The sequence below is a fragment of the Mytilus trossulus genome, chromosome 3 (genome assembly GCF_036588685.1).
Source record: "Mytilus trossulus isolate FHL-02 chromosome 3, PNRI_Mtr1.1.1.hap1, whole genome shotgun sequence".
Taxonomy (NCBI): domain Eukaryota; kingdom Metazoa; phylum Mollusca; class Bivalvia; order Mytilida; family Mytilidae; genus Mytilus; species Mytilus trossulus.
The window spans coordinates 47,493,215-47,565,303 of record NC_086375.1 but is presented as its reverse complement, the minus strand read 5'-3'; the positions used below and the strand labels follow the sequence as shown (position 1 = coordinate 47,565,303).

At 31.4% G+C, this 72,089-nt stretch overlaps 9 protein-coding genes across 9 annotated transcripts; 7 read left to right on the top strand and 2 right to left on the bottom strand.

The window, feature by feature from the left end:
- Positions 1 to 11,928: 11,928 nt before the first annotated feature.
- On the top strand, positions 11,929 to 14,269 carry LOC134709487 (cdc42 homolog). The gene is made up of 2 exons (XM_063569645.1): positions 11,929 to 12,184; positions 13,138 to 14,269. Exons 1-2 carry the CDS (start codon positions 11,984 to 11,986, stop codon positions 13,504 to 13,506), a joined length of 570 nt encoding a protein of 189 aa, XP_063425715.1. The 5' UTR covers positions 11,929 to 11,983; the 3' UTR covers positions 13,507 to 14,269.
- Positions 14,270 to 19,774: 5,505 nt separating this feature from the next.
- LOC134709486 (cdc42 homolog) lies at positions 19,775 to 20,661 on the top strand. Its single transcript, XM_063569644.1, has one exon. The coding sequence runs from the start codon at positions 19,815 to 19,817 to the stop codon at positions 20,361 to 20,363; it is 549 nt and encodes a 182-aa protein (XP_063425714.1). The 5' UTR covers positions 19,775 to 19,814; the 3' UTR covers positions 20,364 to 20,661.
- A 2,117-nt stretch (positions 20,662 to 22,778) lies between these two features.
- Positions 22,779 to 23,327, top strand: LOC134710831 (cdc42 homolog). Its single transcript, XM_063571228.1, has one exon. It carries the CDS (start codon positions 22,779 to 22,781, stop codon positions 23,325 to 23,327), a length of 549 nt encoding a protein of 182 aa, XP_063427298.1.
- Positions 23,328 to 25,703: 2,376 nt separating this feature from the next.
- LOC134709485 (cdc42 homolog) lies at positions 25,704 to 26,573 on the top strand. Its single transcript, XM_063569643.1, has one exon. The coding sequence runs from the start codon at positions 25,742 to 25,744 to the stop codon at positions 26,288 to 26,290; it is 549 nt and encodes a 182-aa protein (XP_063425713.1). The 5' UTR covers positions 25,704 to 25,741; the 3' UTR covers positions 26,291 to 26,573.
- Positions 26,574 to 28,566: 1,993 nt separating this feature from the next.
- On the top strand, positions 28,567 to 29,505 carry LOC134709484 (cdc42 homolog). Its single transcript, XM_063569641.1, has one exon. The coding sequence runs from the start codon at positions 28,602 to 28,604 to the stop codon at positions 29,148 to 29,150; it is 549 nt and encodes a 182-aa protein (XP_063425711.1). The 5' UTR covers positions 28,567 to 28,601; the 3' UTR covers positions 29,151 to 29,505.
- A 5,414-nt stretch (positions 29,506 to 34,919) lies between these two features.
- On the top strand, positions 34,920 to 35,468 carry LOC134710830 (cdc42 homolog). The gene has a single exon (XM_063571227.1). It carries the CDS (start codon positions 34,920 to 34,922, stop codon positions 35,466 to 35,468), a length of 549 nt encoding a protein of 182 aa, XP_063427297.1.
- A 4,523-nt stretch (positions 35,469 to 39,991) lies between these two features.
- Positions 39,992 to 54,769, bottom strand: LOC134711667 (uncharacterized). Its single transcript, XM_063572429.1, has 13 exons — positions 54,311 to 54,769; positions 53,034 to 53,159; positions 52,154 to 52,251; positions 51,443 to 51,636; positions 50,731 to 50,845; positions 49,344 to 49,491; positions 48,039 to 48,211; positions 46,316 to 46,511; positions 45,577 to 45,654; positions 44,185 to 44,328; positions 43,232 to 43,428; positions 42,561 to 42,861; positions 39,992 to 40,609 (listed from the first exon to the last, which is right to left on the bottom strand). Exons 1-13 carry the CDS (start codon positions 54,731 to 54,733, stop codon positions 40,280 to 40,282), a joined length of 2,523 nt encoding a protein of 840 aa, XP_063428499.1. The 5' UTR covers positions 54,734 to 54,769; the 3' UTR covers positions 39,992 to 40,279.
- Positions 54,770 to 54,973: 204 nt separating this feature from the next.
- LOC134709483 (uncharacterized) lies at positions 54,974 to 63,396 on the top strand. The gene is made up of 8 exons (XM_063569640.1): positions 54,974 to 55,193; positions 56,146 to 56,260; positions 57,105 to 57,223; positions 58,067 to 58,144; positions 58,847 to 58,966; positions 59,960 to 60,094; positions 62,119 to 62,293; positions 63,256 to 63,396. Exons 1-8 carry the CDS (start codon positions 55,179 to 55,181, stop codon positions 63,273 to 63,275), a joined length of 777 nt encoding a protein of 258 aa, XP_063425710.1. The 5' UTR covers positions 54,974 to 55,178; the 3' UTR covers positions 63,276 to 63,396.
- A 2,194-nt stretch (positions 63,397 to 65,590) lies between these two features.
- On the bottom strand, positions 65,591 to 67,080 carry LOC134709482 (cell division control protein 42 homolog). Its single transcript, XM_063569639.1, has one exon. The coding sequence runs from the start codon at positions 66,429 to 66,431 to the stop codon at positions 65,883 to 65,885; it is 549 nt and encodes a 182-aa protein (XP_063425709.1). The 5' UTR covers positions 66,432 to 67,080; the 3' UTR covers positions 65,591 to 65,882.
- Between the last annotated feature and the right edge of the window lie 5,009 nt (positions 67,081 to 72,089).

Here is a 72,089-nt window from a genome sequence, read left to right as displayed (position 1 = left end):
ACAATATTTCTTTTTATTATTTCCTCTGTACTTGATACATTTTTCTCATAACTCTACTTCTTACACTAAAAGACACTCGCACACCAAAAACGGACTTCAATGATTGAACGTGTCAATACAAAAGTACAAAAACAAACTTTATAACATATATCTCTTTACGAGGTTATCATGTGATGGGGTTTAGTTTTGTTTCTTTTTTATTTTGTTTTAAATTTCACCCTTTTAATTATGAACAGTGAGTAACAAATGCTACTCTTCAGAAGAAAAAATGACAAGATAACAATCAAACAACACCGTATCAAAAGTATCACAGTTACTGAAAACAATCTCAAAGTAATAAATTTACACAAACTTGCACTCTAATGTGGTGACTGTACTTCTTTTTACAACATTACGATGTTTTTTTGTGCAATGCTTAAAATGAATGTTATAAAAATAAGAAAATATGTGTATGATTGCCAATGAGCAACTATCCACTAGAGTATGTAGTCTTGTTTCACTTAATGAATTATTCCCACACCAAAAAAAAAAATACCAGACGCAACATTGTGCAACACAGGTATTCTAGTATTATAACTATGAACTCTATTATCGGGATTGCGCTTACAAATTGATATTGTTTCCACTTCAGGATTCGATTCTGTAATCCAGGCTTCAGTCTGCAAAGCATAACATAAAATAAGACTTGGCAACACGAACACAATCCAAACTAGGGGTGATATCGGGTGTTTTTGTTTGTTTGGTTTTGGTTTCTTTTAGGGGTGGTAGGCAAATCCTGCTCCTTATGTGGCATCCGTTGTTTGCTTTCGTTTTGTCTTTGATAATTGTTGCGCTAATTAGAAAGGAAAATATTGGCAGTAAAATAAACGTTATTAACTTACGTTTTTGGTAGTGGATTGTTCATTTCATGCAGACTTTCATGTTAGTAGAATTCTAAATCCGGCATTTCTAATTAGAACTATGAATACGCTATATCATTATTCCAATTTAAACAGTAATCCACTTTGGAAATGAAAGAGCTGCATATTATTTATACTCTTGCAGGAAATATTTGTATACAAAAGGGATGAAATGCCAGCGTAGAAACAGATGAAAATGAATAGTCAATCCGCAAAACAAAATCTCCAGAGGGCCCCACCCTACCTACCCCTGCCTTATGTCAAATGGTCTTTTCTTAGTTTAAAATTGATGGCATGTTTTTTTGTAATTGTTGCCAAATATCAACCATATCATCCGCAGTAAGGAGATTGAAATGCGTATGCGTTCTTTTCATCTGACTTTGACAATTTGCACTATCTTCCCATGCATTTCTAGTATTGGATGGAGAGATGTCTTATTGGCATTCAAACCACATCTTCTTATATCTATTATACTAAATATACAAATACAAATACTCAGCAGTATATCAAACTAGTTGTTACTACCATAGAGCTTCTAGATAGATATATTCACTTCCTTTAGTAGCGAGGACAATTTGACACTACATATCAAAGTTTAATTGTGAGCTGGGTTCTTTCCTTATTAGTTTGTGGTCATCTAGTCGGAAGCTGAACTGTTTATTGTGTGTTTTAGTTCTACAACATATTATTGTCTTGATAAGCAAAAGTCTGAGCACCCTTAGATCTAAAACTGTTTCAACTCCACCACATTATTGCCTATACTATATTGTACTATAAAATACAAACGACCCACGCGTTATCAATATCAAACGAAACAGGACAGCTTTGCGTTACTATTTTAGAATAAATATAAACTTGTACTTTAAACTTTACAACTGTTACAAGGGCGTTTTCAATATAATATACGATTGAGTAGTTTTGCTGCTTCATCAAACAAGCAATAAAATATTACCACCTACAAAAAAAATGAATAAATTAGTGAATAGTGGTTGTAAGAACTAAAACCCATTTCGATAAGTAAAAAAATCTAAATTTTAAATTTTGAATTGACGTCACTATAATTTTAGTACTCTTTATCCAATGATGCACAGTACATATAAATACATTGCATTTAAAAGACTACATAATATATACAATATGACAATGCCATTGAAAACGCTCAGGGAAAAAGGTGCAAGAATAGATATATTATAAGATAACATTGGTAAACCAAATATCTATGGCGACAAGAGAACTGCATATTTTTTCTTTACCACTTTTTATACTAATAAGTTGAAAAGCTGCTCCGAATGCACTTGCCATTGGTCCATTAGCTTTGGTTATTTTTGACAATAATGAACACTCTGCGATTTATTTTCATACGATCTGGAATTTTTAAGTAATGTAAACAATTTATATAGATTAGACCGTTGGTTTTCCCGTTTGAATGGTTTTACACTAGTAATTTTGGGGCCCTTTATAGCTTGTTGTTCGGTGTGAGCCAAGGCTCCGTATTGAAGGCCGTACTTTAACCTATAATGGTTTAATTTTTAAATTGTTATTTGGATGGAGAGTTGTCTTATTGGCACTCACACCACATCTTCCTATATCTATCAAGTTACGCAAACCGTCGACTACTTCTGTTTGACTTACCCTGGCTGCGCCGACTCGCAGGTGTTTTGAGTGATTTTAATTATCGATCTCATCGCCGTTTTTAATTGATAATTTACAATAATTTGTCTGCACCTCTTTTTTGTTTCTTTTCTCGCAGAAACTATAAAGATCTATAAATTCACGTACCATTTCCGCGATAATATTCCCCTGTTCGACAAGTTTCCCTTCGAGGCACAATGTGCGATTGCGCATTGGGAACTGAAGAGTTCAAATCAACATAGGTCATATGAATAAGGGTTGGGCTTAACATCGAATTATTATCTATAGACAAGAAAAAAATTTAGGTGTTAAACGTTAAAAAGCTTCTAAATTATAAATGGAAAGTAACCAGTTGTTGTTTTAATCATATTTATTAAACTTTTTGTACAAAATCCGGCATATAGATTAAAAAAGTAATTTTGATGAAAATCGTAGCTATTATCCGTTTAAAACATTCGTACAAAAAACAATCTGATAAAATATAAAATCTGACATCAAACTGAGTTTACTTATTAAGAGTTTTTACTTAAAACTTAATTTTATTTTCAAATTCTCATGCATTTATACTACGTGATCTTGCACAGCATTTCAGTTGCATACCAAATAAAAGAGGGACGAAAGACACCAAAGGGACAGTCAAACTCGTAAATCTAAAACAAACTGACAACGCCATGGCTAAAAATGAAAAAGACAAACAGAAAAACAATAGTACACATGACACAACATAGAAAACTAAAGAATAAACAACACGAACCCCACCAAAAACTAGGGGTGATCTCAGGTGCTCCGGAAGCACGGGTGTCATTCGGTTTATCGAGAGAAATGAGCGTGAAAGAATATCTAACGGCGGTCAAGTATTGAGCGACGATCGTGAAATCTCTGGTAACGGATCGTGAAAGACATTTAATGGGAAGTCTAGGTCAGAATCTTTAAAAATATTGCTTAATTTTCAAAACGCGGAACAAATCCGAATAAAAAAATATGTCTGTCAAAATGGTTTAACTTCCCCAACAAAACTGTGAAATAAGTAAGAGAAAGTATGCAGTACTTTATGAAAAAACACAAAAGGCGCAATGCATGTATATGCAATTAATTACAAATAACACGCTTTTTGTGACTATAATGGTCATGTTTCAGTTCATCATTATATATTTGAAATCTAATCTTTAGTGTATCTGATAGTACAGTAAAATTAAGGTATGTTCTCCTCTTAAAAGCATTAATTTGAATATGAAAACCTTGAATTTGTTGAACATCCATCAAACTTGGTCGTGAAAGATCAGGCAACGCATTATTTTGATCGTGAAAGATAATGCGTGACCAGACTTATTACTAGTAATTAGAAATCAGTATTTCTTTTACCATTTGATAAACCTGAAACTGGTTGAAGCCTGTAACTATTTTAATAAGGATGAACATTAAAGCTTTTTTTTTATTCAACGCTTAACCTCGAGAGTTAAAAAACAACAACTAAAACATCTCTAGATAAGTTTGAAAGATTCAGCTCTGAGAATCGGTCAAGTGCAATTCATGCAGAATTACACTATTTACTTATAGCCAATAGTATGGATATGCAACGTTTAAACCAAAATGATATCCATCAAACAAAAAATTACAGCAAAACAGCATCTTTCATGAGTAATTTGAGATTGAACGATAACCAACATTTTGTGCAACAGTACTTTCTTAAGTTGTGTATATACAACGCAGATGTGGATTGATTTAACTATATATTACAGACTATAGAATACCAAATCGCAAATGCTGTAATGTCTCATCTGCTTTACTTATGATAGTTAATGTTATCGAACGTCTATAATATCAAGGGTTTTACTAGAAGTGTCAAATGCGCTTAATGCGCTTAATGTATTTTTGTCCATCTGATGAATTAAGCCTTTTCAATTGATTTTTATAGTTCGTTCTTATGTTGTACAGTTATACCACTGTCCCAGATTCGGGGGAGGGTTGGGATCCCAATAACGTGTCTAACCCCGCCACATTATTAATGTATGTGCCTGTCCAAAGTCAGGAGCCTGTAATTCAGTGGTTGTTGTTTGTTTATGTGTTACACATTTGGTATTCGTTCATTTTTTTTATACAAATAAGGCCGTTAGTTTTCTCGTTTTAATTGTTTTACATTGTCACTATGGGGGCCTGTTATAGCTGACTATGCGGTATGGGCTTTGCTGAAGGCCGTACGGTGACCTATAGTTGTTAATGTCTGTGTCACTTTGGTCTCTTGTGAATAATTGTCTCTTTGGCAATCATACCACTTTTTTTTTTAAATTAGGATTGTCAATGGTTAATAAAAAGAGTGCGAGGTCAAATGAACCATGACATACAGATCTCTACAAATATCCCGTAGACCAAATAAATGTGTTCCGATCCTTACAGTGCCTTAGCAACTGACAAATATAAAAGTTATGCTGGCCAATTAATTCGAAACATAAGGTCAAAGGTATATGAACCCTGTCCGACAGCCAGACATTGACATTTTTCTATCATTCAATATTACAAATACAATTGACGTCATTATGGTCATTTATGAAACATGCAAACAGACATGTACACCATACACGAAATGCCATGGCGCTATAGCATACAGGTATATATCCAAAGGCTAGACAACATAAAACGAGCATTGCCGAATGATGCATCACAATGGGTTCAATGTCAGTTGAAACCTTGCAAAAGTCAAAAATGTACACCTCACAATCATAACAACAGACACTTATCCTAAAGCTTAACGAATCCGCGATACGGACTTGATCACAAAAAATGAATCTTCATCCATGAAATAAGGCAAATTCGGGGTCAGGTGAATCCTGTCTGACGGACATGTAGTTTATAGGATCCAATATACCAAATATGGATATCCTATAAATCGCGATAAGTGAGTACTTCACATGACAATAAAAAGCTTCATCCTACAATCATCCAAATATTTATACTTTGAAAAGCTTAAACCTATTGAGGATGTTGGCCTATATAACTTTTCTCAATACAAATAACAAATATTAACTATGATACAATTGAAGAAAAATTTGAACGTTTTCGTAGCATCAGATCTTTCACGATCCTTTTCACGATCTTCAAAAATACGGTACATGATCTTTCACGATCCAAAAAATCCATTTTTGTGTAAATAATTCTTTATTTACCAAGTTTCATATTATGTTTATACAAAATAACTATAAGAACCATTTGTTTAATTCAAATAGAATGCCCTTATTCGTATTAAAGTAGGTTTTCTAGTCGAATTTGTGAAAAAAATCATGTTTGTTTACATTTTTTATGTCATTGAAATGTCAGAAACAATCTGCCTTTTGTTGTTTTGTAGTAACTATGTACTTTTACAACTTGTTATTCTGACATACTGATCATAATGTTGAACCATTTTGACAGACAGTTTTATTTTGTCGTAAATTTGTCTGTGTAATTAATTTAATTAGAATATGTATTGACCTTTCATATGTCTTCTCGATTAAATGTCTTTCACGATCCGTTACCAGAACTTTCACGATCGTCGCTCAATACTTGACCGCCGTTAGATATTCTTTCACGCTCATTTCTCTCGATAAACCGAATGACACCAGTGGGAAGGGTAAGCAGATCCTGCTCCACATGCGGCACCCGTCGTGTTGCTTATGTGATTACAAATCCCGGTAAATAGTCTAATTCGGTAGGTCAAATTCATGAAAGGGAAGGGGATTGTAGTTACGACGTAAGGAACATATCCGATATCATTTGTGAAACGGTTATTCCATAACGGTCAACCAACTCGTGATGGCGTCCGTAAAATTTACGAAGGGATGATTTCAACTTCACCATTTGGAACTCTTGGTTTAATAGCTTCCTTGTGAGCAGTAACCCTCTATCAAGAAAATCATGATAGGAATAAAATAAACTACCCGAGTTCATCGATTGGTCCAAGGAAATAGACTGAAATATTGAAAAAAATATGCATTCGTTTAATATAAAAATCCAATGACTATTCGTTTATATTAGAAGAAAAAGTAATTCAAATAGAATATAACATATTTCAAATTAAAGAAAATTTCCTGTATTCTTTGTTTCAAAAGCCCTTGCTTCAATCAAATGACCTTGAAGGAATGCTCCTGTATTACAGACACGTTCGGAATGTGGACTATTTAAATCTTATCCAATTGATTGAACAGTTACATAAAAACAATAACGCCTAGCTTTACCTGAACACGACAGATGTTGTAAACTTGTCAGCAGGGTGAGATTGAATGATTGGATAATTGACATTACGTATTTGACCTCAGTCTGACCACATGGAGGACCTCAGTGGATAATCGAAAATATAATAGTTTGGCCAAATCAATAGATCAATTACAGCATTAGAAATAATTATAATATGTTAGTATAGAGTCGAACAGATTAAAATAATTCTCTTTTAATCGTTTTAGAAACTGAAAACGTTTAAGTAGTTAAATATTTAATTGAATTTAAGTTCACACATAATCATACTATGCAAATGTATTTATTATTCAACTTTATCTTTAAAATCTCCGGTCAATTCAGGGTTACCTTTGTTCCTTACTTGCAATTGTAAGTTATAATACTGAGGTCATATTGACTCTACATACATTTAATATCAAAGAGAAGAACTAAAAATTTTCGTGTAAAGAAAAGTGTAAAATAAAAACAATGAAATGCAAAAGAAAATAAACGATACAACAAAAACTGCAACCAAACAAACAAAAACCAACACCAAGCCTTCATTGGTAGACCTATGCCAACAATAAATACTTAAATTTATATTTTTTTCACTATAACTGAACTCAAATGCGGGATTTTCTCGCTGTGTTGAAGACCAATTGGTGGCCTTGCGCTGTTTTCTGCTCGTATGTAGGGTTGAAGTCTCTATGATATTTCCCTCGTTTTTATTCTCAATTTCATTCTAATATAAGTTGAGACAACGTCCATTTCTACATGTATGCACTTCTGACCTTTTCCATAGAGACTGACGACAATTTGTATCTTGAGAATATTTTTCATGTGTAATAAAAAAAAAAGAAGAAGAGGTATAATTGCCATTGTCTCAATTATCCAGATATCAAATGAAGTTGACATATATGAAACAATTGATTACCGTTCGACCTTCAACAATGAGCAAAATCAATACCTTAGAGTACAATAAAGGGTCCTGACATGACAAAATGATAAAATAAACAGAACCTGATCTATATGCAAAAACAACGGACTTGGAACAGGAATATGCCAAAGCACCAGAGTTTGTGAAAGCTCAACTCTACCATAACAATGGACAGGGTGTCTTCATTTTAAACAGTTCTACTAAGGCTGTATCTTAAAAATTGCTTATCAAGCAATTTGTCATGGTGCCTTCGATTTTTGACTATTCCCAATATTTTCTTCTGTTATCTTTTGTCTACCTCTCTAAAGACAGCTTAAACTAATATAAATTGCTTTCTGTTCGGATAATGAGAAAGAAGGTTACATATATTTACCTTTTGAAAGACAGTTTAAACTAATATGAATTGCTTTCTATTCGGATCAAGAGAGAGAAGGTTACATATAGCCATTTAACATATGATATAAAATTTCGTAACCAAATAGTTGGTAATTACATTTTTATAATAGTTACTCCATTAGGTTTCGGTCAGTCTTGGGTCAAGCGATCAATATATACAAGGTTGATAAATTGATAACATTAAACTATTTTAATTATTTGAGTGTTAATAGGCGTTGTTAATCTAGTGGTTAGATTAAGGTCAGATAAATGTTTTACAATATAAATATTTTAATATTTTTCATATTGATAAATATCTATAAATAATTGTGGTTCGGATTTTAACTTAAATCAGCAAGTTTTCATCTGCATTCAATATATATTTTATCAAGTATATTTCAACTGACATTCTTCTATATATACATAAATTGCTGTGGTTATATATTTTAAAGTTTAAATCAGCATATTTTGATTTACAAAAATAGATAAAGATTTTTAACTGACTTTGTTCACACATTAAAGTTGGCAAATACATTTATTGAAAATATATAGTGATTGAGTCGCCTACGTATTAAATATGCTTAAGTTAAAATATGCGTATTGTTATGCGTTTAGTTTTCTCCATTGGTTAGAGGTATAGGGGGAGGGTTGAGATCTCACAAACATGTTTAACCCCGCCGCATTTTTGCGCCTGTCCAAAGTCAGGAGCCTCTGGCCTTTGTTAGTCTTGTATTATTTTAATTTTAGTTTCTTGTGTACAATTTGGAAATTAGTATGGCGTTCATTATCACTGAACTAGTATATATTTGTTTAGGGGCCAGCTGAAGGACGCCTCCGGGTGCGGGAATTTCTCGCTACATTTAAGACCTGTTGGTAACCTTCTGCTGTTGTTTTTTTCATTTGGTCGGGTTGTTGTCTCTTTGACATTTCCATTCTCAATTTTATTAAGTTAAAAACTATACCATATGATAATGAAATACTATTATCTACATTATATTTTTAAGACTCCAAATCAAGTAAACCTAATTCTGATTTTTCTAATTCTGATTTTTTTTAAAAGAACAATTAAATATTCTGGTCTTATTCACTGGAATAATTTACCAAGTAATATTAAAGAAATAGATAATTTAGATACATTTTTTAAAGACCAACTGTTCAAACTATTTTCTTACTGAACAGAATAAAGATGCACGAAACTAATGTATTTTTCTTTTTCTATTTAATGCATATGTACTAATTCAATATTTAAGCTGCTATATTTAACTGTATTGTGTAATTTACTTTGTATGTCTCCCCCTTTTTTTATTTGTATTAATAGTTTTTGAAGGCCTCATGGAAGATTAACATGTAATTGTTAAATGTGTTACCTTCGTTAAATAAAGAATTTTATTATTATTTATTATTATTATACACCTTTGATTTCCAGGTCACAACCTCTAAACCACCTTGAAATTTTGCGATGTGTTTAATGTCAATGGACTTGTAAATTCTAAATATTTGACGGAAAAAGAAAGAAATGTTGTATGATTGCCACTGAGACAACAATCCAGCGAAGTTCAATTGACTCGGAGCTAAGCAATCACCGACCACCCTATGGCCTTCAACAATGAGAAAAACCCATATCGTATAGTCGGTTATAAAAAGGCCCCGACATGGAAAATGATAAACCATTATATTGAAAACTAATTTATATCATAACAATTTACAAAAAAAACAAACCGTGATAGCAAACTGAACTACAGACTCCTGACTTGCAACAGGCACACGTACAAAGAATATGACAGGGTTAAACATGTTTGAAAGAGCCAACCCTCCTCTTACCTGGGACAGTGTTGTAACGGCACAACAGAAAATCAAACTATGCAAAACATATGGAAGAACCATGGATAACAAAACAATCCTATAGATAGAACATAGTTTGGAGAGGAAGAGCATTTATGGTTTACTAGGGTTGTACAATGTTTTGCATTTGAAAAATTAAGAAATTACTTAGATAACTTGTCAAAAAGGAAGTTTAGCAGATACTCTTAAACACTGAACGCAATGAACTTATTAAAATTGATATATTTAAAAAAAAATGTTAACAGAAGATAAGAAATGCTTTTTATCTAAAAAAAAAAAAAGAAAAGAAAAGAAAACTTGTTTGGAGTTTTATATTCAGCTCTTTGAATATACAATGTACATGTATTCATTATATGATAAAATATTATTTTATAGATTTGTTTATGAAGAATTGAGAGTTCAAGATCGGGTTAAAAAGAGGCCTTACAACTGTGCCAAAAATCAATCAAAATACCAATTACTGTATAATTCATCTTCACTCAGAATGTAAAATATATGTAATCCATAGAAAATAACTACTTAAACATTCAAATGGTGTCACAATTATGCAAATTTTGCCTCTTTAAGTTTAATTTTATTATACTTTGAGTGTTATGGTTCAAATTGCAGGTCTAAAGACGCTGTTGTTATATGAATGTCTATTGGGATATTATGCCATCAAATTTTAACAATGAATTACGAAAAAAAGAGTTAGTGAGGTCAAGTCAAGTTCAGATCTAAGGATTGCATAAACAAGAATTGTACGCAAAACTTTTAATTTTAATTAATTGATTGAGAAAAGAATGATATAGATCTCATTATTTACTATAATTTCCTAGTCAAACTTGTCCTGAACAGATGTATTATTCTAGTATTTAAATCAATTAAAATACTTTAATTCCCATTATAGGTTATTACCACCGGACACAGTAAAACATCTGCTATAACTTTTAATAGAGTTTAATCATGTGAGCCCTAAATTTGATCATTGTTATTTTTACATTGTTCTTGATGATGAATTTATATTGTTATAAAAGATACCTTTTCTACTGACTTCGGTATCCTAGTACTACGCATTAAACCGTTCTCAAAAAAATCTTGTAAAAAAAAGAAATAGAAAAACCTTGTATTTGATTAAGAAACTCGTTAATAATATGTTCTTAAAGAAGAAAAAAAACCGTTAACGTTCCATTCTCCGACCTATGTTGTGAAATTTAAAAACATATTAAAACAAAACTTCCTATGGTACATGTATGCCTTGTCGTATACACATCCTACTTTGTTAATTCTTAAATAACCTAAATTTTATAAAAAAAACTAATTACTAATTTAGTGGCAGCAACCCGATAATGGGTCGTTCGATTCGTCTGAAATTTCAGGGCTGATAGATCTTGACATTTTGAACATTTTTAACCAATGTCAGATTCCCTCTAAGTACTTTTTATTTTTTTTTAGATATAAGATAAGCCAAAAAACTGCATTTTTAAACAGTTTACGACTACGACGGACGATGAAGACAGACAACGGATAACGACGAACGTCAAGTCATGGCATAAGCTCAGATTGGGACCTTGGGACACAAGTGAGCTAAAAATAAGAACAACACATTTTAAATGACATGCGTCCAAAGCGCTTTTCAGAATTTACTTTCATCATGAAGGCTCGAAGTCGAATATTGGACGCCTAGGTTGTACAAGACCTGAAACAATCAAAGCGCTTTGTAACCAAAAGGGACCAACATAAAATATATAGCAAAACCCCTCTAACTAACGCTCAAATCTGCCAGAGGGAGTTGAAAACTTAGTTTCTTTATCTTAAACAAATTTACGTTAATATCTTAATTCATATATTCCATGTTATAAGATATGTGTTGGAATTAAGTATCTCTTTTAAAACTGTCTACATTCTCACAGGCTTAAAATTAATAATTCAAAAGCAAAGGAGACATTTCATTTTTTGATGAAGGAGATTAATAATTTCACAGTAGCGATCAAATTTTCGTCGAAGTTCATTATGGGAGGATTAGTCGATTATGAAAGGTTGTGCTTAAGATGGATAAAATTTTGAAGTTTATGGTATAAAACTGTGATTGCGATTTTTAATGATCAGTTGACGATCTGACTTATAAAACAACATGCTAACCCACGAGAACGATAAAACTGTTATGTGCCCTATTGTAGGAGATGGGATGGTAGGAAAGACTCAAATTTGTAAAACATTTGCCGGAAGTCAAACATCAGACGACTATACAGCAACAGTTTCTGATTTATACACTGTACCGACTTACATGATGGGTTCAGATTATATCATCAAAATAGTAGACTCATCTGGCCAGGTTAGTGTTTAAACAAATCATTTTATTGTATTGGAAGATGGGCCCTTTTTATCTGACTCTGCGGTATGGGCTTTGCTCATTGTTGAAACACATACTGTGCCCTATAGTTGTTTATTTCATCTGGCCAGGTTAGTGTTTAAAACAAATTATTCGATTTTTTTGACAAATGGGCCTTTTTTTAGCTGACTATGAGGTAAAGGCTTTTCTCATTGTTGAAGTCCACACTGTGACCCATTATAGCTGTTTATTTCTGTATCGTTTGGTCTCTTGTGGAGAGTTGTCTCAAAGGCAATCATATCACATCCTCTTAGTATATTTTATATAAGTGCTATAGATTTTATAATAAGCTTACGGTGACCTACAATTGCTTTTTACCGCTTCATTTTTACTCTGGTGGATAGTTGTATCATAGACAATTAAACCACATCTCCTAATTTTTATATTAGTTTAAGCATGAAAGTAATATTTAAAAGGAATGTTTAATATTGTTACATAATGATATTTTTCTTCTTATATGTAAGATATTCAAATGAATGTATGGTGTCTGTCTTTTGTTTTCAAATGAACAAAAAAATTATTGCAAAACGAATTAATGACAAATCATAAAGCGTATCACAATCGATAATCAAATTTGCAACTAATGATGACGGATGACTGTTTAACAACATGTTGCAAATTATATGCATATTCAGGACTAGAACATGTTAATATGTATGTAGCATAATTATTAAACCTGCTTTGTATGAGACTGACACGCCAAGACGGCTTTTTAACGTTCTAGTTCATGGACGATGTTGACAGTCTGCAGGAAAATATGTTACCCTTCCCGGACACATAATTCTGACTTCCGGCCAACCGGTCTTTGCTCTTGCTCATTTTAAATGCTTAGAGCATGCACAGTAGCCCCACAAATAGATTAAATTACTTATGGTGTATTTTGTTTTATTTTTCAGCATGACTACAAGGAGGTTAGAACAAAGTCCTACAAAGAAGCCAATGTATTTATCTTGTGTTATAGTGTATCCGACAGAGAATCCTTTGAAAATGTCAAGTCATTCTGGATTCCGGAAATTAGAAACCTATGCAAGAAAACGCCAGTGGTATTAGTTGCCACATACAAAGACACCAGGGACGAACATAACAATGTATCTAAACAAGAAGGACTTGATATAATGGAATCTCACAAATTTGATGCGTACATCGAATGTAGATCTGATAACAAAGAAGAAGTAGATGAATTATTCGAAGATATTTTACTTTCAGTTATAAAGTCTAAAAGAAGGCGTCGCTCGAGTCTTCTTCATACACTCATGGGTAAATGATAGACAAGGCGAAAAACGTTGACTTTCAAACATTTAGGTTCGTTTTCAATCTTGTTATTTTCCAGATCTGTCATGAACGATTTCGTTTATTTTAAAAGGAGGCATTACTAAGATAGACTTAAAGAAGGTAGTAAGCTTTTATTGCATATTGATTATTGGCAACGTTTTTTTTCGGAGATGCTTGCATAAGTAACGCAATGGCTGGAGATGAATGATGAAAGAACAAACAAACCAAACAATAATTCGGCGTATATAAAATAATTAGCCTTGGTGATTTAAGTTTAAGTGATTTATTTATCTCAGAGGTGTTTAAACAAAGTATAGTGTTTCCTCTCCCAACAAATTACCAAGGATGAGTTTATGTATTTCTTCAATACATTTTAAAACCAAGAAAGCATACAATGAAAGCTTAATGACATTTTCATTTTGACTGCTGATATCCCAATGTTTGCCGTTGTTGCCTACTATGTCCGTTTGTGTTAATAGCGTATCGTTGTCAACATAATGAAATTTAATGCAAAGTTCTGTCATACAACTGAAAGGTTAAGCTAGCCATAAATCCAGGTTTAATCCAGTATTTTCCACGTAAGGAAGTACCTGTTCTAAGTCAGGAATACGACAGTTGTTTTCCTTTCGTTTGATGTGTTTGCGCTTTTGGTTTTGTCATGTTTAACAGGAATTTCCGTTTTAAATTTCACTTGGAGTTCGGTATTTTTTCAACCATAATTGATTGTCTTTTTCATATGTTCTGATATTACACCACTTTCCCATGGTTTGATTGTCGTTGAAGATCATAGAATACACATTATATATAATAAAACCAGCACACATTAATAAATTGCTAAAAAAAAACAGAAAGTTAAATCAAGTACGTTTACTTTTAGTTCCTGCGATGATATAAAGTTTCTTCTATGTCTTTGAGTGCAAACTGGCCATTTATCCTACCATGACTGACCAAAAGCTCGGTCAGTACATGACGTTATATAAGTTGTTTACATAAAAGTTTTCATTTAAACATCAAGGTCAGTTTTACTACTATACAATGGCTTCATGCTGATTTCAACTTTTAAACCTTTAGTATTTGCTGATACAGGCGATTTAAAGAGTGTAGGCAAAATGTTATTTATACACAGTTTGTTGAACACAAAGAAATGGAATTAGATTTATAAGCTGTATAAATATTAATATAAATTTCCAATGTCAAATATATAGTAATAAATATCTCCTACGAAGTACCTTGTAGACAATTCGTTGCTTATTGAAAGTGTACTAGATACTCATTTTGTTTTACTGGCTAGACTTGCTATCTTTATATATTATGTATATTAAATCGAAGTCCAAACGCGTTTAAGAAAAAACAACATTATTAAAGTTATACTTTACAGTTAGATAACAATGTCTATATTTTGACATTCTCAGAAACGCACATTTCATGAACTGAATTTACTTGTTACAATTTCAAAATATTTTTTGCTTTTTTTTTTTACATCGAAAGAGTTTAACTTTGCCGAGTTTGATTATTGTTATTAAAATGCTTGAATATAGGATCTACAACTTTAAAATTTGACTTTTCAAGATTCGCGTTCATTGTTTACGGCCAATGAGTATTCAGAATCCAAAATTAAGCTGGTAACAATGAAAACAGACGTAGCAATAAAACCACGAAGATTTAAAAGTAAACTGCCAAAACAATAAAGGAATCTCAGCATAAACGAAACGCTCAGAAAAATTACCATTGACAACATCATGATATTAAGCAAATATCAACAAATAATTGAGGGATACGAATTTTACGAAAAGTATTTTGTCGTTTCGCTGTATCCCTTTTCAAGGACAATGTCATATACTATCTTTATATATCAATAGAATTTTACATACAAGATCGTTGCAAAAATGTCACGTATATTCAGGTTTCATTTCCAAGTGATCGCACCAAAAGACAAACATTTGGCAAATAGCTTGTATAAATTAAGAGGGTTATCAACCTATTTTTCGAGAGAAAGAGAAAAATAGAGAGTGCGCATGTTCTTCGTTTATAAAAGTAACACTTAACACTTAAAGGCTAATAAAGTCTATGGTAAGCTTTTCTCTTTAAATTGTCAAATAAATCAAAGTAAACTTTGAGTATGGTGAAGTATAATTCTCATGTATTGTTCAGGTTAATAATAAAATATAATACATGTAATTATATTTAATTCCTAGACCATCTGTTTTATGAGGTCATTATGTGCAGGCAATTTAGTGGAAATTACGTTTAAAAATGCCAACACGTTGTAGTTTTAAGAACATATTTACTTTCTACCCCACTTTAGTGGAATTATCTAGCGGGTACACTGCACCGACTGCAATATTTTGATTCATGTCGAGGATATGTCACAGACACTCGCAATCAAGGCTATGGTTATTGAAAGGTTGTTATCTATCAAACTATTATCAAATCTATTATATAATCAAACAGTTCAAACAGAAAGTTTTCCCTTTTAAATTTCTTGCTTACAAATTTAAACTAACGCATTATTGGCACAATACCAGTAGATCTTTATAACACTACACAGATTGTCTTATCAGTTTTCCAACAATCTGGGGTTTCAAAACAAAGTATAAAATCATGGACGGAATGGAAGATGATGTCCATGTAAGTGATGTCTTTCGTATTCTAAATGAGTTAACATCCACACGAAACCAAAATCAATAGACAAGTATCAAAATATCATTGCAACCCATTAATATTAATATAAAAAAAATCTCACAGAAGAACGTTCAATAAAGATAAAACAAAAAGCACTTATGAAATGAATTATTATCGTTTGATGTGTTTTATCATTTTATTTTGCCATTTGATTAGAGACTTTTGAATTTTCCTTTGAGCTCAGTATTTTTGTGATTTTACTTTTTATGTCTAAGGAGCTTCTTTTAATAAACTTCACCAGGAACGCTCAAAGCCGAATGCTTTTAAACCAAATGATGTAGGAGGAAGAGCTGTATGACAAAAAATGGACTTCAAATAATAGCATCTAAGGTCAAGTGAGGAAGATGGAACTTTAGTTTCTTGATTATTTACCAATTTATAATTTAAAAGTTATTCAATTTAAGAGGGTTATTTTATATATCATGTTAGTAACTCTACAATATGCTATAATAAACATTATAACATATAAAAGAATTGCTTGTAATTATTTTTATGTCCTTTATTATAATCTTATGTATAGTTCAGGTTTTTTTTCTGAAATTATGACTTCTTGTTCCATCTTTGATTTACCTTTCGGTTTTCAAAGAATCGCGATAAAAAGCTCCCTTTTCCAACAACAAAAAAAATAAAAAAAATTTAGTTCTTTGTAAATGACATATTCGCTAACTTTTTATATGAATAAAAGTTAAAGTCTTTACAACTGATCATAGAGTCGACTAAATAGGTAGATCAAGATCAAGACCACGAATAGGTGCTATATTATCATTTCCTGGAATATATATAATCCGTATTAACATACGATGTGATATCAAAGCAAGAGCCCTAAATAGTCACAGTAATATTTTTCAGGTTTTCCTAACGATATATTTGCAATCCAAGACCAAATACGATTAATACCTTGTACTAACTTGTCTGAATTACATTAAAATAATATTTTGCAACTATTTCGAATATAAAGTTCTGACAACAATATCGGATTTATGTAGCACAATAAGGACAAGGCCATTTACAATATTACTGTTTATACTTGGTATGGGGTATGTCAATTTGACGGTATTGTATTTTATTTAGTGAAAATTTACTTAATTTTACGAATTCAACAAAGAGTCTTTTAGCGAAATCTGTCTAATTAAAAAGTTTAAAATCTTTTCTCATAATAATTTAAATACTTAAGTTAAATGTCCCCAGCAAAGGAATATGACATTTAAAAATCAATATACTACTATTCTTCAATGTTCAACTGTTAATGTGACCTTACCTTGCAAATTGTTTGCTTTTGACCTTAATTTTTATTTTGCATTTCGAAATTTCGTTTTCTTATTTTCGTTTATACAGAAAACCACCCGGAGTCTCACAATATCATAAAAAGGCAATGTTACGTAAAAATAGCAGTGGCACCTTATGCTTATTCAAATGTATTCAAAACCAAAGGTGTTGAAAACTCAGAATATGTCTTTTTGTCGACCGATTTCTTCTAACCATGAAAACACGGACACAAAATGCTACTATTGTCGCCTTTGCAAATAATTACTTCTCTCAAAAAGACACCCTGAGTCTAACCATAGCTTGCATCACCACCAGAAAAAAAACACAACACCGATGCCTCTTATCTAACAAATCAATTGCAGTATGCATGAAAGTGTGCAATCAATCTTATTAATAAGATGGAAACCGATGTTTAGTAAAGTATTTTTAACATTATTAATAAATCATTTGCAAAAGAAAGAACAATTTAAAAATTAAGTCTGAAATAGAGGAACATGTTTTCAATATATTTATTACCATAGTTATATACTTCTTATAAAAGTATATACAAACTTTAGGAAATATTGTTACAGTAGATAACATTAGGGAGACCAAAGAGTCAAATAGAATAACCAAACAGTTTTCAACTGCAATGCATTATGCAATGTTTGAAATGTAATCCATTGATATGTTTTTGGTATAATCCAATGATATTTGTTTGGTAGAATACATAAAAGTCATCAACACTTGCTCATCAAACTTCTTTTACATCCACCTGAATCTAATTACGATTGTATGAACACAAAACCATCACTAGTTTTAAAAAAAATTATATGATATTGATAAATCTATTATAATCCATGAATACTGTTGGATTTAAGAAAACACCAAATAGTTCCACTTGTATTATTCCAAAGTATACTAAAACCAAAACTATAATTTAGCAAAACACTGAATATTGCACTGAATATCCACAAAGAATCATCGCTAGTCCATTTACAGAATAAAAATGATAGAGCACAAACAAATACAGTATATATGTACATTAACCCCCTGTAGTTTTCAAAAATGAAACACTAGATAATATTACAACCCCTACCAGCATTACCAGCGAGATATTTACCACCTTGAGTCAATCAGTAGGTATACGCATTGTTTTCTAATCAAGCGAATACACCTTTTGTTTTCAGCTACGAAACTCTCTGTTGGTCTGTTTATATCTAATTGTAAAAAAAGGAAACGAGAAATGCGATATATTTTGATGGTAAAACAATTCAATAACCCCATTTGGACTATCTTCGACATATAGTATCAGTAGAAATTCCCTTAAAGTTCAGACAGTGGACTGTCATATAATGAGAATCCACAAAAAAACGTGCATTCTATTTACACAAATATATACCATATAACATGTAAATTATATCTGAGTTTGCATTATCTTCTACCTTATATAGAGGTTTTCTATGTTAACTGAAAACACATTTATGCAGAAAATGAAGTGAAATTTGCAAAACTAAATGGCATTCATTAGCATTAAATATTGTACCCGTTTGTTTGACACAAACGAATATTTAATCGTATGAACATCATTGTGCTTAATATGCAAGCATATTTGAACTTATTTCAGACTTCTTCTTTTATCAGATATGAATTCCTTCATATGTTCAACAACATACACTGTCTGCACGGAAAGGCGTGTTTGTTAAAAATGAGTAAAAAAACATTAACCTTTACTAATTTGAAAAAGACAGATAAAATTATACAATCATCGAAAATTATATAAACAAGTAGGGTAAAGAAGACAACAACATTCACAAGACTTAATGGTTTCATAAAAATGCTGCCGTGCAAGCAAGGTAGAAAGTATTGAAAGGGAAAGGAGGAATTACACAGAAAGTTTACTTTAAGGGTATAACTTTATCATACATGATTACAAACTGCAAAAATCAAGACAGCATGATATTCATGTGAGTTGTTCTATTTCAAAACAACAATTCATACGAAATTCAAAAAGACAAAACTGTATAAACAAAATGTTGTTCTCCTCCAACGCCGTATTGTATTACTGTTATGTCTGTGGAAAACTCGACTATCGAAAAGTAAACATTAACAAATTTTCAAAATACTTTCCTTTTCCTACCACATAGAGTGATTTGGACATATACGTAGTGACTCCAGGGGGTAAACTTGATACCACCAGTGTGCAAGAAAAAACAAAAGCATTGTTTCTTTGCAGGAGATTTGAAGAACAATGGGCGAATCCGACCGAAAAACAAACGATCTATAAAAGGGACAGAAATTGTAACTTTCTCTCATAACGAATATCTACTTTAAATACTCGTAACACATTTAAAGACTTAAAAAAACTACGAAAATGGTTTGTAACGAGAACACTGTTTCCTGTGCCGTTGTTGGTGATGGAATGGTAGGCAAAACATGCCTTACTAAAAGATTTGCTGGAAGCCAGTTCGCTGAACAATATGTTGCTACAGTTGCAGAAACATCAACTGGATCTGTGTCTGCTTATGGTGACAAGTACAGCGTCATCAGCTATGAAGATCAATCAGCTAGATCCAAAACAATAACAGAATCTGACGTCATTGTTGTGTGCTACAGCGCAGTTGACAAAGAATCATTTGAAAACGTCAAATCATATTGGATTCCAATGGTCAGAAAAATAAATAAGAAGAAACCAATTGTTTTGGTCGCTACACATAGTGACATGCGTGAAGAGAATAATACTGACCATGTATCAGACGCTGAAGGACAAAACTTTATGAAATCAATTAATGCTGACTATTACAACAAATGTTCTGCTGCTACAAATGAAGGAGTAAAGAATGTCTTCGAAAGTGTCGTCTGTGCCGCTATTAGATACAGAAAAAAGAAAACCAATGTACTTAAACGTGTATTTGCACGATGAACTTGAACTTATCTCTGCCCGGAGATAAACCTATACTTTACACATCTTAAAATGTGTCAAAAATAGCAAAATACCTGTTGTAAAAAGACTTTGAGATAGATGTAGTTGGAGGTGGAATGTACCACTGGTGTACATTCCAAAGACGGATTGAAATATTCCTGTCGAATTTCAGTGATTGAGATGGAGAACAAGTGGTTCTGGTGATGTTCAAGGACACAAACTTACAAAAACAATGTGAAATTAATTACGATGATGAACTTAAAGAGAAAAAATTTATATGTTGAAAAGACACAAACAATACTTGTATACTATTGTATTACATTAATTTATGTTGTTTGAATAAATTATCTTACATGAAAATGATTTGTTTTGTTAACCATTTTACTTTTGATATACTGAAGGGATGACATGTTACCGTTCTTACAGTCAGTAAGTTTTTGATAAAAATCGAAGAAAAACATGCCGATTGAAACAAAACAACGAAGTTACTGGGTACAACACAATGAAAACTCAAAAAGATGAAAAAAACGAAAACAAAGTACATAAAAAATCACGAAGTAAAATAAAGGTTGCTGATAAAATGTTTCAAATGGTTAAGCAATTCCCGGTCTATATCCACTCGTTTTATAACGTTCGATTTATTTGTTCTGTACATTATCAAATCTTGCATTTTTTTCAACACCCATGACAAATGTTCATGTATTAGGCATAACCAAAAAGAGATAGAAGATGCGAAGCGGATATTTAACACTTCAGAAACTGGCATTGTCATTTCTAAAAACAATTAACGACAAAAAGGCAAACAAGTCATCAAAGAATTACATAGGAAAAAAACGAGCAACACATACTCCTCCAAAAGAATGGGTCATCTCGAGTTAAGTCTATCCCACTTATAAGTCCTTTATCGTTCTGTACCAACATGGTTTTAGAGATACTTCTATCTTCATTGGTATACTTTCATCTTATCTTGAAGTTAGAATCAGTGATGTTGCCTGTTCAAAATCATGAAATATTTATTGAGGACAAAACCTTCTTAGAAGCAACCATACTTTAATTTTGACCGATAGCCATATGTCACTCCGAAATAGAAAATTTGAAGTTTGCAAACTGAAATCATAATGTGATGTATCAAAATTTCAATGAAAATAAAATGTTACAAAAAATGAATTAGAACGACAAATTTTTTTTAGACATTTTCTACTGGATGCCTTCTACAGAACATAGGTTGATCGCTCTATTGCTTCTATTGTTTGACAAATATCTCCTACTAAGTGACAATTCTATTGTCTATAAGTTCATATGTATGTGATTGTATTAGCCCCCTGGAGTTCTACCTTTATGACCATTTCACTGCTTGTGGTGTGTAAATTGATATCGTTTGATTTATTTAGTTGTTAGTTGTGTGTAAATAATAATTTTGTTTACTTCTAGTATCATATACTTACAATGAAGACAATTTAAGTACTAGTACAAGTATTGACAAAAAAATAAAAAATCTGTCTTTTTGAACTTTCTGCTAAGTACATACTATTTCTGTTACACCATGTTGTACAATCTGTTAAATATAAGTATCAGAATAAAATACACAATGGGAATACAGATTGAAGAAACAAGAAAAGTCCACATTAAGGTATTCATAGTAAGTTCTCAAAATTTATAATCAATGTTAACAGTTCTAAGTAATTCAAAAAACAACACGAGAAATAGAATTAGGAAAAAGCAAGTGAGCAGTCAAAATCATATGTTTGTAAACATGGTTTTAGAAAGGTAAAAAATAGCGATGGTTTAACAAAAACTCAGATAACCTTAAGATTTATATAAAAAAAGCATAATTCTAAGGTAAACGAGTTCCTGCTTCACACATTCCGCATGTTGTATTGCACACTTTATATAAATATTTATAAGTCACCAATGCAGGAAATATATGGGATCATGGCTACAAAAGTAGAGTATATCTGTGGTCAACAATGTACTATTTTCTAAAAGTACAACCATTTTCCCTCTATCATGTATGTACTATGTTGTTTTTCTGCATCGAATTTACGAACTATCAAATATCAAAACAATTCAAAAAAATGAGACAAAATCATAGTGTTCAATAACAAAGAATTGTTTCCTTTCAGCTACAATTGCAATAACATATTGCTAAAAATATACAACAATAATAAGTTTCATATTTCAGCCACAAGCAGTGAAAGAGTTATCAAGGTTGAAACACTTGGGGGTAAATTTGATCACACAGGGTTGTCATTTATAAACAAAAGAATCTTCACTTCGTAGGAGATCTCTTTGAACAATGGATTTACCGAGGCAAACGACTCGGGATCTATAAAAAGGCTGACAATTTTACATTTGGCATAACACTTTTCTACTGACTTATTACACATTTAAAGATTTAAATCAGAAATTGAAAACATGGTTTGCTACGAGAACACTGTTTCCTGTGCCATTGTTGGTGATGGAATAGTAGGCAAGACATGTCTTGCTAAAAGATTTGCTGGAAGCCAATTCTCAGACAAATATGTTGCTACGGTTGCAGAAACAACAACTGGGTCCGTATCTGCCTACGGTGACAAATACAGCGTCAATATCTATGAAGATCAATCAGCAAGATGCAAAACAATAACAGAAGCTGACGTCATTGTCGTATGCTACAGTGCAGTTGACAAAGAATCATTTGAAAACGTCAAATCGTTTTGGATTCCAATGGTAAGAAAGCTCCATAAGAAGAAACCAATTGTTTTAGTCGCTACACAGAGTGACATGCGTGATGAGAATAATACCGATCATGTATCAGATGCTGAAGGACAAAACTTTATGAAATCAATAAATGCTGACTATTACAACAAATGTTCTGCAGCTACAAACGAAGGAGTAAAGAATGTTTTCGAAAGTGTCGTCTGCGCCGCTATTAGACATAGAAAAAAGAAAACCAATGTGCTTAAACGTGTTTTTGCACGATGAACTTGAACTTATCTCTGCCCGGAGATATACCTATACTTTACACATTTTAAAATGTGCCAAAATAGCAAAATACTTGCTGTCAAAAGACTTTGAGATAGACGGAGTTGGAGATAGAATGTACCACTGGTGTACATTCCAAAGACGAATCGAAATACTGCTGTCGTATTACTGTGATTGAAATGGAGATGAAGTAGTTCCTGTGATGGGCAAGGACAAACACTGACAAAAACAATGTGACATTAATAACGATGATGAACTTAAAGAGAACAAAAACTTATATGGTGAAAAGACACAAACAAAACTTGTATATTATTGTATAACTTTAATTTATGTTGTAAGAATAAATTATATTACATAAAAAATATTTGTTCTGTTAACCATTTACTTATGATATACTGAAGGGATGATATGTAACCGTTCTTACACAGTCAGTCAGCTTTTGGTACAAATCGATGGAAAGTATACCGATTGAAACAAAGCAGTAATGTTACTGGGTACAACACAATGAACACTCATACAAAAAGATGAAAAAATAAAATAAAGAACATAAAAAATCACAAAGTAAAATAAAGGTTGCGGATAAAATGTTTAAAATGATTGTGCTCCAATTGGTAAAGCAATTCCCGGTCAATGGCCAATCGTTTGATAGCGTTCGATATATTTGTTTTGTACATTATCAACACATATTATAAATTGTCATGTATTAGACATAACCAAAAAGAGATGGAAGATGCGGAGCGGATATTAAACACTTAATAAACTGGAATTGTCATGGCTAAACATAATTAACGAGAAAAAAGCAAACAAGTCACCCAAGAATTACATAGAAAAAAAACCGAGCAACACATACTCGTCCAAAAGAATGGGTCATCTCGAGTTAAGTCTACCCACTTATATCAGTCCTTCATCTTTCTGTACCAACATGGTTCTAGAGATACTTCTATTGTCGTTGGCATACTTTCATCTTATCTTGAAGTCAGAATCAGTGAAGTTGCCTGTTCAAAATCATGAAATCTTTATTGTGGACAAAACCTCCTTAGAAGCAACCATACTTTAATTTTGACCGATAGCCATATGTCACTTCGAAATAGAAAATTTTAAGTTTGGAAACTGAAATCATAATGTGATGTATCAAGATTTCAATGAAAATAAAATGTTACAAAAAATTAATTAGGACGACAAGTATTGTGTGAGAAATTTTAAACTGGATGCTCTTTACTGAACATAGGTTGATTGCTCTATTGCTTCTATTGTTTGACAAATATCTCCTGCTAAGTGACAATTCTATTGTCTATAAATTCATATGTATGTGCTTGTATTAGCCCCCTGGAGTTCTATTTATATGACCATTTCACTGCTTGTGTTGTGTAAATTGATATTGTTTCATTTATTTCGTTGTAAATTGTGTGTAAGCAATTATTTTGTTTACTTTTAGTATCATATTCTTACAATGAAGATAATCTAAGTACTAATACAAATTTTGACAAACAAATCGAAATTCTGTCTTTTTAAACTTTCTTCTAAGTTCATATTATTTCTGTTAAACCATGTTGCACAATATGTTAATTAAATTATCAGAATAACATTCACAACGGAAAGACAGATTCATGAAACAAGAAAAAAACACATTAAGATATTTATAGGAAGTTCTCAAAATATTTATAATCAACAGTCCCAAGTAATTCAAAGAACAACACGAGAAATAGAATTAAGAAAAAGCAAGTGAGAAGTTAAATTCATATGCTTGTATACATGATTTTAGAAAGATAAAAAATAGCGGTGGTTTAACAAAAACTCAGATAACCTAAAGATTTATAAAACAATCATAATTCTAAGGTAAACGAGTTCCTGCTTCACACATTCCGCATGTTGTATTGCACACTATATATAAATAATTATAAGTCACCAATGCAGGAAATATATGGGATCATGGCTACAAAAAATAGAGTATATCTGTCGTCAACAATGTATTATGTTCTTAAAGTACCACAATTGTTCCAATATCATGTATGTACTATGTTGTTTTTCTGCATCGAATTTACAAACTATCAAATATCAAAACAAATTAAAAAAAACGAGACAAAATCATAACGGGTAATGACAAAAAATTGCTTCCTTTTAGCTACAATTGCAATAATATATTGCTAAAAATATACAACAATACTAGGTTTCATATTTCAGCCACAAGCAGTGAAAGAGTTATCAAGGTTATAACACTTGGGGGTAAATTTGATCACACAGGGTTGTCATTTATAAACAATAGAATCTTCACTTAGTAGGATATCTTTATGAACAATGGATTTACCCAGGCAAACGACTTGGGATCTATAAAAGGGCTGAAGATTTTACATTTGGCATATCACTTTTCTACTGACTTATTACACGTTTAAAGATTTTAAACAGAAATTGAAAACATGGTTTGCTACGAGAACACTGTTTCCTGTGCCGTTGTTGGTGATGGAATGGTAGGCAAGACATGCCTTGCTAAAAGATTTGCTGGAAGCCAATTCTCAGACAAATATGTTGCTACAGTTGCAGAAACATCCACTGGTTATGTATCTGCTTACGGTGACAAATACAGCGTCAATATCTATGAAGATCAATCAGCAAGATGCAAAACAATAACAGAAGCTGACGTCATTGTCGTATGCTACAGTGCCGTTGACAAAGAATCATTTGAAAACGTCAAATCCTTTTGGATTACAATGGTCAGAAAGCTCCATAAGAAGAAACCAATTGTTTTAGTCGCTACACATAGTGACATGCGGGATGAGAATAATACCGATCATGTATCAGATGCTGAAGGACAAAACTTTATGAAATCAATTAACGCTGACTATTACAACAAATGTTCTGCAGCTACAAATGAGGGAGTGAAGAATGTCTTCGAAAGTGTCGTCTGCGCCGCTATTAGATATAGAAAAAAGAAAACCAATGTGCTTAAACGTGTTTTCGCACGATGAACTTGAACTTATCTCTGCCCGGAGATAAACCTATACTTTACACATTTTGAAATGTGTCAAAATAGCAAAATTCTTGCTGTCAAAAGACTTTAAGATAGAAGGAGTTAGAGATGGAATGTACCACTGGTGTACATTCCAAAGACGGATTAAAATACTGCTGTCGAATAACAGTGATTGAGACGGAGTTGAAGTAGTGCCGGTGATGTTCAAGGACAAGAAACGTACAAAAACAATGTGAAATTAATTACGATGATGAACTTAAAGAGAAAAAACTATATGGTGAAAAAACACAAACAATACTTGTATATTATTGTATTACTTTAATTTATGTTGTTTGAATAAATTATCTTACATGAAAATGATTTGTTTTGTTAACCATTTACTTATGATAAACTGAAGGGATGAAGTGTAACCGTTCTTACAGTCAGTCAGCTTTTGATACAAATCGATGGAAAGTATACCGATTGAAACAAAGCAATAATGTTACTGGGTACAACACAATGAACACTCATACAAAAAGATGAAAAAACAAAATAAAGAACATAAAAAATCACAAAGTAAAATAAAGGTTGCGGAAAAAAATTCTTTAAATGTTTGTGTTCCAACTAGTTAAGCAATTCCCGGTCAGTGTCCACTCGTTTTATAACGTTCAATTTATTTGTTCTGTACATTTTCAACACATAAAATCTTCCAATTTGTTTCAACACATATGACAAATGTTCATGTATTAGACATAACCAAAAAGAGATAGAAGATGCGAGGCGGATATTTAACACTTAAGAGGCTGACATTGTCATGGTTAAAAACAATTAACGACACAAAGGCAAACAAGTCATCAAAGAATTACTTAGAAAAAAAAAGACTGAGCAACACAAACTGCACCAAAACATGGATCATTTCGAGTTATGCCTATCTTACTTATATCAGTCATTCATCTTTCTGTGCCAACCTGGTTGTTTGGATACTTCTATCGTTAATGGAATACTTCAAATATTAGTAAAGATGCCTATTCCAAATCATAAAGTCTCTGTTGAAGACAAAATCTCTATATAAGCGACCAATTTTAGGTTTTATGCCACTCAGATATAGAAAATTCGATATTTTGGAAACTGAAATCATAATGTTCTGTATCAAAATTACAAAGAAAATAAAATTGTTACATAAAAAAGCGTTAGAACAACAAATATGTTGTGAGAAATTTTCAGCTGGATAACTTTTACAGAACATAGGTGGATCGCTCTATTGCTTCTATTGTTTGAAAAATATCTCCTGCAAAGTGACATTCTACTGTTTATAAATTTGCATGTATGTGATTATATTAGCCCCCTGGAGTTGCACCTTTGTACCATATCACCGCTGCTGGTGTGCAAATTTATATTGTCTTATTAATTTCATTGTTAGTTGTGCGGAAGTGACCATTAAACCATGTTGTACAATACGTTTAATATAAGTTATCAGAAAAACAAACACAATGAAAAAAACAGATTCAAGAATCAAGAAAAGTCCTCATTATTATATTCATAGTAAATTCTAAAAAAATATTATCTATGTTAACAGTATTAAGTTATCAATAGAACAACACTAACAATAGATTTAGGAAATAGCAAGTGAGCAATAAAAACCTTATGTTTTTACTCATGGTTTTAGAAAGATAAAAAAAAGATAGCGACAGTTAAGCAAACTGTCAGGTAACCCTAAAGATTTATAAAATTATCATAATTCTAAGGTAAACGAGTTCCTGCTGCATGTTTTCCACATGTCGTGTTGCACACCATATTTCGGTAATCATAAGTCACCAATGTAGGAAAATATATGAGATCATGGCAAAAAAAAAGTATATATTTGTCGTCAACAATGTACTTTTTTAAAAGTACCACCATTTTCCCGTAATATATTGCATAATGTACTATGTTATTTTTCTGCATCGAATTTACGAGCTATCAAATATCAAAACAAATAAAACGAAACAAAATCATAATGTTCAATATCAAGAGTTTAAAAAAGAATTGTTTCCTTTTAGCTAAAATTGCAATAAAAAAGTGCTAAAAATAAAACAATAAAAAGTTTCATATTTCAGCCCCAAGCAGTGAGAGAGTAATCTAGGTTGAAACACTTGGGGGTGAATTTGATCACACAAGGTTGTCATTTATAAACAATAGAATCTTCACTTAGTAGGAGATCTTTATGAACAATGGATTTATCCAGGCAAGCAACTCGGGATCTATAAAAGGACTGAAGATTTTACATTTGGCATAACACTTTTTTACTGACTAAGAACACGTTTCAAGATTTTAATCAGAAATTGTACAAAATGGTATGCTACGAAAACACTGTTTCCTGTGCCGTTGTTGGTGAAGGAATGGTAGGCAAGACATGCCTTGCTAAAAGATTTGCTGGAAGCCAATTCTCAGACACATATGTTGCTACGGTTGCAGAAACATCCACTGGTTCTGTATCTGCTTACGGTGACAAATACAGCGTCAATATCTATGAAGATCAATCAGCAAGATGCAAAACAATAACAGAAGCTGACGTCATTGTTGTATGCTACAGTGCAGTTGACAAAGAATCATTTGAAAACGTCAAATCCTTTTGGATTCCAATGGTCAGAAAGCTCCATAAGAAGAAACCAATTGTTTTAGTCGCTACACATAGTGACATGCGTGATGAGAATAATACTGATCATGTATCAGACGCTGAAGGACAAAACTTTATGAAATCAATTAATGCTGATTATTACAACAAATGTTCTGCTGTTACAAATGAAGGAGTAAAGAATGTCTTCGAAAGTGTCGTCTGCGCCGCAATTAGATATAGGAAAAAGAAAACCAATGTGCTTAAACGTGTTTTTGCACGATGAACCTGAACTTATCTCTGCCCGGAGATAAACATTTACTAAACACATCTTGTGCTAAGAATAACAAACCCTTTTGCTATCAAAAGACTTTGAGATAGAAGGAGTTGGAGATGCAATGTACCACTGGTGTACATTCCTACGATCGATTGAAATGCTGCTGTCGAATTACAGTAATTGAGATGGAGATGGAGAAAAAGTAGTGCCGGTGATTGGCAAGGACACGAACTTACAAAAACAATATGAAATCAATTTGAACTTAATTCATTGAAAAACAATATCAAATTAGTCATGATGATGAATTTGAAGAAAAAACTGAAGTGGTGAAAAGACACAAATTATTTTTGTTAATTATTGTGAAATGATAACAGTGATTTATATTATGAAAATAAATCTTATATGAAAAATATTTATTTTGTTTGCTATATACTCATAATACATTGAAAGGGATGACATGTAAAGGTTATTACAGTCAGTAACATTTTGGACGAAAATCATTGAAATGTTTTCATATTGAAACAAAACATCAATGTTAATGGGAAAATCTTTGTTTTTTGTTTTTGTTTTTATCCAAAAGCAATTAAAAACGTATAATGGGATACAACTACTTCAAAACGATCGGAGGGCATAACAAAAAACACGAAAAACATGCAATATTCAAAACCCAATATAATAAAACAAAAACAATTCAGGTTATGGTTAGCTTAGGTGTTCTCTGTTATTAAAGACGAGATCCACTAGTTGTTTTAATGTGTGAATAAATTACTCAGTTCACATCCAGCACACGTCAAATGTTTATATATCAGAAAAAATACAGATGAAGAAGATACAGAAGGTGTATTAAACTCTCATTATTTGATGCGACTGTTATAAAAGTGAGAGGTTTAGCAAGCTATAAAACCAGGTTCAATCCACAATTTTCTACATACAAAAATGTGTGTACCAAGTCAGGAATATTACAGTTGTTATCCATTCGTTTCATATGTTTTATCTTTTAATTATACTATTTGATTTAAGATTGTCCGTTTTGAATTTTCCTCGGAATTTTTTTTTTGTGATTTTAATACAACAATGAAAAAACACTTAACTAAAGAATACACAGAAAACAAGACACTAAATTGAAAAAAAATACATCAAATAATGGAGATGATCTCAGGTTATATTTATCCGACTTATACCAGTCCTTCGTCTGTCTGTGCTCACCTGATGATACTCTAATGACATAGACATAAGTATGCTGTCATCTTATCTTACATTTATCAGGTCAAATAAAAGTGAATGGGTCTATTAAAATCATGTTGAATTGTTGTGGACAAAACCGCTTCAGAAGCCATTAAACATTAATTTCGACTGATATGTATATGGCACAACGAAAAAAAAAATTCTATGTTTTGCAAAACTGAAATCATAACGTTGAGTATCTAAATTTAGGTTAATCGCTCTGTTTCTTTTATTGTTTGAAAAATATCTCCTGCAAAGTGAAAATTCTATTGTTTATAAATTAACATGTATATGATCATAAAAGACCCCTGGAGTTCTACCTATATGACCGTTTCACTGCTTGTGGTGTGTAAATTGATATCGTTTGATTTATTTCATTGTTTTCTGTGTATAGTCGACATTTTTGTTTACTTTTAGTATTATATAATTAAACTGTAGACAATACAAGTGCTAGTTCTAGTATTGACAAGATGTTCATAGTCATATCTCAACCTTTCAATATGGTTTTCACCTTTAATCTTCAAAGAAATAAGAAAGAAAAAAGAAAGAAAGAAACAAAAAATAAGCTAGCAATAAAAAGAACATACTTGAGTTTAGAAAGAAAACACCGGCAGTTTAGAAATGACACTCAGACAACCAAAGATTTATCAACATAAACACTTTAAGGCTTTCATATATACTTAGCTCATTCTTCACGTATGGTACATGTTGTATACGATAGGAGGTCATAATATATAATGCAAGAAAATTTACCGGATAACAGCTTCGAAAAATAAAAAAATATCTTTCGTTAGCAATGTCCTCTCTTTTTTAAAGTAGCAGTAGCCCTCTATCATTGCCATTTAAAACGTTTTTAGGAAACATACGCCATTTAAGTTTATTTTAAATGAAACAATAAAATTTGCAGTATAGATACTGACTTTATTGCTACTTAATATAGAAAGATAACATGGAAAAGATATCTTTTTTTCATCGATTAAGTTTGTTAAATGAAGAAGGTCATGATATGATGCTAAACTTCTTCATATATGTTACTCTTAATATAAGTTTAATCATAAAAAAGGAACTTCAACTTAGGTTATCTGATTTTCAGTAACTTAATTTTTGGATACTTTATAGAGTAAACCTCAGCAAAATGTAGACGAAATGAGTTCATATCACTTTTAAAGGATTTTACAATCCGTTTCAAGAAATCATATAAGTTGTCATCATTTGCTATGTTTTGCATCTAACTAGGAACATGTTTTGTCGGTATTGAATTCAAAAGCAGTATTATACTGTGATCTTTAAAATAGCTAGACATATTCTTTTCTATTTTATGAATTGTTTCTAACTGAGTCCTGATTCACATTTCAGAGTAGTCCTGCATTACAGAACTAATCCATCTGAACGCACTTGTCTTATGTAATTTCCCTTAAGTTTTGTTTATGTCTTTTTTTGTGTATTCAAAATGGATTTACTGGATCTCAACATCAGTAAACTACTGCTGCTACATTTCTCTGTCACTTTAAATAACGTATACTCGTAACATCTAGGTAGCTAAACACAAATGAGCATGTATAACAAAATTATTAATCATTTTAAAGAAATAAAGAAACGGCCCGATTGTATATATTTGTAGATTAAACTGTATGAATTTTATTAAAAGAATAAAAGGGAAAGATTAAATAGGACAAACGTCCATTAGATAGCAACTTACAAATTCAGTCAAAATATACAACCTTTCGAAATTTAAACTTTAATCCAAAAGTTCTTTATTCTAAGCCTCATTAGCAATTAATTATCACTAAAACAACCAGGACTCATGGGACAATAACCAAAAAATGTCCAAAGAGCTCCAGAGAGTGTTCGATAGACATAAGAACTTATTTAATGATGCAATTTATTATACTGTCATCTTTGCACAATGCACTTGGTACCCGGATTTGTTTCCGTTAAATCGATTAATAAATTTTGAACAATGGTATATTACCATTGTTAAAAGGAAAACGGTACTATTTATTCTGCCATAGGCGGCAATATTAACATTTTCTAAATTTACCACTTTTCATGATAAAAACCTGGATAAAACAGTTATACGTGGTCTTAGTACTGTATTTTTATGTTTTAAGAATTAAAGCAAAATAGTATCATGACCAACTTACAACAGAGCTTGTTTGTGTTATCCATGCCCACCGTCAGTTTACGACAAATTTATGAAATTTTGAAAGTCTTTTCGAATAATTCTCTAGAAAATATTTCAATAGGTTTCAAAATTTAGATTGCAAATATACACACTGCAGCTATTCATAGCTAAAAAAACATATATTGTACCATTACATCCAGTCACAGCGCTCCTAATATGACTTCCTTCACCTGCCTTGGGTACACAAAAGGCCAACCTCATCCTGGGAAAATGTAATACTGCCGTTTTCCCTATATTTAGGTAGTAGGAAATTTGAAATAGACATTTATCAAGGATAAAATTAACAAACTAGTACAAACATATTGAACAGCAAAACAAGAAAAATTATATAATATTTATTTTTTGCATTTGATGTGAGAACATATATATTCGGTATTAGATTTCATTTGCAACACCTTTAAATCAACGTGATATTTTTGTCCAATGACAGAGTTGATTGGTTTTTTTTTAATAGCAAATAACAGATGATATCCAGTTATGAATTCTTGCTTTTTCTGATTACGAGTCGTTTCCACTATTGAATCCCAAATCCTAATGTGTACAAACGACTATTTCTATTAAGGTACACTGTTCACATACACTTAATTCGAGATATCATAAACGTCGACCTTTCAGCAATAAAAGGAAAATAAAAGCTACTCTGAACAAAGGAATAAATGTACATTTGACAATCTAGATACTTAGTAATAAATATTAAAAATTAATAATTTTTAATGCACTAGATATATTTCCATAAAATATATAGAATATGCTAATAAAGTCATAACGTCATGTGGAAATCAATGAATAACATCCAGTTGGAAAAAATATGTGTGTACAGTATCACTGCGGCACTGTGCATTTCTTCATTCTAATGTAAATAATTCTAAACATTTTCGCTATTTTATATCCAAATCATAGCGACATTAACTTGATGAAACTTTATTTACTTCCCCGCATTCATCGTAGCATTTTTATTATGCACACAAGACTTCAAGAAATACACTTGTTAATCCAAATATTTCCATACAATTTTCATCCAAGCTAGTTAGATAAACTTAATTTGTATTATAAAAAGCAAAGTATCAAAGCTTTATATACAGAGGAAAACAAGTTCCATTACATGTAAATATCGCAATATGTTCCTTGTTTTGACATTATTACCACCAGGTCGCTTCATGTTACACCTATTGTTATATCTCTGTGGGGAATATGTTTCTTTGTTCAAAATCAAAACAATCCATTTGATAGCTTTCTGTGTGCCTGATACAATCATTTAAAACAAAGGCAAGTAAATAATGAATAGATACCCACTCGAAGTTTGAAGTGTAAGCAAAAATGTGTATCACCTATAGTAAAAGAGGCATCATTTTTATAATAATATATTGTTTGAAGAAAATGCTTCTTTGTTGCTTATGCATAATTGTCCAGAGTTCATCGTTATGATTTCTTTTCCTTCTTGACTGTTCGTGCATTTGATAATACAAATTTTAATCTCGAAACTATTCCAGTTGACAATAAAGATACTTTGCAATACTCATTCACTGAAAATTATCTACTGTTTTCAATAGTAAGCAATAGATCATCAGGACAACCATTAAAAATCTTACGAAAGGAAACTGTTATATGAAAAATGAAGTAATAAGTTTCTCCTAGTTTGCAAGGGATTTAACTTTCGACAACATATCGTAATTCAAAAAAGAATGTGGCATGTAAAATTACTTCTTTTGATGTACTTAAAAACTAGAATAAAAAATATTTGCTTTACTGTTGGCCCGTTTTGTATATGCTTTTGATTTACAAATATTTTGTATTTTGCATCACTGCAGAGACAGTAATTGTCGCAATGTGAACCAAGGGCAGTCAAATTGGTGCCGATTATGTTTTACTAATCAATAATACGTCTGTTATGTTTTTCAAACTATATGATTATTCTGTTTTGTCTTTTCCCTTTTCCTTACTATATTGCTAACTGGCAATTTACTATGTCTAACTGCATCGAGTTAACAAACTTTCAAATATCAAAACAAGGAAAAACTAGACAACATCATAATCAAGATTCAATAACATGAAGATAACAAACAAATGTTTCCTTTTTGTTAAAACTGTAAGAGAAAAATGCTATAAATAAAACAATAAAAAGTTTCATATTTCAGCCCAAAGCAGTGAGAGAGTTATCTAGGTTGAAACACTTGGGGGTAAATTTGATCACACAGGGTTGTCATGATTAAACAATAGAATCTTCACTTAGTAGGAGATCTGTATAAACAATGGATTTACCCAGGCAAACGACTCGGGATCTATAAAAGGGCTAAAGATTTTTCATTTAGCATAACACTTTTCTACTGACATATTACACGTTTGAAGGTATAAAACAGAAATTGTACAAAATGGTATGCTACGAAAACACTGTTTCCTGTGCCGTTGTTGGTGATGGAATGGTAGGCAAGACATGTCTTGCTAAAAGATTTGCTGGAAGCCAATTCTCAGACAAATATGTTGCTACGGTTGCAGAAACAACAACTGGGTCCGTGTCTGCCTACGGTGACAAATACAGCGTCAATATCTTCGAAATTCAATCAGCAAGATGCAAAACAATAACAGAAGCTGACGTCATTGTTGTATGCTACAGTGCAGTTGACAAAGAATCATTTGAAAACGTCAAATCCTTTTGGGTTCCAATGGTCAGAAAACTCCATAAGAAGAAACCAATTGTTTTAGTGGCTACACAGAGTGAGATGCGTGATGAGAATAATACTGATCATGTATCAGACGCTGAAGGACAAAACTTTATGAAATCAATTAATGCGGACTATTACAACAAATGTTCTGCTGCTACAAATGAGGGAGTTAAGAATGTCTTCGAAAGTGTCGTCTGCGCCGCTATTAGATATAGAAAAAAGAAAACCAATGTGCTTAAACGTGTTTTTGCACGATGAACTTGAACTTATCTCTGCCCGGAGATAAACATTTACTAAACACATCTTGTGTTAAGAATAGCAAAACCTTTTGCTGTCAAAAGACTTTGAGATAGAAGCAGTTGGAGATGGAATGTACCACTGGTGTACATTCCTACGATGGATTGAAATATTCCTGTCGAGTTACAGTATTTCAGATGGAGAATAAGTAGTGCCGGTGATGGGCAAGGACACGAACTTACAAAAACAATGTGAAATCAATCATCAGTATGAACTTAAAGAGAAACGAAATAGTTCTTTGAGAAACAATATGAAATTAGTCAAGATGATGAATTTAAAGAAAAAACTTAAATGGTGAAAAGACAAAAGTTATTATTGTTAATTATTGTAAAATGATAACAGTGATTTATATTATGAAAATAAATTATCTTATATGAAAAATGTTTATGTTGTTAGCTATGTATTCACAATACACTGAAGGAATGACACGAAAAGGTTGTTACAGACAGTTAATTTTTTGATAAAAATCAATGATAAGTATTCATATTGAAACAAAATATCAATGTTAATGGGCAACACACTTTGATGTTAACGCAAATAAAAACAAATCATTAGATAACAACATGAATACTTCATAAACAAGAAAAAAAATCAAACAAAAAACCACAAAAGATTACCGATTCAAATAAAGGTTGTTGAGTTTTTGGTTAACTTTGTGGTCACAATGGTTTATCAATTCCTAGTCAAGATCGACTTTTTCATAATGTTCACACGGCAGCTTAATTGTTTTTAAAATAGAGTAATATGTTTATGTAAAATGTGTATGTATTCGGAATAAAAAGAGCTAGGCAAAGGGTACGAAGGGAACATTCAAAACAGTATGGTTAACAAAATACAACAATAGAAAAACAAAATACAAACAATTATTTCTTCAGATCAAAGTAAAAAAACAACGTGAAAAAAATTAAGCGGGAACAATAAAGCAAATTCGAAAGATACCAAAATAACATACACAGGCAAAATTGCAACGCATGTTTACCAGGTGTTTTTGAAAACGTATGGTAAACATGCGTTTCACCATATGTTTACCATCTGTTTTGAGTAACAGGTGGTAAACATGTGTTTGAAACCATGCGTTTCCCATATGTTTGAAAAACATGTAGTAAACATGCGTTGATGAACGCATGTGAAACACATGTTTACAAAACATATGAGAAACATACGTTTGACCATATGTTTACCATATGTTTTAAGAAACACCTGGTAAACATGTGTTTGAAAACATGTAGTTTACATATGTTTGGAAAAACACCTGGTAAACGCATGTTTTGAGTAACATCTGGTTAACGTATGTTTGAAAACAGGCCGTTAACGTATGTTTTGAGTAACACAAAATAAAGATATTTATGTTCAAAAACATATGTTTTTCATGTTTTGAAAACTGACTTATGTAATAATGTTTAAACTTTTTGATTGACATGTAAATGAATAATATATACCTACGTCTTGCCTATGTGTTATTTTGATATTATAAAAAATGCATAAAATAATGCAATAATCTTTTATGGAAACGATATAAATGCCAATGCTTAGGCTCCCTCAACACAAGACAAAAAAACATATAATAGGATATTAAATTATTTGTATACTGGTACGTATTATTAGAATAAAGAATGGAAATGTGGAATGTGTCCAAGAGATAACAACCCGAAATCTACAAAACTCAACTCAAGCATTGGTAAACTCTTTAGAGTACCAGTTAGGGTTTGGTATATAAATATGTTGGTCATTTCTTATTGTGAAAATAATGTATTATTAATGTAACTTGTAATATAAATATTATTAGGCAGTTCGAAATGAAATCTGCACAAACTATCTATGGCAAAATAAAAGTAAATATACAATTGAACAGTTTAAATCGTTTATTGTTAATATAAACTACTATCGAGGGACATATATATATATTAGAGATCTTCACTAAGTGTTTGATGTGTCAAAAAACATGATCTTCCTGTTAAATTCTTACTATAGGTGATGCCACCTAATAAAAAATATTGCAATTTTATATATCTATCAATGAATCAGATACAGTAAAACCAAATTATAGTGAACTCTCTATGTTCATAATGAATAATTCCAAAATCCAAACTCAAATCTATCAAAAATGCATAGGAAATTGTATCATCAAATAACAAATTAGATATAAACAGCAAAGTTTCTGATATGATATGACAAATTATTTATCAATCCCTGAGACCAATATGATCATGTAATGACAGCCTAATCTAACAAATATGATAATTATAGATACATCACAGGTAAAAGATATTCTAGTAACAAATTTGTTATGCCCAAATCAAAAAAATTGGATGAAGAGTGTTTTTTAATTGAAATAAAATGAAAAAAAAACTTGTTCTTAATTGATTCCTCACATAAATAAGTGTACCGTCATTTAAATTACAATTTTGTAGAAATTGCAAGACTGGTCCTGGAGTAAGCCTGATTATGATACAAGAATAACTGAAAACAGGGTCAAAAACTGTATATCCAAATACAACTTCATAGTTACATTATCATACCTCAAAATTACAAATGGAAGCCTTTTTGATATTTTTACAAAGAATTGCTTAATCCAAATAAAGAAATGTAAAAAAATAATTAAATTTGAACAATTGAAAGTCTTTCCACCCATGAAGATCAAATTTGATCAAGAATTATGAAAATCCAGTTTGAAATATTATATCCAGCGTCAAATGATGGATTTTTGTACACACCCGTACGAAATTATAAGGCGTATTACGCCTTGAAATAAGGCGTAAACCAGGCGTAAGTGGTAGTTACGTGTCTAGATCCAAGCGTAAGGGAGCAGGAAACGTAAATTTGTAGTCCTGACGGTTCTTACGGGCGTAAAACTGCTGGTATGGCGTAAATAGAAATACCCATAATGCTTTGTGCAAAGGATCATGGGATTTTTTTTCAAAATGTGGCTCTTTGATTTTAGTTTGCAAGAGTTGGACACATGGCAGTTTCGTATATTCAGGGATAATTTGCTTGTTTTGTGCTTTTTGAAAGAATCTGAAATTGGAAATACTGAATCAAATAAATTAATGAAAATTGTGAAATAAAAGGAAAGTAGTAATACATGGTAAATAATAATAATGTGAGTATAATTAAGTATTATGTTCTATCAGAAATTTTGAAATCCCAAAACCTTAATCCTTGGATAATTACATGTACATTTAAATCTTTTACTTTAAGTTAAACTGTAGTATTATCATTTATATTTTAGTTCAAAAGACAATAATTTTCAAAAACAACTTAGTTAAAATGACACTTTTATTTCAAGGAAAAATAATGGTCATATTTCTTATTTAGACTTAAACTTATTTAAGCCACTGTCTTCATGCAATGTATTTATTTCTATATTAGCTTCTTCAATGGTTAATATTTCAAGTTTTTTGTCAAACAATATGTCAAACAATAAGAAAGTACAGAAGTTTGTATCAACTACACAAAAGTACACAGCTAGGTTAATATACTGAAATAAAATGAGTGTAGCATTATGTAAGGATATTACGCCTGGTTAATTTATTGACCAGGCGTACTCATTTGCATATTACGTCTATTTGTGACTGACTTCAAAAATGTATGGTTCAATATACATTGTACTTTTAAATTTATAAAGTACAAAAAAATAGCCACTTTTGGTTTACACCAACTTCACTTCATGTTGGCTTTTCCAGGGTCAAGTAGCTTGCATTGCAATGCAAAAACAAAAATGTGGTAAAAAACAAAGCCCCACACACACATACAAACACAAAATATGATATGGCTGCTATGAATTATTTCTTAAATCATAAATTTTAAATATGACTTTGACCTCTGACATTGACCTAATTTTTATTATTTTTGGATCAAGAGCCTAAAATTAAAAAATCTTGGGTCTCTATTAAATACTGAAAGTTTACAAGATAGAAATGCATAGCTCTTATATCAAATGCATAAGGGGAAATAACTCTCATATGGAGTTATCATATCGCTTTGGTCAAATAAGGACAAATCATACGAAGGATATAATGAGCAATTTTATAAAATGAATTAGATGCTTCCTTTTATGGTTACAGAGGAGATGCAGTTACAATGAAAATAGTGTTCTGGGAGATAACTCCTACAAAGAAAAGTATCGGTTACGCAGGGGGAATTTCAAAGGTGCATTAACAGTTGGATATCATATACCAAATATCTAAGTGACAAATTACGGAACAAATGTGTATTAAGGTTTAATATATTTTTCTAGCAGAAGAATTTGGGTTTAATGAAGTTCCTTTCTGTTCTTTAAAAAAGGTGTTGGTTAAGAACTTACCACAATCATAATTGATAAATGATGCTATGATTTTTTTTTAGGTAATATTAGTTATACAGATTTGTTTGCATATATATATATGTTGTGTACAAGTTTTAATGTTTATACCAATTGTATTTTATAAATAGATCCACACATATGGATGATGCAAGCATACAGTATTTTCATAACTAGGCACAACTTCATGATAATGCATAATACTGAGCATTGATACAAAAAAACATTATTAGAATTTAAACCATTCAGATATTTATATTTCCAGTTTGAGTACAAGGAGTATATAACCAAATGTTATGTTGGCTTTTATAAATTTGAATTCAAAAGATAAACATGTACATTTAAGAAGATAAATCTGTATCACCTGATACTAGAAGGTATGTGTCAAACAACTTATAACTTGTACAAAAAACCTGTACAAATTACAATTTGTACAAACTTACAACTTATACACAACATATACATTATTGTCTTAAAATTTAAATACATTCAATAAATAGGTTTGACACTGAAGTTTATGGTTAAAGGTGACTGTTCTTCTGACAATGTTTTCCTGTTCAATTTTTTCTGTGATCAATCCCTCGATAACTTTACATCTAGCTTCATGACAGCTGTGTATAACTTGACTGTTAGATAATATTTGGAGGGTAGGCACATATTCTTTAAGATTTGAAAGTCTCAAAACAGGACACTGCACAACCTTATCACCAGTAATGGTACATTTCAATACCACAGCTATTAATTTCACAGATCCTCTTTTAGGACAGATCTTCATAGCTTCTTTGAAAATACCATAGCAGATCTGAAAAATACATTTATATAATCTAATTATAATACTAATTTAATTTGCATACCAAAAAATATTTGAATGTGATTGTTTCATTAGATTTACTATCCTTAGTTTACACTTTCATAAACCATTAAACCATTCTGCCTGAACTACTTACGTAGTCCTTACGACTTGATGCCCCACTCTCACTATCATTTTCTTTGTTCAATGGACCGTGAAATTGGGATAAAAATATCTGATTTGGCTTTAAAATTAGACAGATCATATCATAAGGAACATGTGCAAGTTTCAAGTTAATTGGACTCAACTTCATAAAAAAAATACCTTGACAAATAAGTAAGCTGAATCGGGACAGACAGACAAACAGACGCACAGACCAGAACAAATAATGCCCCTCTACTATCATAGGTGTAGATAGGGCATAAAAATGTGTGTAATCCTATATTATGTGCCATCATCATAAGCATAACTGTAGCAAAGTATTCTGGAACATCAAACAATTAAAAGGATACCTTGATAGAGTATATGAACCCATATAAATATTGACAATGTAATAATATACAAATATAACCTTTGTATGAGGTCGATACTATACAAATATAGCCTCTGTATGAGGTCGATACAAGGATATATTGACCTGAAAGAAGTATATTGACTGAGGACGAAGTCCGAGTTCGATATACTTCTTTGGGTCGATATATCCTGTATTGACCTCATACAAAGGCTATATTTGTTATATTATTGATTTCAGACCATGTTATGCATATTTGTATCAAAATCATCATTTGATTTTGTTTGAATTTTATAGATATCATATTGTCTCCTTGACAATAACGACATATAAGTTGTTATTTAATTTACTTTTTTTGTTTGTTTGACATGTATTTGAAATCTAATTAAAGATATTTTTCAACAAATAATCGATCACAGATATAATTTGTTTCAAAACGTTTAACGATATCCTGAAATTCATTACATGACGTCACAAAGTAAATCAGGTTTAAGATATTCTAAAAATAACCGTGCAATATGCTCTGTGCAATATGCTTTTTGCTATCAGCCGTTTTTCTCTAACTTCAAAAATATAGTTTAACATGTGACTATTCCTAAACAAATCAAATTTGTTAAAATAAAAGAATTAATAATATAAGAATATATTGACTGAGGACGAAGTCTGAGGTTGATATACTTCTTTGTGTAAAGTAATAAAATAAAATTTAAAAAAAAATATATTAAATAAATGCATTTTTTAAGTTTTTCTGAAACATAATTTAGAAAGTTACTTAAAAAAATTGTCTTTTCCAAACAATGTTCATTGTGTATATTGTTGAATTATTTTTTTGTCGATTCGTCCATATAAAATGTGTGGGGTTTTTTTCTCTGGTGAGGCATATGATAGAAACATTTCTTTTTACTCTTTCAACTTCTTTTCGGGAACCACGTAAAAGAATCAATATATAAATCTGTTATTTTTCTCTTCTGTTGAAGCATATGATAAAAAGATCATAGCATGTCATTTTTCATATTGCCTATATTATCAGCCCTCGGTCAATGTCAGCCCTCGAGCAATGCGGCTCTTGGGCTGATATTGAACCTGGGGCTGATAATACATGCGATATGAAAAATGCCATGTAATAATCTGATAATATTATTAAATCTTTACAGGGGTAAGGGGATATCAACATCACAGAATAGCTGAATAACAACATGCTTGTCCCACAACGTTTCCAAACTATGTTTAGTTTTCTCTATATACTTATTAGTCAATAAAAGAACATTTTTCTTAGCATTTTGTAATTTTATATATATATAATTATTCATATTTATTTTAAATTTCAATATATATATGTTAACAGCATATTAAAAAGAGTTTCATTATATCCCTGAAAAACTAACTAAGATAACTGTTTAATTAGACACTGTGTAACTAAATGTAAATACATATTTTAATTATTTCACTTACATCACTATTTATATTTCTGTATTTCACCCAGTCACCAGCATGTATTAGATCACCATTCTGAGCACATACACCAGTCCCTCTTTCAATTGTGTAATCATTGTTATCAACTATTGATGCAATTTGGAGGGACATGCGTAACAACGCATCTTGCTTTTCATTCTCAATGATTGGATGTCCATTTCCATCTCTTTTCAGAAGCGAAATTCTTCCTGGTATTTTGGTTTTTTCTTGTGTTATACCAAGAAATTTCAGAATAGGACCTTTTTCTCCAGATTCAAGTACTTTGGCAGATGCTTGTGTCCTGAAAATTATAAACTAGATGTGTCAAAGTGACACGAATGGCCCTGTCCCTGTCAGCCAAGTTTCTTCAAAACATATGTTACATGCTTCATGTCGGACTGTTAAACTGAGTATATTAAAAGAGTTTTAAATGTTTTTGTTTCTTTTATTGTCCTGTAAAATCAATGTTCCAAATAAGTTGAAGGATTTGAATCCCGCAAAGGCTGAACTGACACCTATACTTGCTTATATTTACTACTTTAAACATACTTTGAGGCTTGTCTTATTGGTAATCATAACACATCTTATTGTTTACTAAAGTATATATACATTTTTTTGAAATGTCAGTGTTAAATGAACCTCAATTCATATAGTTTAACAATGCAACATACCATATTCTGCTCCTTTCAAAATATCCTCCTGTAATCACATGGAAACACAAAAAGTTTTGTGCAAACTTGAAGGCAGTGTCTCGACTCCTGGCCTTTTGGTTCTGTTGGAATATAAGGTTTCTTATATTTCCATGTTTTTTTTCAAAACCATCCTCAAGGAAACCACTTGGAGGGCCATGTCTTTCAATATCATCTACCTGAAAAATTTTCAAAAATAAAAACTAATTTTCACAATCAAGTTTCAATAAGCTATGCTTAAACGGTTTCCACGTCCTTTTTTTATATAGTGGATACCATGACAGATCATGACAAATGATACATTTTGAAGATGACTTGTTTTCTTTTTCTAGTTTGAGACCACCTTTGTTCTTTATTGAGATTATGTTGCTCACTCTTTTACTCTTAAGCTTCCAATGTTGTGTTTAATATATCTGTGTCTTAAATAGGTTATGGTATTTTTGTTTTTCTTCCATTTCTAGTCACCAGGGTTGTACAAGTTTCTAATGCAATATGTATGTAACATTATTCAAATTGGCTAAAAATTGACATCAAATTCACCATCGACCAGTTGTTACTAAAGAGGGACCCTCCATTTTGAAATGATTGAATCAACAAATGTTCGATTACAACTATACAATCATTCATGAAGTTTCACAGGATTTTTTCAATTGGTAAAAAAAAAGACATTTTATAAAGTTTTATCGTATTATTTCTTTTTGAGATGCATTACAATCAGAGTATCAATACTGTATTTGAAAAATTGCTATGTCAGTTAAGAGATAATTGTATTGTATTTGAAGCTTTAAGGACGTCCATCAGTAGTTTTACTGTCGCAAATTTAAATTACCTGGTGACGCGGAGCACCCTTGAAATATTTTGTAACATTTAAAACGTTATCAAAACCAAAAAAGAGTATTAAAAGCAATAGTAACAATATCTAATGATCATCTTACCAAGTGTAGCAAAAGATGTGCTTTTACTTTTCTGGTTAGTTCTGGGGCATACTGGTATATAAGTTGCTGATATTCTCTAATATCCTCTCTTATTTTGTCCAAATCTTCTGAACAAAATGAGGTTTCATTCAATTTCTTCTGGATCTTTAACAATAAAAATAAAACAAATTAAAAAAACAGAATAGATAATTCTGATCATTTGAAATTCAACAGTAACTGTTCTGCTTATACTAACAAGCCATGTTATATTTCTTTTATAAGAAGCATCCTGGGTTTTGATTGGCTAATAGCCAGTGAATTTTTCACTAGTTTACTGTTTCCAAATGGAAATTGTTCATTTTAAAGGCAACTGGGGTATTTGCAAAAAGTATATGCCTTTTTTACCCTCTCTGCTGTGGTATTTTGAACAGATATATCATGTTATGGAGGGGTATTTGCGAAAAATACAAGTTGAGGGACTTAAATTTCCCAAGGCGCTAGGCAAGGGAAATTTTGTCCCATTAAGACTTGTATTTTTTGCAAATTATATAACCCCTCCATAACATGATATATCTGATTAATTACACCGAATACATTTTAATTTAAACTCTCTGTACTAGGAAAAGGAAATATGTATTTGATGACAAGTACAATCATAAAATATACCGAGGGAAAATACATGTACTAATGCACGTTCGCGCTGTCTTTATGTAAAGTCGTATCCGAAAAAAATTTGCGGGAAGATGCTCGTTAGGGTAAAAAAGGAATATCCAAAATGGCAAATACCATGGTATTTGAAGCATATTCACCTGCAGTGGTGAAAAACAGTCAGATTCGTTTGAAATGAGGAAAAAATGTTAGAATATGCGAAAAATACACTGGCTTTCAGCCAATCAAAAGCTGGCATTCTTATATAAGGTGTAATTAGACAAAAAATACTCTATCGGACTTGACGGTTGTAACGTCACAATCATCAATGCATTTTTTAACATTAACATTCGATGTAATTAAACAGATATAGCATGTTCTTGAGGGGCATTTGCGAAAATTACTAGTCTTGAGAATGAATTTCCCTCGCCTTACGGCTCGCAAAATTTAACATTCTCTAGACTGGTATTTTTTAAAAATACCCCTCCTTAACATGATATATCTGGTTACAATCAATTTACAAACTCCAATGATATAATATTATTAATCTTGATTTACTGGTTTTCCTGGTGTATGGTTTTAATTGGCAAAACAAAAATTAAACACATTGTTTAAGGCAGGGAAAGTAATTAACCTTTATAAAAACAGTACCACTTTTTAAATCATAAATGTGCATCTGATAAAAGAGGACACTGCAATCACTTCCAATTAAAATTGTAATGGAAATATGTTTATAAGTTACTAATTTAATTATGTCTTACATACCAGAGCCAAACTAGTCACCATCTTAATATATCTTCTTGGAACACCAGCATACAACATATTAATTGGTGCTATTTGCAACTGAAAAGAAATACTATGCATTTTAAGACTATGGGAAATTTCTAAAATATTTTAAAAAAAAATATCATTTAGTTTATAAATATTTGTTTATAGTGGATTGGCTTTAATAAATAAGCAAAATCAATACTGTTCATTCTTTATACATGTACTATTAAATATTCATATGCTTATTATTAAAACACTGTATGTAGAAATTGTTGTATTAGTTACTTTTTATGCCCAATTTATGGGCATAAGGTTTCCTGATCTGTGTGTCCATTTGTTTTTCCATCTGTCCCGCTTCAGGTTAAAGTCAAAGGCTATTATAGACCTAGGGCATAACTCTCCATAAATAAGTCAATCAGCACTCATTTTCACACAAAAAATTTACCCATGAGAGGACTTAATATTTCCAAGAAGCATAACTCTTTAAAAAGGTTGGTTGCGACCATTTTTGAACTTGTACAAGTTATATACAAGTAAGTGTTAACAGGTCTAACAGACTAATGTCTGGTATTTCTATGTCCCCTATCACCACGTGGGAGACAAGCATAACCTTTGCAATCACTCACATATACCATACTTCTGCAAGTGGTTCTCCCATTTAATAGTTTTTGGTTATTTGATGGATATTTCATGCTCATTCTAGTTTACAAATTAAAATATAAATAAATTTACTCACATATTCTTTAAAATCCTTCCCTTGTCTACTTCCTAAATGTTTATCAAACTCATGAAATTGTGCTCCAGGGTAAATAGACAGCAAATGATGCATAAGCTTGGTCTTAACATTTTTTCCAATGTTGTTAAATATGTATTGGATTAAATGTTTAATTAATCCTAAAGGTAATAAGTGGAGAAGACCAACTGGAATATCTCTAAAAAAAGAAAGGCATGAATTAAAGCTAATATATTCCCATGACACTGTTCGGTCGTATCCTATTACATTATATAGGGTAGCTAGTATACATGTTAAACTAAATGTTTTCTATATTTAAAATATTCCATTATGTCACTTCTTATAATTTTTTGTTTAAAATAAACATGTCAATTTAAGGTGTTAAACCTTTTTCAATTAATTCTGAAAAGTGTTTCTTTTTATGTTGTAATGTTAGTGTGAAGGTTGGTGTCTGTAAAAATGCAGTGGCGGATCCACAACTTTTCCTAAGGGGGGATGGGGGCACTGACTGACCTAAGGGGGGACCTGCTCCAGCCATGCTTCAACCAAGTTTTTCCCACAAAAGGAGGGGCCCAGCTCCACCCCCCCCCCTGGAACTGCCTATGAAATGTTTGAACAAGCTGAATTTATATCAACTGTCATTTTCTTGTTTTGTTTACAAATTAGACAGTTGGTTATCCAATTTGAATTGTTTCACACTAGTCATTTTGGGTCCCTAATATAGCTTGCTGTTTGGGATGAGCCAAGGCGCTGTGTTTAAAATTGTACTGTAACCTATAAATGTTTATTTTAACCACATTATCTCTTGGCTGGGGAGTTGAATAATTGACACTTACACCACATTTTCTTATTAGTCCACCCAAACTAAGATTTAACCTCAAACTAATTGCAACAGGAAATGTTTCAGTTCTAATCTATAGCATTATGCCCTTAATATACACAGAAAAAAGTCCCATAACTCCGCAAAAATGAGTTTTTTTTTGTCTTTTTAGGTATATTTTCTTGAAATTTATGTAAAGTATAATACTTTGATGGGGTTATAAGTTTGTTTTTGACTAAATTATATTATCTTCTGCTCATGAACTGTACAAAACTGTAGTGTTATGGGTAGTTTTATTTCTTGAGTGCATTTTTCATTAAAGAAATTGCAAATTTGAAGCTTTGTGACCATTTTTGAAAAATAATGTGAAAATTTGATATTGTTTATATCTGTGTATTATATTTTTTCAGCATCTTACTTATCTAAAGAAGCTTTAAACCACAAAAAGAAGAATACATGCTGAACTCTTTTTATTAAATTAGAGATTCTTTACCTTGACATGTTGAAAAATTCAAAAATTGGTCAACTAATGAATTAGGAAATCTAGATTTTAGCTTGATAAAAGATATGAAAACACCTTTAGAGTTGTTCGTTTTACTCTAAAGACCGATAAAATATCAGAAGCATTACATTCTGGTGAATAGAAGCGGTAAAGTTGTAATTTTGTATCAATTTTTATTGATATTTCTGCCTTTTTTGCAAGAGTTATCTCCCTTTTCAATGCAAATCTCCTTAGGATTTTTAAATGGTAATTTTTTTAGTCTTCCTCAAGTCAGATTCTGTGGGACTTTTTTCTGTGTATATTTGGGGTATAATGCTAAAGATTAAAACTTAAAAAACTTTTGTTGCAATTACTTTCAGGTTAGGGTCAAATTTATAGATAGATATTGATTGATTTATATTTACCTGTGTGGATCCAATACATCCCACATAACATTGTCATGCTCTTTCACACCTTTTTTCTTCCTAAATTTCTTTTTATCCTTTTCAAGAGATCTCAAACTAAGTCTGTTTAACTGGAGCTTAGTATCTGCTGGTGTTCTTTTCTGGCACAGCGACATAAAGTGATCTGCATCAGCCTTAAAACATAAAATAAAGTAAAGTATTTTAAAGTCAAAATAAATTGAGCTTTTTGCCATGTAATATGATTTCCAGGGGCTGATCTATTTTCAAGAACAGGGGGTCCAAATCCAGGTATTAAGGGGTGGTTTCAAACATATGTCCCTATTGATTGAATAAAAAAAGGGATAGTGGTTCCAATCTACCCCTGGATCAGCCACTTATTTTTATATAAGGTATGTGAATACCTTCTACTGTACTAATGCCTGTCAGATACTTTTCGTTTGACCTTGACCTCATTTCATGGATCACTTGTATGGAATGATTGGTAAGTGTACATGTGCAAACGATAGTTTTCATGACTTTAACCTCAATTCAATGGTTCAGTTGTCACTAAGTTTATTTTTGGTCTTCAGTTGTCAAAGTTCAGTTTTGGTCTATTTTTTGGAAACTTTACATTCAGTCAATTATATTTGGTGTATGGAATGATTGTACGACTTGTATGTTTGTGTGCCAGTAATAGTCTGACTTTGATTTCATTTTCATGGTTCATTGGTTAATGATATTTTTCCGTGATTAGGTATTGTTATGCCCCACCTATGATAGAAAACGGCATTATGTATTCTGGTCTATGCGCCCATTTGTAAGTCCATCCATTTTTCATTCGTTAGTTCATTTGTTTGTAATTCCAATGGCAGGTTACAGTTTTCGGTCAAGGTAGTTTTTGATGAAGTTCAAGTCCTATCAACAGGAAACTCAGTACACATGTTCTATTTGATATGATCTTACTAATTTTTATACCAAATAGAGTTTTTAACCCAATATTGGGATAGTAAAACAATATTTGATTTATGGAATGATTGTAAGTTGTATATATTTGTCTGGCAGGTTTACTCTGACCTTGACCTTATTTTCATTGTTTATTGTTCAATGTCATTATTTTGTGATTTGTTTTTTTTTCCAAATACTAAAGGATGTAAAACTATATTTGGTTTAAGGAATATCTGTTAGGTGTTTATGTCAAACTTGCAGGGGTCAATTGATGGTGACCTGATTGTCATTGTTCATTGGTTCATTTGTCAAAGTTTTAATTTCTTTCAATATTTAAATCATTTGAGAATAATATTCATTTCAAAGTGTAGTTATACATACATAACATTTTGGACAGTACTTCTGAGCTGTTGCTCCAAGATGATTACAACAATATGACATCATGTTAAAATCAGCAACGATACAATCAACTACTCCTGTCACAAAACATTTCTTCTTATTGGCTGCATCGAAGGTCTCAATTCCATTTCTAAAACAAATTTTAAAACTGAGGAATGTGAATCAATTAATTTGATGTGTATTATATCTTAATTATCAATTGTTAAAATACTAAATTACAGTAATTAGAAACGTGTTAAAAGTAGCAGGCTTCATATTTTGTATCTGCTTTATCTTTCCAACACAGTGACAATAAAAATATATGTATTGGCTCATTTATATATGATCCATTGGCTGTGTACATTATGTATATATACTACTTGTCTAAACATCAACCCAACAATGTTATGTCTGTAAATTTGCTTTGGCAAATTTTTTATTCTTCCCTCGCTGGGATTGGGTTCGAATCCAGGCAAGGGAAGAACAAAAATTTGCAAAAGCAAATTTATAGATATAACATTGTTGGGTTGATGTTTAGAAGAGTTGTATATATATACATAATGTACACAGCCATGTCTCACCATCACTGCTGGTGATCCAACAGATAAATCTGTTGTAGAGTTGTCACTGGCTCAGACATACTTGTCGTTTGTTTATGTTACATATTTGTTTTTCGTTCATTTTTTTACATAAATAAGGTTGTTAGTTTTCTCGCTTGAATTGTTTAACATTGTCTTATCGGGGCCTTTTATAGCTGACTATATGCGGTATGGGCTTTGCTCATTGTTGAAGGTCGTACGGTGACCTATAATTGTTAATTTTTGTCTCATTTTGGTATTTTGTGGATAGTGGTCTCATTGGCAATCATACCACATCTTCTTTTTTATATTTTTTTCATTGTTGAAGGCCGTATGGTGACCTATAATTGTTAATGTTTGTGTCATTTTGGTCTTTTGTGGATAGTTGTCTGTCAACGTATATTTGTTCCTCTAACAGAAGTTCCAATGGAAACTTTGTTATAAACATTGTCATAATATCTATTCCATGTATTCCTGATGGAACAAATATTCTATACCATTTATTCCGTTAGGAACATATACTGTAATATTTATTCCTGTGGAAACAATATTCCAGAATATATTTTCCTTTTGGTACTTATGTTATGACAGAACTTCTATTCCGTGACATGTCTCATTGGCAATCATACCACATCTTCTTTTTTATATTATACATATAAGTCTATAAAAATGACAGAAAAAATATAAGTCATGTCCTTAAATAAAATTAATGGTATACCAATGTTTTGTAAAATACCTTTAAGATACTCTTACAAACGGTTGCCATTTTATTTCTTCACATTTGTTTATTTACTAAAGTACTATACATGTACCTATTGCTCTTGACATCATCTATTATTATCTTTGCAACATCCATAATGTCAGCTTTTTCTGTTGCTCCCAAGAACTGAATTGTCTCTTGTTTCTGTCTCATATCTATTGGAATCCCTAATAAAAAAATGAATTATTTAACATTATTATGATACAGGAGGGAAAAATTTCAAATAAAAGATATATCATTTTAGATTCTGTTGCATTTGTCAGACATTTATGGTTTTTAGAAATTCAAGATGGCTTTGTAACCTTAGTTATGGCATGCCATTGTGCTTTTGGGAATCTGTTGATGGTAAATATTGTATCCATCAAACAAAAAATGTTTCTCAAACATTGGAAATGTTTGGCTGAAAAATTATAAGGGATAAACTCATTTCTTTTAGGTTTTTATCCAGATTGTGAGTATAATTGCCCCTGTTAACAACATGTTAACACATCATAACCTTTATTAAAAATGTGTTTAATCCTATTTTAATATCATTATAATATTGCAACTGTTCTTTTTATTTTCAATGTGATTTTCAGCTCATGCACTACGGTAATTCCATCTGTAACTGGTGTCTATGATCCATCCATTGGTAAACATTAACTTTGCAAAGTACAGAACATAGGGATGATATGCATTTTTGTTGTTGATGCAGAAACTGTCATTGACACAATATTAAATTGATATGTTTGAACACGCATCAATATACTTAAATAAATTAATACCTGATAGTTGCATCTGAATGCAATGTAGTGGCATCCAGCGTCTACTTTTATGAGTGGCTGTATCATCCAGAAACATATTGAAAGGGATTGTGATTACAGATTGTCCATCTTGGGTTTGGCAGTTAAAATTCAGATCTTCAATCCATTTTTTTCCATTGGCAGGATGTCTTATAACTTCATTTTCATCAGCACTTCTACAAAATATTATATACATGTATATAACATAACATGTATAAAACATTGAATTGGAATCATCTTTTCATATGCTCAATGCTTTATCAGATTTCTTGTATTGGTGTTTCCTATTTCACCTTTTTATCTAAGTTTGGTGATCTTATTATAGGAATAGGATAATTTTGTTTTAACTAGCTAAAAAATTGTTACATGACTGTGTGTGACACAAAGATGTGGTAACATGTTTAACCACGCCACATTTTGTATGCATGTGTCTGTCCCAAGTCAGAAGCCTTGGTTGTCGTTTGTTGCTGTGTTACATACTTGTTATTCATTCTTTTATTTGTACATTATAATAAATTAGGCCACTAGTTTTCTACTTTGAATTGTTTCGCATAAATTTGTAATTGTTGGGCCTTTTATAATGAACTATGCTGTATTGACATTGCTCATAGTTGAAGGCTGTCAGTAGTTGTTAATTTCTGTGATCAAGATCAATCTTTATAAAAGAGTTATCTAAGAATTGATTGCGTATACCTTTTGAGTGACTTTGAGATCTTAGGATGTGCCATATTGAGCCTTAATACCTGTGATGGTTTCATCGACCAAACAGGAATGCCATCTTCACTTGTAGACTACAAAAAATTGTAAAGTATAAAATGTATAAAATCAAATTTCAGAGTAAAAAAAGTTATGAATGACTTTCATGTATAACAAAATTGCAGTATAATGATGTTAGTATAATCAAGCTTTATGTAGACTGCTTGACACTGAGACTTTAATAAAGGTTAACAAAGGGCTTTAGTCATTAAAAACGCTCCAGTTCATTTTTATCACACATCATAGTTGTCCTTAATTTTACTGTTGTTTTCTTATACTGTATAGATTTCAAACAAAACTAACATAGAGGATGATAAAAAGTAAAATCACAAAAATACTGAACTTAGAGGAAAATCAATTTGGAAAGTCCATAATCACATGGCAAAATCAAAAAACAAAACGCATCAAAAACGAATGGACAAGAACTGTCATATACCTGACTTGGTACAGGCATTTTCAAATGTAGAAAATGGTGGATTAAACCTGGTTCTATAGCGCTAACCCTCTCACTTTAATAACAGTCTCATCAAATTCCGTTACATTTACATGATGCGTTAAATAAACAGTCACAATCAATAAAATAGTCAAAATATGGGAACATCAGTCATCATCGTATAACAATTTAACAGGACACAACAACATCTACTATCTACGAACACATGGATTGATTTGATAAATGGTTTTTATAGTTGCAACTTTTTCTTTTCTTTCTATATTTAATGCTTCCTTTCAAAGAGCTCTTAATTCACTTTTTTTTTCTGAATACATAACCCAATTTTCATCATGTACAATGTATCATAATTAATAGAACCCTCACTTTTGTCACAAAATCTTTCCAGCTGAAGTCTCCAATATTTTTATTTTTCAAACTCTGCAGAGTTGGGACATCTGTCACATTCAGTTCTCCCATCATAAAAATGATATACTTCACTATTTCATCACTCTGAAAAATGAAATTACAGTTTAATTAATTTCAATGCTTATTATATAAATTTATGTCAAATATTTTGGAACCTTGTAAAATAAAGCAAATATGATTGAACACAATGTGCTATATTGTCATTGAAGGAAAATAACTCCTTAAGGAGTCAATTGACAATTATGGTCATATTCACTAATATATTAGATCTGACTATGCTGAAATCTTATGCTGTTCACAATTTCTCTTTATCTATAATAACATTAAATGAGCATTATTATCCCATGTCAGATTTTACTCTAAATGCTTTAGTTTTATAATTTAATGTCATAAAATGTGAATTAAACCTGGAAATTATAACATTTAGTGAAGAAATTTTTTAACCTTCAGCTTTTTAATCAAAGACTTTACCAATCTGTATGAACTGACTGATAATGAAAAGATGTATTCTTTTTTTTAATAGAAATATGAAACATAAAGATCCTGTCCTATATACTTAAAAAAGAATAATTTGACATGTTGGAAATATGTATTCTGATTCTTGATTTTTTGTCAAATCCAAATTTTGCATATGTTTACAAAATGGTTGTTTACATTAAATGTACAATGTAGTCTGACAATAAATGTCAACTTATAATTAACAAAGTCCTTTAAAACCTTATTCCACTGTATTGATGTCTTACCTGTATTTTATCCATTTAATTAATTGATACATATGTATGAGAACAAATTTAAATTCCAAACTCTTTACAGTAAGATCAATTATTTTTTCAACAACATAATTTAAACTGTTCGACCTGTTTCGTGTCCGCCCTTGTACCTATATTGGCCCTGATACTTGTTCGCACTGTGAGGGTCCATTCTCCCTGATTTTTATTTTTTTCTAATTGTTGTCTAGTCACATAATGTTAATTTCAATAAATTTCAAGAATATACCCTAGAAATAATAATCTAAATAATTTTTTTAAACTGCATTGCCCTGAATATTTTAAAATATTTTTAAGTACATTTTGTAGGATGAACTGACTCCATGCCTATGGGCGAACAAACTGAGGGTAAACAGGTCCCAGGGCGAACATGTACATTGTACATGTACATTTTGTAATTAGGGCGAACAGACCCAATACCATTTTAAACCTCTTATATTAAATAAAATCATAAAATGACAAACTTACAACTGGATGTGTTGTAGAATTCATAAAGATGTACAGCAACATTTCAGCTTTGGATAAAAAAGGATACCATGTTGGGGCTTTGTCAGATGGGCCTGTCTCGTTATTACTATTAGTATTACAGTTTTCATTTTCATCTGCTGTTTGGTGGTTTTCCTGGAAATCATTGTCAGATTGATCTGTCTCGCTAGTTCTGTTTTCATTTTCATCTAGTGTTTCATGGTTTACTTGTATAAATATGTCTTCTTCACTGCCGGAGAAGGCTGTCGACACGAAATCCGAAGGGGGTTCAATAGATCCAGGTGAGAAAGAGTAATTGTTCTCTTGAGTTAAAAACACTTGCCGCTCGTGTGTAGCTCTGCTCAGGTGTCTCTGATAATTAAACAGTCGCGTTGTTTTAAAATTACAGCAGTCGCAGATGTACATACTGACATAGTAATCAACTGATAGTTACGCAGTAAACAATGATTCACTCGGTAGCTCTCTAGGGTTGTTGAATTCAGTTGAGTCAAGCCCAAAAATATTCCGATTGTCATACGGGTCAAACTAAAAACGGGAAACGGTTACACGGAAGTATCCCTCTTTATTTCAACAATAAGAACATTGTACGTATCTAAATCGTTTACTATATTTATTTATTTTATTTCGTTAAAATAACTGCACAACAATTATATACTTTCGATTGACTTTAGATTTTTAGAAACATCACGTTTACGTTTCCGCTTCAGCTTTTGTTGCGCTCTTACCGACGCTTCCGATGTGACGTCATTTAGCAGACGACTATTACAAAGTTACACAGTTCTGTCAAAATTTATTTGAATACGCATCACAGTGAAATCAGTCAAACATACAAAAACTGAAGGAAAAGAGCATGAGTGCGTTAGAGGTAGGTATATTATCATAATATGGGTAAAGGAATAATGATACTTTTCAGTTCGCCTTAAATTGCCGGCTTTAGAGTACAAAAAGAAATGAATTTTGCTGCATTTTAAGAATTTGGTAGATTCCTGATACATATTGAAATATTTTATGATCTATACCAGTTAACACTGGTCAGATAATTCACAGATGAAAAAAGTTTGATAAGTTTAATAAACATGATATATAGACATTATTATAAATATCTTCTTTAAATCTACAAAGATTTTTTTCTTCTTCACTATATATATATTAGTATTACTACCATCATCTAACTTGTCCTGATGGACTCCTGTCTTAACACATTAATATTTATTTCAGAAAACCTTACATTTTTACAATTTTAATTGTAGGATGTACCTTTGATTGGATATTAAAATTCTTTAATCATATAAAATCTTAATTTTTAAAAGAGATTTCTTTTTATGTATTACATCATATTAATTTTATATTATTCTGTTAAAATTCACATCTGAATTAAAAAAAAAATTGCACAGCAGATTGAACTGTTTAAACAAAAGGTGTGAATTAATATGAACACATCATATAGAATGACCCTGCATCCTTTAGTTCAATTTAATGCCCATTAATAAAAGCATCTTTCAGTTCAATTAAATGCTCATAATTAAAAGCATTTTTCGTAGTATCCAAAGGGCCAAAGGTGGTTTCAGGGGAGGGGCATCCCTCTTATGTTAAAAAAAAATGTTTAATTACATAGGGAATCACTGAAGTATGACTGGTCTGGACACCCATCCCCTTTTTAGGTTAGTCAATGTCGCAACCCCTCTTATAACACTTTGTGGGGGGGGGGGGGGGGGGCTTTTAATTCTGAACAATAGCGTACATTTTTACAGGAACTAGTGCCTTTAACATTTTTAAAAGTATCCCATCAACTTATCATGTATACTTTTTTTATACAGGATTCACAGGAAAATGTGCCTGTTGCTGTACCTGGAGATGAGCAAGACCATTCCCAGGATTTGTTTGCACCGCCAGAAAACCCAGCAGGGGCTAGTGCTGGATCCAAAGAAATTTGTAAGTGCATACTCTATAAATAAAGTAATCTAACTAGGTTTCAATTATTAATTGTAACAGTTCAATGGTTTTTATACGACTGCAAAACTTTAAAAAATGTTGGTTTTACATATTGGTACATATCATTTGATTACTGTTTATATAAAAGTTAAAGAATTTAACCATTAACTTATAATCAAGGAACATGTGTTCTTGATATATAATGGGTTCTCTAATCACATGCGCTTGGGTCTAAGATACAGATTTTTTTTTTTTTTTTTATTAAAAATATTCAATTTTCTATATTTATAATACATATCTATCACTTCTGTGCGTGTCTCACCTAGTTTCGAGTGATTTAAACGAGCCAGAGAAAATACCCAATTTTACTATCCATACTAAGAATTTTTTTCTTAGTATGGATAGTAAAATTGGGTATTTTCTCTGGGTCGTTTAAATCACTCGAAACTAGATGAGACAGATAGATAGCGTTTTTATTCATTTAGTTTTATTACACTTTAAGCAAATAACCAAATTTCTTATAGAAGCCTGCCATTAAAATAATTGGACTTGAGGAATTTCAATTATTTTCTCAATAAAATTACTTTCACTCTAAGTGACATATCATTTATTGTTATACAATTTTAGCCTGTTTTAGGTCAATCAAGGACATATAGATGTGAATAATTTTTTTTAGGTTGACTGAATCATAGTCTAAAGAGAAAAACTATGAAGTTTAATGAAGAATGATTATAACTGAAAAAGTGTTGAGAATTTTACTTGATTTTTACAATTGGAACAAAAGGTAATGAGAAAAATTAATTAAATTGGCTAAGAATATTTATCATAATACAATTTTTTTAAGTGAACAAGCTAGTCAAAATGGAAAAGGTTCTGCAAGAACTATCAGCTGATGTGCTGTACCTGAAGAGGCAGTCAGAGCAGAAAGGACAGAGCTTCCTAATGGAGGAATGCTCATTCAAGGTATTTTTATGCCCCACCTATGATAGTAGAGGGGCATTATGTTTTCTGGTCTGTGCCTCGGTTCGTCCGTCTGTGCGTCCGTTCGTCCTTTCGCTTCAGGTTAAAGTTTTTGGTCAAGGTAGTTTTTAAAGAAGTTGAAGTCCAATCAACTTGAAACTTAGTACACATGTTCCCCATGATATGATCTTTCTAATTTTTATGCCAAATAATAGTTTTGACCCCAATTTTATGGTCCACTGAACATAGAAAATGATAGTGTGAAGTTCAGGTTAAAGTTTTTGGTCATGGTAGTTTTTGATGAAGTTAAAGTCCAATCAACTTGAAACTTAGTACACATGTTTCCTATGATATGATCTTTCTAATTTTAATTCAAAATTAAAGTTTTGACCCCAATTTCACGGTCTACTGAACATAGAAAATGATAGTGCAAGTGGGACATCCGTGTACTATGGACACATTCTTGTTTTATGCAGTTCTAAAATAATTTTTGCAGAATATCATGTATATTTTTGTTTAGCTTATTTGGCCCAATTAAAGGCCAAGTGAGGTATTCACATCAATGTAGTGACACTAACACATTCCCTGAGACTGTTTCCATTCTAATTTTTTTTTAAAGATATCCAAAGACAGTTACATATATGCTGCTTATATTACTGACTTTTAAGCATATTTTCAGCATTTTATTACAAGAATCCTATGCGAATCAAGATTGCAGAGAAAAAAAAATTAATGTAAGAGAGGGTTAATTAATACTTATTATTTGGTACCTTTTATCCTCTTGTTCCCTTCAAATATAAAAAAAGTTCTTAATCAAATCATGAAATCAATTTTGTTTATTTCCAGAAGAAACTTAATACTTACCTTCGGGAGAAGTTTAGTGTCAACCCATGGTTGAATACCACTTCAGACATAGTTTTCAAAGTAAGTTCTAAGATGTAGAGTAAATGATTGGTGTAATAAGGTTACATTGCACAAGGCTATCCTGACAATTTTCTTATGAATTTATCTGTGTACATTGTTTAAAATGCACATAAACCAAGGTGAGCGACACAGGCTCTTGAGAGCCTCTAGTTTAAACGGACACAAAGCTTCAAATTTGCAATGTAACATGCCCAAAAAAAATAAAACTACCCATAATACTTTGGTTTTGTACATTTCATGAGCAGAAGATTATATATTTAACTTATTACCCCATCACAGTATCATACTTTACACAAATTTCAAAAAAAAACCCAAAAACTGAACAAAAAAGAAAGACTAAATTTTTTTGCAGAGTTATCTCCCCTTTCAGTGTTTAATTTCCCTAGGAAAATAAAAATGCTGATTTTGAGTTTTCCTCCAGTTAGATTTTATGGGACTTTTTTTCTGTGTTTATTAATTTATGGCATTATGCTATAGATTAGTACTAAAACATTTTCTGTTGCAATTAGTTTGAGGTTAAACCGTAGTTTGACTGGTTTAAATGTCAAACTTGACCATTTGTTAACTCATATAGTCATTGCTTGTAAATTTACTAAGTTTCAATGCTTTACAGTTGTGGTTTGAGTTTTGGATTATGTGTATTTTGTTTTTTTACATTTAAAAGTCGTTCATATAATATATTATCTTGTCAATCTATTTTAGAATGAAGTAAAATCACACCTTGATAAAGAAGGTTTCAAAGGCCAAGGTCATGCCTTTAAGATGGTGGTGCAGTGGTCTGCAGCCAAATTTACAGACTATAGAAACCAATTAAGGAGAAAAGTAAGATTTATAAACCTGTATATAACGATTTTAAACCTATTAGCACCCCACCACACTGTACATACATGTATCTGTGAAACCAATTAATCCTAAGTTAGAGTGCTCTGAAATATAACAGGGGAAATACCTATACATTGCCAAAATCATCAAAACCAATATATGGCTGGCAGCTACATTGTACTAAAAGATAAGGATTCTAAGTTTAAGCATCTCCAAATTATTCACCAAAACCCAAAACTGGAATTTTTTACAATTGTTCCGTTTCCAGCCATTTTTTATTGTCTAAGACCCTACTGCAACTGGAAATTTAGTGGTCCTCCTTATTGTACTAAAAAGTGTTTTTTACAACAAAAAATATTATAAACATGATAAAGTTATATTGACCCCTCATTAAAAGGGATATTTATAAAATTAAGAGGTTGTTCCCAACCTGTCATTATGACTTTGATGGAAAATTGTCTCATTGTCAATCACACAAACAAAGACCAGTTTTAATTATTCAATTATTTCTTGGTAAACTTGCATTGTTGATTTAACTTAGAAAAGGAGAAAGTAAAATAGTGTTTTCTTCTGAGTAATATTCACAGTATATATAGTCTTTTTAAACCAAGAATGATTACACTAGCTTGTATACCAGGAATGATTGATCTTAGTCTAGTTATTTTGAAACGGGATTGATTACACTAATGCTTCAGAAACATACAAGACTAACAAAGGCTAGAGGCTCCTGACAAATAACAGGTGCAAATTATATGCTGTGTGGTTAAACATATTTTGTGAGAACTTAACCTCCCCTATACTTCCAGCCAATGACAATGTAAAATAAAGAAACATGTGACAGCAATATACACAGTAAAACTCAGTTTAAATAGGACTGATTTGCATTTATCTAAAAATTAATGGACATATTAAATTTTTCAAATACATTGAGTTACACTTGTCTTATTCTTAATTACTGGTACTAATTACTAAAATTAAAGTCATACATTTTAGATTTCTCTTGACATAAAATCAGGAAAAGATGTACAGGCCATGGAACTAGATGAGTTCAGTAAAGTGTTCCTTGGCCCATTCTGTAATTCATCTGATGTGTTGGCCCCCAAAAGAAGGCAACTGAGCCTGCTATTAGTAAGTTAATATTTTAGGTAACATTTGCTTTATATTATATTGATCATGTTGATGCCAAAAAAGTATGATTTGATAGTTTTAGAAATATATAATCTTAATTAACTAATGATCTTCAGACTTAAGTGCCAGTCTTTGTAAGAATCAGGCAATTTAGGTTAAAATCAAAACATGATTATAAAAAACCCATTGAGCTAATCATGCTTTTTAATACTAACCATAATCCTGAGTTAAAAATTATTAGTCTTTCGTTTGGATGTGTCTGGTAATATCAAATAACTCGATTAGAAAATTGGTTAGAATTATAGCAAATTACAGAGTTATCTCCCCTTATTTTTTAATCTCTTGTGTATTTCTACCAAATTGTATCTTCTATTACCAGAACAGAAAACGGAAATGGATGTTATTTTTGTGCATAACTACATATTATGAACTGAAATTAATGTCAAATTGGGTGTTTTTTTTTGGTCATGTTTTGACCACTGCCTGATTCTAAGTAGGCAGACTGGCACTTAAAGTATCAATTCAAGATTTTATTTTATTTCCAAATACTCATAACATCCTTTATAACTTTTTGTTATTCAAACTGTTATTTAAGAAATAATTCATGGAAGCCATAGATTATTGGAAATTTACACATGGCCTGGAAAGCGAGGGATAAAATCAACGAATATCACGGCCCAGGCCATGTGTAAATTAAGAAATAATTCATGGAAGCCATAGATTATTGGAAATTTACACATGGCCCGGGCCGTGATATTCAAATTTTATCCTGAGCGTTAGCGAGGGATAAAATCAACGAATATCACGGCCCAGGCCATGTGTAAATTTCCAATAATCTATGGCTTCCATGAGTTATTTCGATTCTAATAGGACAAATACGATCATTAAAAAAACTGAAGCGAGGGTGGGTAAATCTGTGTGTATGGCTGTTCTTTTTTACTCCCTGTTAGATAAAGCTCATCATTTTAATAGATCCGTAGCTTGCACGGATTATTTCGTGAACAACCGCTGAAAAAAAAATGTTTCATTCTCGACACCATGTTGATTTATATGTTTTTTCCCGTGAGCTACCGTCAAATCCAAAGTTGACATTTCGTAACCAATGAGCCGCCATGTTGACTTGCTGAAATCAGTACATATGCGAATAATGCAATAGAATAGAAAATCAAACATAACCTACCTTGATAATCAACTTTAATACAATTGTTGTCGTTTGTCGTTAAATTTTACAAAATCTTCTCCTCTGAAACTAGTGGGCCAAATTGAACCAAACTTGGCCACAATCATCATTGGTGTATTTAGTTTACAAAATGTGTGGGGTGACCCACCAAACCAACCAAGATGGCCACCATGGCTTAAAATAGAACATAGGGGTAAAATGCAGTTTTTGGCTTATAACTCAAAAACCAAAGCATTTAGAGCAAATCTGATAGGGGGTAAAATTGTTTCTCAGGTCAAGATCTATCAGTCCTGAAATTTTCAGATGAATCGGACAACCCTTTGTTGAGTTGCTGCCCCTGAATTAGGTAATTTTAGGGATTTTTTGCTGTTTTTTGTCATTATTTAGAATATTATTACAGATAGAGATAAACTGTAAACAGTAATAATGTTCAGCAAAGTAAGATTTACAAATAGGTCAACATGACCAAAATGGTCAGTTGACCCCTTTAGGAGTTATTGCCATTTAATGTCAATTTTTAACATTTTTCGTAAATCTTATATATCTTTTACAAAAATCTTCTCCTCTGAATCTACTGAGCCAAATTAATCCAAATTTGGCCACAATCATCTTTGGGGTATTTAGTTTAAATAATGTGTGGCGTGACCCGACCAACCAACCAAGACGGCCGCCATGGATAAAAATAGAACATAGGGGTATAATGCAGTTAAAAAGTTGAAGAGCTGGAATTGTTTACAAGTTTTCCATAGGTTATTTAAATATATTATAGGCGTGTAAGAAAGTACATTATTCTTAAGTTAGTTAATTGTAATACAAATAACTGTTTTATTTGTTTTTATTTTAGAGGTCATTTCTCAACAAGCACAAATTAAACACAAACGGGTCAGATGAGGTGGAATTTTTTCTTGACTTTTGGGGAAAATTTAAGGATTACTTTGTTGAGATCCAGGTTATAAATGATCCTGAAAAGTGGAAAACACTCCAGGAATTGGACTCAAGAAGAACCAAGAGAAGACAAGGTATTTTGTTATAAAGTATATTTATATTTATTGCTTAGAAAAAGTGAGATGAATCAATCAAATAATATCACCACTCATTTACATATTGGTGGTATAAATTTAGAATTCACCTTGTCTGTCAGTCTGACTACATTCTCTGTGTCCTTCCTTCCATTTCTTTCTTTGTCTATGCAGTGATTCCCTAGTAATTTTGACTTTTACTAGTCATTTGTCAATTTAACAGGATATATGCAATTTGAATACAGTGTATAAAAATTTCTAATTACAGAGGATAAGTGTACATTTATTAATTGACTTCCGTCTGATGACCTTCTGAACCACTGTATGTCAGTCTGACACTTGTGTTAATGATATTTAAATGTTTGCATGCAAGGGAACAATCAAGTTGAATCATGTACCGTTAAAATGATTTCTACATTTGTTGTAGTCAGAGCCTGACTTACTTCCTGTGACTACTTTTTATTAGGGTTTTGATCCTTATTTCACGGTACACTAAACAGAAAAAAATGATAATGTAAATGGGGCATCAGTGTACTATATGGACACATTCTTGTTTAAAGAATGAAAGAATGCTTACTAATCTTTGTCATACACACAAAAATATATAAAAAAAAATTTAACAATCCACAAGGATCGATATTACTGCTTTATGAAGATTGAAATACAATTAATGTATCTGGGATGAGGATGTATCTTTTGATTTTCTTTACCCTTAAATACAATAAAATTGAAAAACTTATAGTTTCTTTTATCTGAAACCCGTTAGTTAAGAAAGGAAAATTTAACTGTTTATAATCTGATATAATTGATTTTCAATGTCTTTCAGAAACATATAGATGTTTATGTATCAATGTACTTAATATTAACCTCAACTTAATTTATTTTTCTTGTTTTTAATTAAAGATTAATTGGTAGTTATAAAAAAATGCATAATTAACTTTGCATCTTACTTATTATTTCAGAACCTCAGGCCACTGTTTAAAAAGACTAAAGAAAAAGTAAAGAAAAGAAGAAATAGACTTTTAATTTGTGCTACCATATATTTTCATGTTACCTTTTATTATACTATTTACACATTTTTCAAATATATTTTGTTACCAAAAATAAAAACTTGTTATCAATCATGCCATTTTAAGAAAACCTGCATGTATAGAAATTGGTTTTATCTTAAGCTGATGGTATGGTTAAGGTGTTCTCATCTTAATGATATAATTAGTAAGCGCTCTTAAAATTCTTAAAAAAAAAAACCACAACATCATAGTCAGTGTAAACTATAAAGCTGTAGATACTTTTTTGATTGAAACATTATGCACTCAGATGAAATGCTCATATGGTGATATAGAATTGATACCATTAAAATTTTATTTCAAACGCATAATTCACTAAATGACTTATGGTTTGTTCATGCATATATCCTACATGATATTGGACCACCTCAGTTATTCTGAAATTGCTTGCATTAAGTGCACGATGTTATTTAAGGTTCAAACAGGGGCAGAGTCAATGCAAAGACTTAAAATTGGTATTTCTATGCTAGGCAAGCAGCATTAAGAAGTAATAACAAGGACTGAATCAACCCACCCTTAGTCAGAATTATGTGTCCTAGTAGGGTGACTATTCTTCCTGCAAACTGTTAATTAGTGAGTTAGGGTGTCAGTCTAATACAAAGCAGTATTAGAGCTCATTTCTCATTAGCATGATTTCATAACCTGAATATGCATCTGATCTGAACTGGAAGTAAAGCAACCTTCATCCAAACATACGTTTACCATACGGTTTATGAACATGTGTTTACCATATGTTTTCAAACATACGGTTACCATGAACATGCGTTAACCATGTGTTTTCAAACGCATGTTTCCCATAAACGCATGTAAACAATACGTTCTCCAAACATGCGTTTAACGTACGGTGCTCCAAACATGCGTTTCTGACATGTTTAGAAACGTACGGTAAATTCCTGGTAAACATGCGTTTACATGCGTTGCAATTTTGCCTGTGTACAGACTAAAAATTCGAAAAGAAAATGAACAACGCCAGGCTTAAAAAAAAACTCAAAAATTGTCGTACAATTTATCCTTTTTCGTTGTGTTGTTGGGCTTGTATAATAGATTGATTAAAATAATATAAAGATTGAGGCATTCAGCAGTTTTCTATAAATAATATATATCACTTGCAAAGAAAACGTTGATTTGATTAGGGACTTTCCGTTTTGAATTTTCCTCTGAGTTCAATACTTTTGTGATTTTACTTTATGTTATCGTGCGTTATAGAAGTGCAAGTAAACACTGAGAAATAGTAAAACGTTATGCGTGGACTTTTAAGAAAACTTCGGTTGAAACTTCTTTTTTCCATTTCCTGTTCAGTATATAAAGAGATTTTAACTGAAAGATAACCATTTGGAAAAGACGAGGCAAACATCTAAATTTTACTAACGTATGGTAATTGATATGATGTGACATTTGAATACAAAAACTCAATAATTCCAGCTTCCCAAATATTGTTTTGTCTTTTTTGGAGTGGTACTCTTGCTTCATATCAAAGTTTGGTCGCTTCTAAGGACATGTTGTTCACAACAAAACTTTCGTTATTGTTAATAAGCACAATCCCTGAAATATCACTTCAAAAAGAGTATTGTAAGATGACGGTATACAATGGTCAATTAAAGAATACTTGTAAATACAGATAAAGAATTGATATAAGTCGGATAAACATACCCTAAGCAACCCTTTTTCGACGGATTCGTGTATGTTAAACTTTAGTTTTCTGTGTGTTATGAAGCTTATTTAGGTTTTTGTTTTTGATTTTCTTTTTTGCTTTTGTGTTTTCAGTTTCTCTTTGATTTATAAATTTTGAATGTCCCTTGTGTATCCTTTGCATCCTGTTTCCATGAACATGAACATAGACAATTGACATAGGTCGGCCAAAAAAATTGTATGATCTTAAAACTTTTGTTGAAAGTGTGCAGTACAACTAATTTGAACTTTTTACATATTTTACGCTGTAATTCTTATGTAGACCGTTGTTTGTTTTTCGGTTTTTTTTTCTCTGAGAAGTAGTATTGATGATGTCTCTATTTTATCAATGTGTTCTTGCAATACCACATCATTCTTATTTGAACTTAAGTCTAAACTTGTAACTCAGTAACCTTGATACCTTTACAGGTCATTCCTTCAATATACAATCAGTAAAAAGTAAAGAGAACAGATATTTTTCATGCAATAAAATTTATTTTTAGAACATAAATTAAGGTAATTGTTGTTATTATCTTTACAATAATAAACAAGACTTAGTATTGTTTGTGTCTTTTCACTAAATCAATTCGTTTCTCTTTAAGTTCATAAATATGACTGATTTCGTATTGTTTTTCTAAGTTCATGTCCTTGAACATCACCGGAACTACTTATTTTCCATCTCAATCACTGTAATTCGACAGTAGTATTTCAATCCGTCTTTGGAATGTACACCAGTGGTACATTCCACCTCCAACTCCATCTATCTCAAAGTCTTCTGACAGCAAGTATTTTGCTTTTCTTAACACAAGATGTGTTTTGTAAATGTTCATCTCCGGGCAGAGATAAGTTCAAGTTCATCGTGCGAAAACACGTTTAAGCACATTGGTTTTCTTTTTTCTATATCTAATAGCGGCGCAGACGACACTTTCGAAGACATTCTTCACTCCCTCATTTGTAGCAGCAGAACATTTGTTGTAATAGTCAGCATTAATTGATTTCATAAAGTTTTGTCCTTCAGCGTCTGATACATGATCGGTATTATTGTCATCACGCATGTCACTATGTGTAGCGACTAAAACAATTGGTTTCTTCTTATGGAGTTTTCGGACCATTGGAATCCAAAAGGATTTGACGTTTTCAAATGATTCTTTGTCAACTGCACTGTAGCATACAACAATGACGTCGGATTCTGTTATTGTTTTGGATCTAGCTGATTGATCTTCATAGCTGATGACTTTATACTTGTCACCATAAGCTGACACAGATCCAGTCGATGTTTCTGCAACTGTAGCAACATATTGTTCAGAGAACTGGTTTCCAGCAAATCTTTTAGCAAGGCATGTCTTGCCTACCATTCCATCACCAACAACGGCACAGGAAACAGTGTTTTCGTAGCAAACCATTTTTCAACTATACTAAGATTGATTTTCGACAGTGTTTTAAAATCAACAAATGTGTTATGAAGAAAGCTTAAAATCGCCTGCCTTTTATAGAACCCAAGTTGATCGCTCCGTCTCTTCTATTGTTTGATAAAATATCTCCTGCAAAGTGACAATTCTATTGTTTTAAATTTTGTATATGTGATTATATTACCCCCCCTGGAGTTTTACCTATATGACCATTTCACTGCTTGTGGTGTGTAATTGATATTGTTTTTATTGATTTCATTGTCTCTTAGTATAGTTGCTATTATGTATAACATTATATCCTAGTACAAGTATTATTCACTAACATATAAAAAGTCTATCTCGTGTATTGATAGAACTTCTAAATACTTATTATTGCTGTTTTTGCACATTGTTACTTGTTATATTATTGTATAAGTATTGATAGAACTTTTAAATACTAATTATTGCTGTTTTACACATTGTGACTTGAATGTAAAGTAGTCTCATTGACACCCATACCGCATCTTCTTATTTCTACAAACACATATGGTTAATTGTTATTGAAGATTAAGAAAGGTTAGCTAATTATTCATCAGTAGAAACAGAAATAAGAAAGCAGAATCAATGAAGATGAACTCCCATACCTCTCTAGACAATACAAAGGCCTGATGAAAAACAACAACCAACAGTGCACAAATCTATACAAAAAAACTTAAGATTGGGGTGCATTATCACTGCAACAGTTCGAAAATTCTGCTCAATTTACGGCACCAATTGTGCTTCTCATAATAAACGAAACCTCGCTGATAAGTCACATTATGTGGTTTTCTTATAGTAAAATAAGATGTTTGGATCAAGCCTACGAAAATGAAAAATATCTTACGTCATTGATAATCTCGTTTTAAACTAAATTATTAGCCTGGTATCATTGGTGATTTTAATGAGTCCATTAGGTCGATACCACAGCAAATCTGGAAATATTAATGGTACGGTCGTTTTTATTCAGTATTTTTGTTATTTTGACTTTTTATTATCCGTTCTGCTTTATTTTTTTCTAAATATTTGAAACACTTAGAATTTCTACCTCAATCATACGTCCTTATCCGTAGTTTTGGTTACATTTTCTTCGTTTGATTTTCAATACCGTTAATCTTACTTTTGATAATGCCTTACTACTGATTTAATATTCGAGAGCCACTAGCGATCCTTATATAACAGCAAGCACGAATGACGTTAGAAAACACAAGCCTGATATCCCTCAGAGTGTTCTTTAAAGCATCAATATTCTCCTTTAGCTTATTTGTGAGAAAAAAAAATGCACTAGAATATGGTAACAATTAGAACAGTAGAATCAAGTTTCTTGTTGTACGAAAAATATTTTAGAAAAAATATTCTGATTTTAACCACCAAAACAAAACAAACAAAAATCCTCTGAAAAACATGACAATGAAATGGCTGATTACAATTTTAAATATATGAAAACTTGAAAGGTACAAAAACGATGGTAACATGACAGAGAATATTTGATACCATCGAATGATATTTGTCCCTTTGGTGCCTTACTTCGTAAAAATTTAGACTATTTATCTTTTTCGTATGTGAACTTTGACTTTAGTGTCTGTATCAAGTCAGGACAGTTATTTTCCATGCAGTTCTTTGGTTGATATGTCTTTAATGTTTTATTTGGTCATGTTTCCGTTTTTGTGATTTACCCTGGATTTCACTTTAAAAAATACCTTGGTTCTAAAGTGCATAGAACATTTAGTGTTATCAAACGTCTTTGGAAATGTCCAAAAGAACCTTAAAAAAGTTACAATGAATTATTGACAAATTAATCTGCCAAAAGAATCTAAATTAAAAAATGTTTAAACATTTACTAAAATCAAATACAAAACATAACAATAAATTAAGAAAAAAAAGATATAAAAAAAGTCCTATCTATATGTATGTTCAGCTCTAAACATTTCAGAAACTAATGAATTAATCCAATATAGGAAAAAATATCCGTCACTGTAACACGTTTGCGTTTAACATGATGTATGAATCGAATATTTAAATACTTCCACATTTATTATATCCAAAACCTTAACTGTATATCACAACATTAGAAGAGAAACTGTAATTGCATTCACAGAACACTTGTTATTAAAACAAAAGTATATCATTTTTTTCCTTCACACTACGTTATTGCAGGCACTGATTTTGAAATGAAAATAAGCAAAATGTTTCAGGCTTTTTATATAGAGGAAAAGAAGTTGCTTAAAATAGCAACTGAATAGCATACATGCTCCCAATATAGTGTATTACCACCTGGACGCCTCATATTACTGCCTTTGTATGATCTCTGCAGGGAATATATTCTATTGTTCAAAATCAAAACAATAAATATGATACCTTTCTGTTGGCCAAATGTAAGTGTATTGTTTAAAACAAAAGCGGTTTTACAATGAATAGATACCCCATAAAGATTGTGCCTAAATAAATACGAGCTGGAGTATTCAGAATATACATTTTTGTACCAATGTATTATTTTCGGAAATTATAAAATTCTGTCGAATGGACACTTATGGCCTAAGTTCTATGATACAGTTGTTCGTGTATGTCATTACTTCCAAAACTTTTTTTCTGGGTCTGTATATGACCAATGACTATGTACATATCTGTTCCTATCCAGTTCTTAACTATTTCCAGTAGTAAGCAAGTGTCTCTGTCAGAGAAATTTTATATATGTGACTACTTTTAAGCTTTCTTAAAATATTATGAAGGTATATGATGATGGAAGTTTTTAACGACATTGACACAGTCGGTTATAAAGATATTATCTATATCTTGCCTTTTAATCTAGTTTCCCCTGATGGTGTCAACTAGTACTATTCAGAACAGTTCTATGATGGATTATTCTAATAGTTCTGGAGAGAGGAATGACTTTTGTTTTACTGTATACGCTCTTCGCTTTATCAATACTGAATGACTATGTCATTATTTTTTTGATAAGAAACATGCAAAAGAATATGTGAATCTATCAAATCTCTAACTAAACTGTAGTTTTATGCACGTATATATAAAACAGAAGATGTGGTATGATGAAGCTAGGTTTGACACCAAAAGACACTTAGGTTTTAGCTGCATCAAGCAAAGTTGACCTTAAATAAATTTGAGTATAATGTTAGGTCCTTTTTTAGGTTATTAGACATTTTTGGTTTTCAACTTTTCGGCTTTGGGCATTCCTGATGATGTTACATCCAGAAATAGCGCTTCAGACGCGTTCTGTTTTCAGTTTTTTGAAAGTGTTGTCTCTTTGGTTAAAAATGAAAATGCGATAGTCTTAATTAAGACATAGGCTACAAGGTATAAATAACAATATAAGAATTATGTTAGTAGGATGATTGCCAATGGAACAACTATTTATCTATTCGGGGATCAAAAGATAAATATGTCAATAATTAAAAAAATCAATACCATGTATTTAGCAAAGTCAGTTATTAAATTGGTATTCATGTTTTTTATTCCTGTTATTTTCTCTTTGTGCATTGTGAACTTATAATGTGTGATATTTCCAATGTTACGTAGAGTTTAAAACTATCAAATATCAAAACAAAGGAAATATAAACAACATCAGAATATTCAATATCATGAGGTTAACAAAGAATTGTTTCCTTTTTATCTACAATGAGATAAAAGAGCTAAAAATAAAACAAGAAGCAAGTTTCAAATTTCAACCACAAGCAACGATAGAGTCGCATTGGTTGTGACACTTGGGGTATATTTGATCACACAGTATTGGCAATTTTAAACAAAGGTATATTCACTTTGTTTGAGATCTTAATTAACAATGGATTTACTGAGGCAAACGACTTGTGATCTATAAAAGGGCTGTAATTTTACCTTCTGGCATAACACTTTTTACACTTACTTAACGTTTAAAGATTTAAATAAATATCTGTAAGAATGGTTTGCTACGAGAACACTGTTTCCTGTGAAGTTGTTGGTGATGGAATGGTAGGCAAGACATGTTTTGCTAAAAGATTTGCTGGAAGCCAATTCTCAGACACATGTGTTGCTACGGTTGCAGAAACAACAACTGGATCTGTGTCTGCTTATGGTGACAAATACAGTCTAAATATTAATGAGGTAAATAAATATATATATTAATATTTTTAAAGAAACCTTACAAATATCTATAAAGGCAAATTTTGAAATTATATAAAATAAGATTAGGTTGAATTTATTTTAATTCAAAAAAATATTGAATTTCATTTACACAAACCGTTATATAGCTTGAAAAAACTTTAATATATTTATTTTTTTCGTTTCCTTATCATTCTTTTATTTATCTTTTCAGCATGAAGAAAAATCAACAAGATTACAAGCAATTATAGACGTTGACGTAATCATTGTATGATATAGCTCAGTTGACAGGGAATCATTTGAGAATGCCTAATCCGTCTTGGTTCCAGAGGTCAGAAAACTTCACAAGAAAAAGCCGATTGTTTTAGTCGCAACTCAAAAAGACATTCCTGATGAAAATAACATTGATCATATTTCCGACATTGAAGGACAAAATTTAATGAAATCAATAAATGCTGACTACTACAACAAATGTTCTTCTTCTTCTAATGACGGAGTCAAAAATGTCTTTGAAAGTGTCTTTTGTGCCGCCATAAGATACCGAAAGAAGAAGACAAATGTACTTAAACGTGTTTTCGCACGATGAAAAACCGAAAGAATTCTCTCACCCCAGAGTTGAATATGATTATAAACAGATATCAGTACGAAGATAGAAGCTTGATAATTCAAGTCCACGTCTTCTTGCATTGTACCACCGGTGTACATTTGCAATACGGAGCAGAGTAAATGCATAGATGTGGGCGATTCTACCACACCATTGACAAACTCAAACTTCGTACAGTGATCGTAACAATTTTCATTTAGTTTGCAAATCGAAGCTGGAACACAGGCTGCTGAGGAGTTTGTGAAAAACCGCGCACAATGACAATAGTATAGACCATTACGGCGTAATGGAGCAAATACGAACAAACATTGGGAAATAAATAGGACATGGTGAACATTAGCATACCAATTGACAATTACAACGGTTGTCAGCTGTTTGAAACTGACACTGGTGTTGTTTTATGAATATTGAACATTGCATGACAAACAAAACTCGTTCAAATTATGATAATCGAAGTGACAATGAATTGAATATGTAAAAATATATAATGTATCAATTTTTTACGTATTATGAATATTAAAAAAATAAAAGTACATATAGTATTTTTTGTTTATAAAAATGTATAATAATCATGTCAATTCACAAAACAAATCAAAGCAACATACACATACACACTTAACAATTAAAACTCTAACTACAGGTACATGTTTCACATTGTCAAAAAGATGGATTAAGATATGATTTAAACAACCAGTTAGTTGGTTTTTGTTTTGGTGTTGTTTTTTTCCCTCACAAATAACTTACAAAACAGGTGGTTATACAACGAATGGGATGTACAGAAAATGAGATTAAAACAACCATCAGTTTTTTTTCTATCTATGAATTTGAATGTCTCTTGGTATCTTTCGTCCCTCTTTTAAACCCACACTACTAGAGCTTACATATGCCAAAAATTGACTCTCAGCGGAACTTATCTATTCGGCTTATTAAAAAATAAGGAG

Excerpts from the sequence above, each read along its gene's own strand:
- LOC134709487 (XM_063569645.1), top strand. The coding sequence starts at position 11,984 with ATGCTAACCCACGAGAACGATAAAACTGTTATGTGCCCTATTGTAGGA. Across the intron at positions 12,185-13,137 it reads TAGTAGACTCATCTGGCCAG|CATGACTACAAGGAGGTTAG; the intron begins GTTAGTGTTTAA and ends TTTATTTTTCAG.
- LOC134709486 (XM_063569644.1), top strand. The coding sequence starts at position 19,815 with ATGGTTTGTAACGAGAACACTGTTTCCTGTGCCGTTGTTGGTGATGGA.
- LOC134710831 (XM_063571228.1), top strand. The coding sequence starts at position 22,779 with ATGGTTTGCTACGAGAACACTGTTTCCTGTGCCATTGTTGGTGATGGA.
- LOC134709485 (XM_063569643.1), top strand. The coding sequence starts at position 25,742 with ATGGTTTGCTACGAGAACACTGTTTCCTGTGCCGTTGTTGGTGATGGA.
- LOC134709484 (XM_063569641.1), top strand. The coding sequence starts at position 28,602 with ATGGTATGCTACGAAAACACTGTTTCCTGTGCCGTTGTTGGTGAAGGA.
- LOC134710830 (XM_063571227.1), top strand. The coding sequence starts at position 34,920 with ATGGTATGCTACGAAAACACTGTTTCCTGTGCCGTTGTTGGTGATGGA.
- LOC134711667 (XM_063572429.1), bottom strand. The coding sequence starts at position 54,733 with ATGTACATCTGCGACTGCTGTAATTTTAAAACAACGCGACTGTTTAAT. Across the intron at positions 43,429-44,184 it reads CACATCTTTTGCTACACTTG|GTAGATGATATTGAAAGACA; the intron begins GTAAGATGATCA and ends AAAATTTTTCAG. Across the intron at positions 42,862-43,231 it reads TTTGAAAGGAGCAGAATATG|GACACAAGCATCTGCCAAAG; the intron begins GTATGTTGCATT and ends TATAATTTTCAG.
- LOC134709483 (XM_063569640.1), top strand. Across the intron at positions 58,967-59,959 it reads GAAACCAATTAAGGAGAAAA|ATTTCTCTTGACATAAAATC; the intron begins GTAAGATTTATA and ends CATACATTTTAG. Across the intron at positions 60,095-62,118 it reads GGCAACTGAGCCTGCTATTA|AGGTCATTTCTCAACAAGCA; the intron begins GTAAGTTAATAT and ends TTTTTATTTTAG.
- LOC134709482 (XM_063569639.1), bottom strand. The coding sequence starts at position 66,431 with ATGGTTTGCTACGAAAACACTGTTTCCTGTGCCGTTGTTGGTGATGGA.